Source organism: Ixodes scapularis, unplaced genomic scaffold, assembly GCF_016920785.2.
Source record: "Ixodes scapularis isolate PalLabHiFi unplaced genomic scaffold, ASM1692078v2 PGA_scaffold3__209_contigs__length_174095766, whole genome shotgun sequence".
Classification (NCBI taxonomy): Eukaryota; Metazoa; Arthropoda; class Arachnida; order Ixodida; family Ixodidae; genus Ixodes; species Ixodes scapularis.
The window spans coordinates 64,497,976-64,553,954 of NW_024609868.1; the positions used below are offsets into that span (position 1 = coordinate 64,497,976).

General features: G+C 44.4%; 3 protein-coding genes across 3 annotated transcripts; all 3 read left to right on the forward strand.

Annotated features, from left to right (window-relative positions):
- Positions 1–2,496: 2,496 nt before the first annotated feature.
- Positions 2,497–3,180, forward strand: LOC120847801 (translation initiation factor IF-2-like). The gene has a single exon (XM_040219679.1). The coding sequence runs from the start codon at positions 2,497–2,499 to the stop codon at positions 3,178–3,180; it is 684 nt and encodes a 227-aa protein (XP_040075613.1).
- A 6,627-nt stretch (positions 3,181–9,807) lies between these two features.
- On the forward strand, positions 9,808–31,218 carry LOC120847800 (guanylate-binding protein 5-like). The gene is made up of 13 exons (XM_042292749.1): positions 9,808–9,950; positions 10,065–10,153; positions 10,432–10,593; positions 15,218–15,278; positions 15,342–15,490; positions 16,989–17,075; positions 19,878–19,992; positions 20,895–20,971; positions 22,131–22,217; positions 24,479–24,562; positions 24,701–24,838; positions 30,104–30,162; positions 31,065–31,218. The coding sequence occupies exons 1-13, from the start codon at positions 9,857–9,859 to the stop codon at positions 31,216–31,218; spliced, it is 1,356 nt and encodes a 451-aa protein (XP_042148683.1). The 5' UTR covers positions 9,808–9,856.
- Positions 31,219–32,573: 1,355 nt separating this feature from the next.
- Positions 32,574–46,983, forward strand: LOC120847799. Its single transcript, XM_040219676.3, has 7 exons — positions 32,574–32,696; positions 32,898–32,966; positions 33,539–33,613; positions 33,771–33,850; positions 38,861–38,960; positions 45,272–45,418; positions 46,538–46,983. The coding sequence occupies exons 1-7, from the start codon at positions 32,574–32,576 to the stop codon at positions 46,727–46,729; spliced, it is 786 nt and encodes a 261-aa protein (XP_040075610.1). The 3' UTR covers positions 46,730–46,983.
- Positions 46,984–55,979: the final 8,996 nt, after the last annotated feature.

Sequence of the window (55,979 nt, forward strand, 5' to 3'; positions counted from 1 at the left end):
GTTAGATATGGCATTAATCTGCATTTCTCGGTTCTTTGCAAGTTACAAGATATATCCCATACGTACTGGGCATTAAAGTGCCCGGTGCGCAAAAAGGCATGCCGTCATGTACACTAAGTGCACGAGAGGGGTTGTTTAGGATATATTCAATTTAGCGGTGGCCCCATTTACATTGGACAAACGGGTCGCTGTTTCAATGAGAGAGCGCGTCAGCATGCATGATCTTTCGGTACGAAGCAATTTGGATGGTCATCTTGGTGAGCACGTTAAACAATGTGGGTGTAAACCGCTTTTGAAATGGACCAAGTTCCCGAAGAGAGCAAAGGACAAGACAGAGAGGGAAATTATGAAAGCGTTATTTTATAATAAAAAAAAAAGAATACGGGAGACAAGTACGTCAGCATGCCGTCAGTGTCTCTTATTGGCAAAAAATTATGGTTTCTTGGTGGTTTTATCTGAAGATAGGCGCGTGGTAGACGTACAATCTTAATGTACGCTTTGTTTTTTATGTCCGTAGGCTATAGTATATATCGCTTAGTGAATGATGCAATACACTTAGTTGGAAGTCAGCGCTAGTCCTGTCGTGCGTGCCTCTTTTCGTCCCCGTCAAGTTTGCGCCATTTTAATCATGTCTATTATGAACCAACTAGCCCAATCAAAACTGGTGTTACAAGTTGTTCTATCCGAAGGCATACCCTCCAAAAGCAGAGAGCCATGGCGTATGCATGGTTAGCGCACGCTACAATTGTTTGATTTATTTGATAAATTGAGTGGGTTCGCATCACGTGATGGTCTGGTTTACTCAGCCCCGTTTTCTTACGTTACATTACGTTACGAAAGCTTACGTCTGGTAAGCCACAATTTACCAGGACATCTGTGCTTCGTATTAAGCGTGGCTACCAGTTCAAGGAGATAGCCTGGCACGCGACATTTGAGACACGAACGTTTCGGCGATCTGATGCGATTCACACACTTGCGTCGAGTCCGACTGCGTACAACTGCAACGGCTTGCGACGTACAGCTGCGCCGGCTCCAACAAAGCCTGTTTTTACCACGTTCTGCTGGAGCCGACGCGGCTGTTGCTATAGCAACCCTTACGTTGCAAATCGTTGCAGTTATACTCGGTCGGACTCGGTGCAAGTGTATCAATCGCCCTTTATACGTACCTTAAGAGAACCTAAGAAAACGGTGGTGTGTGAAACATCTTTTAGTTGGCTTCTTCGGCCATAACGGTATCCAAATCTTGTGGTGCACTGACAGCGACAATATTTATTTACGCTCTAGAATGTACGTACGGAAAAATAAAATAAATAAGCCTGCTGTGACTATATTGGCCAATTTGGAGCGCGCGTTTCTCGATGTTTAGTAAAGGTACTGGCAAGCCATTTTAAAAGAGCTTGCTCGTTTCTTACTTTCTTTTGTAACACAACGGGATCGCCGAGAGATAAGAGGGCGCCTAGAACAACCGCCTCCTTACTATGTGATCTTTTTCTTCGGGGGCCGAGTTGCTCACGCGTCTTGATTTTCTTCATATTTCCGGTCAAGACCTTGGGTGTACATTAGTGGGGCGTTTTATATAGTATCAAGGTGACATTTAGGAAACAGTTTAGCCAAAGTCTGAAGGATCGTTGAAGATGTAAATAAGTTATCCTTTTTTTAAAATAATTACTTGTACACAATCTCGTTGCAAACTGAAGCGGCACTGAGGACAAGGGGAAGTCGGTGATCTTTCTGTGTTGCGAAAAATCCGAGATTTGCTTCTGAATTCCTTTCTTTGCCACAACGTCCAAGTCCCGAGCAGCGAGTTTCGCTCTCAGTTATAAAGCACGTGTTCGCACCTCTCCCTTTATAGAAAGATATCTTGTCCGTTAGGTGTCATTTCGTCATAAAGCACCAGGATTGTGGTGCTACCTACTGACTGCACTTCGGCTTTAGTCCACAAATATTGAATGCACTTTGTACGTATTCTGTACGTGTCGCCGCGTATAATGAACTAATCTAAACTGAATTCTGTACGTGGTTCTATACTAATATGAAATATGTTCGGGTCTAAAGGTGCGTGTGGGTGCGTACGAACTAAATTTACACCTCTGATCCCTGCGTGCACACGTGTTTTATTTCTATGATAACGAGTTCTATGTGGTACGCTGAGGTACATACGTTTTTGTTGTGTGTGTGTGCGTGTATTTTATATATAACGTGAACTAACGGTTGTACATACTTTTAGTATACTTAGACTAAAGGTGCTACAATATACCTTTAGTACGTGATGTATAGAACACAAAAAAAAAAAAAAAACGAGGTAAGACAAGAACGGAGGGGGTGTGGGTGTGGATTGTACAGGAGAAAAATGAGGACTGGCGAGGTTTCAGTGAGTGGAACCCCGGTGAAATATAAAAGAAAGCTAAGGTCTCCTTGTCACGCAGTGCTCGATGTGCACGAAGTAGTATATGCGTCGGGTTTGAAGCATATTTATGTAGTTCCGTGATATGGACGATGTCTCGTCGCTTCAAAGGTTACAGGACGGTGTCTAATTCGCCGGCGCATACGCAGGTTGTCTACCCGCCACCCCCGCCACCCCCACCAGCTCCATTGTTACCGTTTAAACAGCGCTCGTCCGTCGCGTCGGGTGGAACTCTGGCAGAAAATCAGCAGGCCGCCACGGCCCACACCACCATTAACTTCTACGGGTCGTCGGCCCCCTCTGGCTACGGCCTGATGCCTCAGGCACAGCCCATGTTCGCCATGCCCAGTACTCCCGTGTACGCCATGCCAACCGGCGCGGCTATTGCACAAGCCCCCGCGTACCAGTATGCCATGCCGACCAGTGCTGCCCTTGCGCAGGCTCCGGCGTACCAGTACGCCTACCAGACGACGGCACCCGTGACCCAGGGGACCACGTCGGTACGCCGCGTCACGTCGCTGTCGCAGCTGTACAGCAGCACCGTCGCCACCGCTCCAGCCTACCCGCAGTACCAGTACGCGTACCCCACGGCAGCGCCGGTGTCCCAAAGGACGGTGTCCTTCCGTCGAGTCGGTTCCACGTCGCAGCCGTGTCAAGTGAACACTCAAATTCCAGCCACGACAACTGTCCAGTATGCTGAGTACCCCACAGTGACGCAGACGCCCCAGGGGGCTACGACGTCAGTGACTCGCGTCGTGTCCGCGTCGCAGATGTGACGAGGAGGAGCGCAGGTGCCGACGGCCTCAGCTATATACCAATACGTCTATCCGACGGTGTCTGAAGTGCCCCAAGGGAGGGCGTCGGTAACCCGCGCAACGACACAGGTGGACACATCCGCGATAAACCCTATCTGACAGTGCGTGATTCCGGGCACGTCGTCACCACTGAATCATCAATGTGCCATGTACCGTCAGTGGTGTGCCGTCAATCCACTGTCGAACTCAACACACACACACACAAAAAAAGGTGGTTGTTTGATTTGTTTTTTGCATCTTTAAAGACAAGCGGGGCGAATGTGTTTGTATGTTTGTTTGCTTATTTGTCTGTTTGTTCGAATATCTTAGAGCGAGGGGAACAATCGATAAACTTTGCGCGGCAGAACGTTCGCTTTGCGCATTGACACCGCTGCGAAGACTTGCTATATTCGATCTACCTGCACGACCTGCGCCTGCTGCACTCGGCGCAGAACGCCGTATTTGATTTACGAATGCAGCCTACCTGAAAAAAAAACAAAAACAAAAAAAAACGGAAGTACATTGCTCTTTACTTTTCTGCATCGGTGCAGGCTGGTGCTGGTTAATCGAATGATCCGACTGTCTGTCGTGCACGTATACACTGCATCCCAGTCCACGGTGGCAGAAGAGAGGTTACTAAACGGCATTGCCTCGCCACGGAGCAAGTGTTGCGAAGGTTCGCTCGCATTTCTGACAAGCGCCGCGAGATGGCGCAGCATGTAAGGGGCTGTCCAGAGGACGAAGGTGAGGCTTGGACACACTGGGGTGGAATGCAAGACGGCGGGAAAAAAAGACCGAGACATCGCGACCTTCTGCGATTGGTCGACTCCATGCCGCTGACCAATCGCAGCAGGCGGCGATGTCCCGGTTCATTCTTCCCGCTCTGGTCTCGCCGTCTTGCTTAGCACCCGTGGTGGCAGAAAACGAGACAGTTACTTTATGTTGTTATTTTTTTTACCTATTCATTTATAGCTAGGGAAGGAAATCTTTTTGGGCTCGCACCCTGCAAAGGGAAAACCAACATCTGCTTCGCTGTCCTCGCTCAACGCAGCAGGGGCGCAGGCTCCACTATTTCTCCACGGGGCGCGGTGCCGTCGGTGCCGAGAAGCGCTCGGATTGCAGTTTTTCAGAAAGCTGTAAAATACAGCGCGTGCCTTCTGTCACACTCCAGTTTTCTTATTTGTCGTTTCTCGATGATGCTCAGCAAGTTTCCAAATTAAATCATGTCCTTAAACTCAATATTAAAAAAAAAGATTAATTATGTGAAAATAATTAACTTAATTATGCCAAACTTTAATAATTTTCCTTAATAGGCCCTTGGCCTAAGACCAAAACAACACAAGCCTTTGTTTTCTTCTTTTTTTTTTGGTGGGATGCGTAGTTTGCAATATCGAATTTGTCCACCTTTCGTGAAACACCAGGCTATCACACAGATGTGGACTGAACCCACTCTGCTGTCAGAAATCTTTGAAACATCTGTTGGCTTGCACTTCGACCTCCTTGATACACATCGTCGTCGTCGTGCGTGATTCGTCTTCACAGTGTTTTCACCTTCTCAAATATTGCACTCTGAGCACGTGGACCGAAAGCTTGCGCTGCAGAACCTAGGAATCCAGGGATCCTGGGTTCGATCCCCACCCCTGCCCGTTTCGATCTGGATGAGCATGGGGTCTTTAAAGGGGTACGGAAACGAAAATTTAAATATTCAAATTTCGTTCGGAAATGAGTCAAGCATGACGGATAATAACCGTAAATGATAATCGCGCGTTTGTCTTTTGAACGACTGGCTATATTTTTCGTTCCATATGGTGCACTCGAGCAAGCGCTCGAAGAGAAGCGAACGGAGAGCGCGATGCGTCATGGGATATCCGGCGCAAACAAAAACAGAACGAAAAGATTCCCCGCATTCGTGACGCAGCAAGGCTGGCGTGGTTATGAGCTTTGCCGTTGGTGGCGTTGGCAGCGTTTTGGTCAACGCGTTAGAACCGAGCAGCTCGAGCTACCCGTGGGGTGACGAGCGTGTGACTGGCCCTAGAGGGAGCCTTCATGTGCTCGCACATGAAGGCACCCTAGCCCAAAGGGCACGTAGCTTCCACAACACTATCAGCCTAGGGCTGAACGGGGTGGGGATAGCAACTTTTGTTCAAATTTGGAGCGACGAGATAATCTTCTAAGGGGAGAATGGCTGTGTCCGGTTGCACGAACGAGAGTCCCAGAAAGAGGGGAGTCCTTCCTTTCTGTCTTCTTGGACCGTTTGGTACAATGCGCGATTTGTGAGTTGAGGAGGAAAGCTGAGAAGGAAAATGTTGAAATGCCAAAGAGTGGCGCTGCTCCGAAGGAATCTGTTACTTACTACAGTGTACTAAAATACTTAGGTAGTGTTAGGACCGGAGCGGCTCGGCGATAGTTCGTGGCGGCGCTGTAGTGGAGTTATCCGAAAAAAAAATCGCGCAGCCCGCCTTTTTTTTTTCTCACTTTGAGCAGTGCACGTGTCGGTACCACGATTTTATACACTCCGTTTCACCTTATGTTGTACCGCAGCGAAGGCTAGAAGCACGAGCTCATAGCGTTGGCAGCTGCCCTTGATGCACGAGAGCTTGTGCCGCCGAAATGTGTCCTAGAGCAAGGAGCTCGCGCTTGTAGGCTTTCCTGCGGTACGACACAAGGTGAAACAGTATAGTTCCGCGTGTTTTTCACTTCGAGCGGTGCGCGTGTCGGGACCACGATTTCCTAGTTCCGTGTGTTCGATCGTAATATGCTTTGAATCTTGTGTTCTGATTTTGCGGATGGTGAACGCGTAAAGCGTGTTTCACATGCAGCGGTTTTGGCCCTAGAACGGCGCGATTTCTGCCGTCGCGAAATTCTGGCCAGCACCAGCGGTTGAGCGGCACGAGCGCCGCGACGGCAGAAATCGCGCCGCTCCAGGGCCAAAGTCGCTGCATGTGAAACCCACTTGAGGGTAGTGCCGAAATGCCGTCGGCGAAACAGCGACAGAACTCTTGCTCTGCACCATGGTTTCAAAACGGGCCTCATCCGAGTGAAAAGAGTGAAAACGGCGTCCCTTTTCGGCGTTCCAAAGGACAGAGCCAAAAGAGATCTTTGTGAGGAGAATCTCCAGCGATCGGACAAGCGTCTTGAAGAAACAAGCGCTGTCTGCATGCGAGCTGCACTTCGAGCCCGCTTCCTTCCAGACTTCGTCCATATCATCGGCGGAAAGGAAGTGGGGATCCCTCGTGGACACCCAGCGCTTACGCCAGACGCGGTACCCACTCTGCTGCCAAGTGTACCCCAGGACCTGAGTGATGACCTTTCCGGAGGACGAGAGGAAAGGAAGCGGATGGCAAGTTCACCAGAGCCCATCGTTGCAAAGCGTTCGGGGCTCGTTTGGGAAACTGACCCGTTGTCACCAGTGGTAAACAGCGAAGCTCCTGCCGTGATCCCACAAGGCATCGATCGCGACGCACTAGGCTCTCTAAATGTGCCAATTCCTTACTGGGCTGTTCACATTAAGTTTAGCAACTTCGACGGTGTGGCTTATTTGGAGACTGCTCTTGAGCCGAAGTCAAACAAGAGCAGCATCGAAAGGGCGGTGTTCATTTGTTTCGACAACTTACCTGATGTGGTATGCCAAGTATACCTTCAGGGCCATGAATGCGCTGCGCATTGTAACCATGTGTGCAACCCACATTATTATCATGTATTTCAATGCCGTGCTGTAAGCTATTACAACTTTTTCCATGCCTGATCTACGTGTGTTCATGCTTTCTGCTCAAAATGATGTGAAATAGTTGCTTGTTTTCTTTGATTCTTATAAAGCATTACTTGTTCAGCCCACGTTGTCTCAGTTTTTGGACTTAAGTTCAATGTTAAAACGCGTGATAAAAATTGTCACGACTTATAAGCCATTTCTTACAAGTGAACGTCGGGTGGTCCTCGGATGGTCGTGGCAGCCATGAAGAAATAAAATATTCTCACCCTTTGCGACCGTCGCTTGGGCGGTTCGTCCCATAAATGAACTCAAGAATGAGTGACAAGTGAAGCGAGATGATTAAGGTCAAGAAAAGGAGACGGGCTGGAAAGAAGACGGAGAAGTTAACCTGGGGTATTAAAAACATACTAAAACAATCTCGGACTTTAGTATGTGCCGTTCGTTCCATTATAAAATAAGATAGGGAAAAAAAAAACTGCTTTTGAGTTTTAGATATCCTTTTCAAATATCAAATGTTCGGCCTTTGCGACTCAAGGAAATAGGCATTTCATTTAAAATGCTCACCATTCGACAAGCAGAAAGTCGCAGCTAATTCTAAAGCGCGAAACACATGTACGACGAAACCTTCCGATCCGACGTGCGGACTGCCGGATGACCTTGGGGGGAGAGGGTTTTCGTGGCATCGGAGAGCGTTGAAAACCCTCGCCTCCGACCGTCGTATTGCGCGGTCGGACGTCGGATCGGACGGTTTCGTCGTACATGTAACTTGCAGTCCGCTTCTTTAAAGTCTCAATTGTTTTTATGTAAAGGAAGGGTAATGTAGCTTGTACCGTCCAATACATTCAAGCATAATTTTGCTAACGATCGTGATGCAGCGTAATTGATGCCGCGGTACGACCGCTGGCAGGATGTAGCTGTATCAGAAATCCTATGTGCACTTTACCAAAGCGGCACCAGATTCATATTTTCGCGCGTGCAGCCGCGCATGCGCACACCTTCTGGATAACGCGCCGGTGTCGACACCTGTCGCGATCAATACCACGCGCTTCAGGCAAGCCCCTCCGGTCCCAACACTACCCAAGTTGATACTAGTACAGTGGCCACTGTAATACTATAAAAAAAAAAAAAAATATATATATATATATATATATATATATATATATATATATATATATATATATATATATATATATATATATATATATATATATATTAGGGGTGTCGCGAACCGGCCAAGGTTCGAGTTCGACCAGGTTCGAGTTCGACCAGGTTCGACTTTTTCGAACCTTTAGAGGAAAATTCGACGAACCTTGTATTGAGGTTCGACTCCTGTGCGCATGCGCGACAGGCTGGCCAGTTGGCTTTGGATTGGATGGTGATGGCTAAGGGGAGAATTAAGGGCAGCGCTGATTGGTTATTTCAGTTAATGCAGTACAAGAAGATTAAGTTATTAACTTCTTCAGTGATTAGAATTGGTTTCTTTTATTTTCAACTGTTCATAAAATAAAATAACCCTTTGCATAAAAAAAAATTCTCCAAACCTAGACATGCTTGTATCAAGGTCTGGTCACAGTGTCCACAAAGTCGAACCGGTCGAATCTGGGGAAAAGTTCGAAGGTTCGTCGAACCGGTTCGACCCAGTCGAACCCCGAAAGTTCGACCTAAAAGTCTGGTCGACAAAAGTTCGCGACACCCCTAATATATATTATAGTACACTGTACTGCTACGTCACGACTACGTAGCAAGTTCCCCAACGTTGCTACATTACCTCCCAAATAGGCTCCGCATGCATCCACCAGGCGCACTTTGAAAGATCGTTTATTTAGCTTCAAAATTAGTTTTCTTGTGCCTTTCAACGGAAGACTGGTGTTTTTGAGATTAGGGTGCAACATGCAACACATTCAAGCTAGAAAATGAGCGCTGAAATTTCGTTTCCCTAAAATTCGGCGCTTATTTTATGGCCTATATGTGTTCAAAGGAGCAGTATCACATCAAACATCTTGTTACAAAAAGTCACGAAAAGGAGCTTTAAAACGAATTAAACAATTAGCTTAGAGACCTGGTGGATGTCGCTAACGCCTCGCTTGTAATGCCCATCTAGGAACCTTGACAGCTAGTGACGGTGAGTGTCTCGCCTCCGGCCACGACGAGAGAAGAGGGGAAGGAAAAACTCCCGTCTTCCCGAGAATCCCTTTTGAGTGTTCCAAAAGTAGCTATTGCCGCCCCACAAGATTATAGAAGATTAACCCGTCACTCAAAATTCGTACAAAAGCAGCCGCTTCGGTGGCTGGAACGACTAGGCCATCCCCTCGACGGTAGCTTCGCCGTAGCTTTGCTCGTCCCGAGACGACCTACGTCACGATTGCGTCGGATGTCACGTGCTCTAAGCTGGGCCTTCTCCGGGCAATCGCTAGAGTGGGCCGCTTATAACAAAAAATACAGCCACCAGGCTTAAAATACAAACGTGCGATTGTCATTTACGGGTATTGTGGATCATATTCAACCTATTTTTGAACACAACCGGTATATTTCAAATTCCGTTGAAGTATCGCTTGGACGCAAGCTATTTGACGGGCTTATTGAAAAGCATCCAAAAAGTTTCAGTACCGACAACAGCTTAGAAACGTCCTTGCAATATTCGTCGCCCTACTCCGTTTGTTGTTCATTTTGTAGTAAAATAAAAAGAAAAGAAAAGAGAAGGATGTCAAACCAGATTTTCGCCAACTTTATTTCCGTCCTACAAGGTTAAAAATATGCAAAAGTCTGAAAGTTACAACGAGGTACCTCGTTGGAAAGTTATCACTAAAAATCGCTACTGATGACAGCGCTTAAGACTAGCAAGCGGCGAAAAATCAAATGACCGTTTCTGAGGTGGAGCTGGAGTACATGATTTTGTCTCACCGGATATTTCAAAATTAACATCTCTTTGCTGCTTCCGCGCTTCGAAGCATGGCGACCGCGGCTGGTTCAAAAATATTTCAGAATATCCCTGTACCTATCTTATTCATACTTATTTCCTGCTTGGTTTCCTTCGGAAAAGCAAGTAAGCCTGCTGAGATGAGTTCGCGTGCTGCGTTTATTCACTCGAACCAGACATTTGGCGTAGGATGCAGTCGGCAGTCGCATTCGACCCGCTTTAAAATTCCTGCATTTTCAGATTTCAGACAATTTGCGGACGAGCCTCTGCAACTAGTTAAACCAGACCTAAACCACAAAAGGCTTGTGTTGGTGAAGGAAAATATAAAGGTAAGGAACTTAACTTACATTTCGAGGCTTCGGCTTCATACATTCCGTGTTCGACCGCCGATGATGACAAATCTCTGCGCAAATTTGAAGAGTCTCTGCCGAGAGTGTCTTCCACGAAGGAAGATCACCGCATTGAGGCTCTTTGTGAAGAGTTGAAAACGTCTGAGTGTGGCAAGCTAACAAAGAAAAAGAAGAAAGTCACGATGTGGCGCGTTTTATTGCTCTATGGCGGGTCTTCCACAATCCGATTCATGCTTCGTGTGGGGTCTTCCTCGCAGGTCGTGTCTAAAATCGAGGGGCTTGTGGCGACCATAGCCGTCGTCGGGAAGTTCCACTCCGGCAAGTCTTTCCTCATGAACCAACTGATGGGGAAGACCAAGGGATTCGGAATAGGCCCCACGGTCCGACCTGAAACGATGGGCATCTGGATGTGGGGACAGGTACTCATGATGAGTAAAGCTATACGCACTCCGGAGTGCACTTCGGACGGAAATGGCTATACGCACTCCGCGGAGAGCTCATACCGCTTTGGCCACCCTTTCCGAACGACGCGTGTATCACTGGGGAGCTCGTTAACACAGCCCCTCGCCTGCGTTCACGCCGCTTCGCGGCTGCAGTATGCGGCTGCTAATTACAAAACTTAACCAGTACACGCCGCTTCGCGGCGTCCAGTCGGAAACCCAAGCCCCGCTGTTCCCGATCGCACCTACGAAAAGGGAGTCCCATACCATTTAGTTCTGTGAAGTTTCGTCGACAATAATGAAACATGAGGAATTACTGTTACGAACACGCTCGTTTCGTACTTAATCCGTCGACAACATTTGGTTTTTTTTAGTGTTCATCGCAAAAAAGAAATGTCGTAAATATTGCCAAATGCCTCGACAAAACAAAATGTTCGAGAAAAAAAAAAAAAAAACAGGCCCACCGGTGGATCGAACCTGCATCCACTTGCGTATAAAGCGGAAACTTTAACCCCTATGCTATGCCATCTCTTTTTTTTTTTTTTTTGGCAAACGAAACAAGTTTATTTACATGTTATTTGCAGGCATCCTTGCAGTAGGTTCCGCAAACATTATACAAGACCAAATTGAAAAATTCCGGAGACGAAAGCTACTTCCTCCGACCATGCGACAAAGCTTCACGGTGCTTTTCCCGAAGAAATCTAAAAAGGGCCCTATTTCCGAGGTCGGGGACTTTCGGCCCATCAGTCTTCTTTGCTCTGATTATAAAATCCTGGCCAAGATCCTCGCAAGGCGACTTGACACAGGGCTCAAGTCCATCATAGAGCCCCATCAGACCTACAGCCTTCGCGGGAGGAAAATATCCAGGAACCTCCACATCATGCAGGCGATCGGCGAGGCGACGGCGGAGGGTCACCAGTCCCTGGCGGTCCTGCAGCTGGACCTGCAGCAGGCCTTCGACCGGGTGTCCCACAGGTTCCTCCTGGCGGCGCTGGATCGATTCGGCGTGGGGGAGGAGCTGCAGGGGTGGATCGCGCTCTGCTACCGAGACATCTCCACGCGCCTTCTCATCAACAGTCAGAGGGGAGGTCCCATCTCCATTGGGAGGTCGGTTCAGCAGGGCTGCCCCCTCTCGCCCATCCTCTTCGCGCTGCAGTTGGAGCCACTCTGCCGGGCAGTCAATGCGGACCCATCCATCCCAGGTTTACGGCTTGGGGACAAAGACGTCCGCGTGCTGGCCTTCGCAGACGACGACTCGTCTATCTGCTCGTCCAAGGTGCAGGTGCAGACCATCCTGCAACACGTGGACCGGTTCTGCGCTGCCTCAGGGGCCATGATCAGCAAGTCGGCGGGGGCGTGGCTCGGTGCATGGGAGACTATGCCAAGAACTTTCGGAGGTATAGGATCGAGCACTTCGCTCGACAGCTACCTGGGTGTGCCTCTGGACCCGCAGCGATCAACGGCCGCAGTGTGGAGACCGACCGCCAACTCCGTTGCCGCCGAGCTGTCGCCCTGGCGGTGCAGAAACTTGTCTTTCTTCAGCCGAGCTCACATGTGCAACACAGTCAGCTACCCCGCCGTGCTGTACAAGGCTCAGGCCATCTGCTGCCCGGGCAGCCAGGACGGAAAGGTACACCGGAGCTGGGCCATGTTCGTGTGGAAGACTGCCATGGAAAGCACATGAAGGAGCAACCTCTTTCTGCACCAAGAGAGCGGCGGTCTGGGCCTCGTTAACATTGTGCTCAAGTTGCACGTGCAGTGTTTTCTGCTCTTCCGGGATGCGAGGGACCCGACCTTCGTCGCCGTGCTGCACCACCTTGGATTCTCACATCTCGGGAATTAGAGGGTGAGCACGAGTGGCCGTACGACCAAGAAAGCCGCCCTGCGGTTCTACAAGGAAATTGCCAGCTCCATCGAGTTTCTGCAGGCCCAATTTTCCTGGGAGTACCTGGTGACCGTCAGAAAGAGGCGGCTGTACTGGGATGCCGTTTCCGCATCCTTCTTGCCACCGCTCTACAGACAACCATTGACGCCCGACGACGCGGCGCAACTTTACAAACTCGTGCGAATCCTCCCGTCCCTGTGGCGACAAGGGACTTCTTCGTCCGGATGCACATGGAGGTCCTTCCAGTTAAAACCTGGCTCCATCACAAGGGGTTCTTCATGCCATAGTCCCTAAACTGCAACCTTTGCGGGGCGCCCGAGACCATCCAGCACGTCCTAGTCGAGTGTAGTGACGCCTACCTCTCCTGGGACGAGATGAGGACGACGTTTAAGCTCTGGGACTCCTTCGAAGTAGAGTGGAGCGCTTTCAAGTATCTGCAACTCGAGGAGAGGGATAAGACGGAGGTGGTGCACGTGATGATGTTGCTAGGCCTGCACGCCATCTGGCAGTCGCGTACCTCAATGGTGCAATGCCACCTCGACGCGCTTCCAACCTGGAGCTACTTCGTGTCCACGTTGGGGTGGGTGCTCTCGGTGACGTCGTGGCAGGTGAATGCGGGTGATTGGGAGTGCATCAAGCGAGAACTCGAGGAAGGGCGTTGCCGATGCGTGCAACGACGTACGTCAAGCGTGGGAAACTGGCGAGTTCCTGTGAACTGTAGGCGCGTTGGCGTTGGCTGAGGTGCGTGGTGCGCAAAAGTGGACCGTGGCTATTCCCCCTTATAATTGCACGTCTATATTGTTCGATTTATTTATATATTTTTTTCGTACAGATTGTATAACTGTTGACGCGGTCTCATACTGTATCGTTTGTTTCCTCTGAATAGTTTTCTATGCTATGCTATCGCTCAGAAAACTCGTTGTGACCATTTGTTTTATACGAGTTTAGCGGAGTGCATATAGCCATTTCCGTCCGAAGTGCACTCTGGAGTGCGTATAGCTTTACTCAATAGAGTGTGATAATATTTATGTGCTTACTATAATGTGATTCTGGGTGGCGTGCAAGGCTGTGCAGAAAGGTTAGAACCCGTACGCGAGCACGTCTGCCAGCCCGCCACTGAAGAGGTAGGGTCCACGAACGTTTGTCTTTCGTGGTTCGCTTGCTTCCTGGTGTTTTTTTTTACATACCTTTTTTACGCTGCCTTGCTCTTTGTGTTTTTGTAAACAATAAACAATTTTCTCAGCGATATACTCGACATATCTTGTAGCAATACAGGTCGTAATCACATTTTTACTGGCAGCAATGTACCCCTCGGGTTCAACTAAACGAAAGCTGAACAGTTTTTTTAATCGCAGTGTCTAGAGTTACGTCCGAGAGAACCCAACGTCGCTGTACATAAATTTTTTTTAATTGCATCCGACATAACCCTAAAAAAAAAAAATTAAAGTTATATCCGACATAATGTAAAATAAAAATTAAAGCTACATCCGAAATAACTCCACTTAAATATTTTATGTTGTGCCTGGCGCAATTCTAGTTTAGTACTTAAAATCATGTTCTGACTGTCCTGAAATTTTGAAAAAAATTCGTGAAATCTCTAACGTGAGGGTCCATGCCTTCACCACTCTTCAGTGGCAACTTGATTTAGCGTGTAGCCGTGACACAAACGCACTGGGGGTTCTCCGCTCTTTGACCGTGGTATTGGTATCGCATGCAGCAACCAGTTACCAAATCGTTACAGAAAGTTTGAGTATGTAACCTTCTAAGAACTGCAAAAAGAAAAAATATAATGTCACCTCTTTTGCATGTTGAAACCAACTGAATGCAACGACTTTGTCCAGCCCCCTCTGCCACGACGTCAACTAAGGCCCCGGCTGAGGGGCATGGAACTACGTGATTTTATGATTACAACATCGTAACTTCATTTCAGTTTTGTTTGAATAATCTGACAAAGCGGGACACAAGACCCAGTTTCCTAGTACGTGGGACGTAACCTTAAATTGTATTGTAGGTTGCGTCAGACGTAACTTTAACTTTTGTTTTTGGGTTACGTCGGACGTAACACTAGGCACCACATTTTTTTTTTAATTTTAAAAAGCTGTAAGAGTAAAAATTACATCAGATGTCACCGATTATGTGTCGACGCTTTTTACAGTTAACGGGGGGAGAGAGGTTCGTTGCAAGCCGTGTGGCAATCGGTGCAAGTGTTTTCTAATACAAACTTTTCAGTTTCAGTCCTGCCCAATTTTCGTGCAGGAACTGAATTCAGGAGCCAAACCATAGAGAGTCATTCCTGACTTCTTTGAGCTTCCCTTTAAGTTGCTATTTCTCTTTTCTTTCTTCCTTACTCATCAAACACTGTGTTGCTATATGATTGTGGCGAGTAGTATAATACGAAGCTATTAACCCTGAATTTTCTGAATAATGGAGAAATCTTTAGAATTATTGACCTAGAAAATTGCCAACCTTACCCATGAAGAAGAAATAGGAAGAATATAAAGAAACTGACTATGAAGGCCCAGCATGTGCCATAACGACCACATATCATGGCACAGGCTAGACGTGCGATTTATGGTGACCAAAATATTTTTCTTCCTCCTTTTCTATTAAAATATCTAGTTGCGAGTCAGCACTCTGTTCTATCCGGTGTGTCTCTTCCCTTTATGTCCTTTTGCGCTGTGTATTTTTTTATTATGTACAACCTTACCTCGTTTTCAGCCACTGAAGGTCAGGCTACCCTCAGGGCAGAATTTATCTCTAATCTTCTTGGACACTGAAGGCAAGTGGTTTTATATCTTGCATCTCATAGAGCCAAAGTTAAGCCTAATGAATTTTGTTGCAGGCTTTGCCGCAAACAATGTCTCTGAAAACTATGATGCCAAGATTTTTGCTGTTGCAACCCTTATCAGCTCGCACCTGATCTACAACTCAGTCAAGATAATCGACCAAGCTGACATTGACTACCTGGAGCTGTTGGCCAGACGCACACAGGCAGGATACCTCCTTTTTATGTGATTAGATTTCCTAAAACGAATCTGCCATCAAGAAACATGCTCCACCCCCGAAAGATAACCCACCCCTATGTTTGGCACAATTTGATATTGTTTTAAAAACACCGTAAGATAGTCAACTTTCAGTAATTCCAGGGCCCTGGCCAATTCTGACCTCGGCAAAAATAGTGTTACTTAGCCACGACGGGAGATAAGCGAGCATTGTTGACTGGGAAGGTCAGTCACTAGTTCCATAGGTCACAAAATTCAAAACTACAGTGAAGTTCTGAGAGAACACCCGGCCCTGGGAGATCGCCCATCCTGTTTTTCTGGCTAAATATCTGTAAAAATAAGAATTCCCAAACATCGCCTACCCCTTGATTCTTGTTGGACGTCGCGCGATGTTTGACGAGAATCTCATCAACTGCGCAGTTTGCTGTACCGGCACGTCTAACAAGCGAGTTCATAGCAGGTTCCCACGTTTTTGTCTGCGATCTGCGCACGCGATATCGGCTCTCTTAACACGCGAGTTGTTCCCATGTGTATGTTCCACCGTGAAATGCGAATCTGCTGCGTCTGCAATCTGGTATCCGTTCCCGTGACATAAAGTTTGTAGCGGATTCCCGCCTGTATATTGCATCATGAAATACGATTTTGCTGCGTTCGCAATCTGTGTTACTTTTTCCCTTAACATAAGGGTTTGTAGCAGATTCCCGCATTTTTGTCCGCGATCTGCGCGCACGGTATCGGTTCCCGTGACGGGCCAGTTCGTAGCGGGTTCCCGCGTGTTTATTGCACCATTAAACTTGAATCTGCTCCGTCCACGATTTGCGGTATTTGTTCCTGTGAGATGCGAGTTCTTGACTGGTTTCCGCGGGGCCTTCGCACCGTGAAGCTCGAATCTGCTGTGTCCACAACCTGCGGTATCCTTTCCCGTGACGCAGGATTTTGTAGCGAATTCCTGCGTGTTTATTGCATCGTGAAACACGAATTTGCGGTATCGGTTCCCGCGTTGGGTAGTTGTAGCCCGTGCCGGTGTGTTTATAATTAATTTTCGATAAAGTTTTGCTGTGGCATCCCCAAAGATAGCCCACCCCATGTTTTTTAACTATTTATCTCTTTAATTTGTGTGGGCGTTCTTTCGAAACATTACGGTAGCATTTTTTTTCTCATTTTTTATTTGCACATTGAAAGTTAGCTTACTCCTTATTTTAACATGATTTGCCTTCGATTTTAGGTGGGCTATCTCTTGGGATATTACTGTAGCCTCCAAATGAATGAAACTTCACAATAAATGTAGAGGATTATTTTCAGTTTAGGTAATGGTTACTTTACCATATAACCATATGTAGATGTCATTCTCTTTTTAAAACTTTTGAATTGGCAGTTAGAATGAGTCATTGTTGTGTTATGTGGACATGTCATTTGCTCTGTGTCAGTTGTTATACCTGGGAGGTGTCGGTTATTAGTGGTCCATCATTGGTTTTTCTCTGTTGCAGCTCTTTGCCTTGCGGTCACAATTGTCTCGTGCCAAATGGAACGACGGTTTCGTCCATGATCTGCTCAGCTTTCCGCCACTGCTTTGGGTAAGTTTGTGAAAGCAATCTTCCTGTTTAATCTGTGCATTAGTCACGTTTAGTTCTTTGCACTGGAGGAGCTCGGATGTACTTGGTTTCATTCACAAGTGGATAAGCAGACAAAAACGAGCAGAACATATCCAACAAAGTGAACATCTTCTAAAAAATTAATTTTTTGCTAAAAGTTATTAGCCTTCCAAAAGAAAAATAGAAGTGTTTTCTCGTCCTTTCCCCACCTTTCATAGGTATCTTCCATAGTCTCCTAATCGAGCCTCACTATTTCGTGTTAAACCCCCTATTTCACAAAGAAATTTATCTTTTATTAATGTATTGGGCTGTACCTGCTATAATGCTTCAGCACCGTGGGTTTTTGTAAATAATTAAATAAAACTCGGTGGCACCCTTACTTTTGGGAACATGGCAAGCTTCTGCGGGAATGTTGACAGGAGATGAATCCAAGCTCGGTGGCATCCTCCATCTTGAGGAAATCAAAAGAACTTCACTTGGGACACTTTGATTGTACCATTGCGCATCGAGCTCCCAAGAGCACAACACTGGTGCATTTCTAGAGCGTAGCTCTCACCCAGTTGCTCGCTAGTGATCCAAGAGTCATCGCGCGCCCACCCAGAAACAAGCGAGAACAAGATAACCTGGAAGTATTTCTCACCTCCTGTCATGGCGGCCGGAGGCTGCCCGAATACCCTGTTAAGAAAACACTTTCTACTTGAAGATAATGGCAAGAAGTGTAATGAAGGAGCAATGCACAAAGTAATAAAACCCAAAAGAAACCCCCCAAAATGCAATCACCAGAAGCCAGATTCACGAACAGCTTCTTATTTTACAACAACTTAGCTAAGAAGTTTCCTTTGCAAGTTAAGAACATCGTAAGAAGAGGAGAAATCGGTGTTCACAAACACGCTTTTAAGTCAGAGGAGAAAAGCGACGTTCTTGTACGGAAAAACTAGAACTTACCGGTGCTATTGCTATAGCGATGGCGTCTTTGAAAGCACAAACAACCAATCGAAGAGCTCGGCATGGTTTGGAGCACTTGGATTTTTAACAACAAACACAGACGGCCTTTCCACCACTGATTGTCTGGGGTCCGTGTCCGTGCACGGATATGTCGACGCTAGCACAATTTAAACGCGCCCGAATGCCAAGGCCGGGATGCATAACCGCTTCCGTTGACTCCTACGAACTCAATCGCTACGAAGTCAACACAACTGTCATCGTTGGTAAAAGACGGCCCGTGCCAGTCGTTTGCAAAGTGACATAGATGGAAACAAATCGCCGCAACGTTTCTCGGAGCCTCGAAGATGCAGGAGCGATCCGACGTTAAAAATATATACGTTCGAAATAGGAGAATGTCACCAAGAGCCACGTAAATACCTCTTTACACTCGAAGCGGACGCGCGCTTTTGATTGAGGTGCTAGATTCGTGGTGTTGGACCGCGAATCGGTAAGCGCTTCGGAACCAATCTTTTGCGATTGCAACTCTATAGTGCCGTGACGCTCGGCAAAGAGAGGTTGGACCAACATTGAGTTGCTCCCACAAACTGTTATAGCTCGACAGTGACGTGCAGTTGTGTCAGAATAAAAACGGCATACTAATAACGAAGTGTACATACCGTGTTGCGAAGGTAATCCATACGGCAATTATTTGAGCTCTATATCACATAAAACAAGGAGATAAAATCAATGAGAGTCCCTTTTCGACGACAGCGTTCGCCACTGCTGCCTCGGAAAACAAGATAACAAGGGGTCCGGGGAGGAGATTAACCTCTTAATCTAAAATTGAGGTCAGCGATCAAACTATAATACTGGAAGGGTCCACAAGGGTCGCACGGGCATATTCCATTCAGCACGCCAGCCGGTCGTGGGCATACGGTCTTGGCCAAGGACCGTCAGAGCAATGTTGTGCCGAGTCGGAGTTCCTGCTAGGCCTATACTGCCGAGCTCGCTTGGTCGGGGTCTGTGGAATCGTGGCTGTTGGAGCTTTTTGCGGGTGTTTGGGGGTCCAGCATTCTTATTCGTTTCGTCGTGGTCTGTTTCAAGTACTCTTTACTTTTTTCTTGCTGCTTGAAGTCGGGACGCGCGAGAGGAGCACGTAGAAAAGTAAACATTTATTGGTCGTCGCGACCAAGTGACTGAGCGACGCTGTCAGCCATGCAGATTTGATCGTAAAAAGTGCATAAGACAGCTCCAGAGCTGTCGTAGGATTTTGTCGTAACCTGCGCAAAACTTACGATAATTTTTTTTCGTGAATACGAATTTGTTCTTACGTTTTGTCTTACGCACATTTTTGGCGTAAGATCGTTTCGTGAATCTGGCCTCAGTTCTAGAAATTTGCTAGAGACCCGGGGAGACAAGAAACCCAGGTCTACTTGTAGTAGGCGAAGGGAACTGGTCGTCACCCTGTTAATTGCGTGGGTTTGCATCTGTTTTCTTTAGCATCGGGTTCTACTGTTAAACTCTCCGCAAGGAAAGTGACACGTACAGGCATTTTGCTAACTCTTTGCATTCATTTCTCAAGTTGTGCCCAACAACTCATTAGGGGCTATGTGAAGCATGAAAGGCAATCTCATAGCTCGGTTTGTAATAAGCAATGTCCAAAGTGAGGCACTTGTGAGTCAAAAATGAATGCCTCGTGCCTTTTGCAACGATGCACAAAGGAATCAAGGGCACGTGTGCAACTAAGACACCTTCCTTATTTCGCTGCTTGAGATCGGGGTGCTGTTCAGAGCTCTCGCAAAATGTTAAAGGCGGTGGTGTTAAGTTATAGACTGTTCCCTTTCCCGTCTGGAAGTGCAGGTGGTGCAGGACTTTGTGCAGACAACTCTTGACAATGAGACACCTACCCAGTGGTTGCACCGGCTCATGGAAACTCACAGCAGAGAGAGCGAAGACTACAAGATCAGCCTTCTTGGTGAGAGAAGGACGCATACTTTTTATGTGCAGATGCCTTCTTCATCATCTTCATAAACTTCTTATGCCACCTCCATAAAGTTCTCATGCTTGCCCTTGTAGGTTGGCCATTTTCTTAATCTTGATTTCCCAGCAGGCTATTAATGTGAATGCTTTAACTGTTTCATGGAGCGAGCTGACGTCATCAGTTGGAAGCGCGGAAACGGCAGGTAGTTTCCGCGTGCCTTCGGTTCCATTAGCTGGCGCGCGTCGACGGGACTCCCGTTGGCCGCTGCGTCATGGCCTCCAAGATACCGAAGCGCGCGCGCGCTAGTACACAGCAGAAGACAAAGGGAGCGGACGAGTGGCTTGCATGCTTTCGCATTCAGAACTCGTAAGAAATGCTTAGGTGTACCTCGAGCTTTTTTTTTATGCTGTTGCAGGGGCGGATCCAGAACTCCGTTTTGGGGTGGACGAAAAAACTTGCAAGAATACTATTCTCCCATTCGACTGAGTGGTTCTCCAAGTTCAGAGTACAAGTGTGCCTGCTAGGTTGCGACCTACCCTATTTTGAACCCCCATCCTTAAGTACCGAGCCTTCTACCACCTGGCAGGCCGGTAATCTGTTTTATTTGGAGGGAGGGAGGTCGGGTTGGGGGTCGGGGGTCGAAGTCGGGGTCAGGGTCGGGGGTCTACCCACTTAAAATTGCCCTCCGAGAAGGAGGAACGGGGGGGGGGGGGGCGACTTAGTTTTTGGGGGGGGGGCGGCTGCCCCCGTCGCCCCCCCTTGGATCCACCCCTGTGCTGTTGATGGCAAAATGTACCTAGTTGAAAGAAAGATATAAGACGTAACTATGTTAGTGTGTGTTCATGTCGTGCCTAATAGGTGTCTGTGGTACAAAGTTTGTTTCCTTTGTCCTCCAGATATTTTTAAATCGCTGGAGTGTCACACTCTCTTTTTGCCTGCCGTCAAGCGCCTTCTTCTGACTGATTTATCCGAGGTAAGAGCATAATGACACTGATTTCTGTCATACTTTTTAATAAAGGCTCTTTCACACTCTTGCAGCCGAGTACGACCGAGAGTGACAAGACCGGTTTTTAATCCTCTTACGACGTCTTGGGACCAGCTCCGCAGCAGTGCACTTGATCCTAAGATGTCGCAAGAGGATTAAAAACCGGTTCCGTCTCTCTCGGTCTTACTCGGTTGCAAGAGTGTGAACGAGCCTTAACTGCTTACAAAGTTGAGGAGAGGGGGAGGGGAGGTTATTTAAGATTGGTCTATTCATGCCCTTCGTCGTTAAGCAATTACTTTGAAGTGCCTTCCTGAGCTCACCTGTCTAACATAGTGCTGACGTTAAAGGGGCCATGAAGCGAATTTTCGGCTGGAATAAATTAATTTAGATTGGGATTTTACTAATAGCATATTGTTTAATGGGCAAAAGAAAGAAGGTAGAAAGGCAAAAGCCTGCTTTTCAATACAAATTTCTTAAAACAAAGCGGACTATTTTTTCTTTGAAAGCTCTCTGCCTTTTCAGTGCGATACATCTGCAGTGCCCAAGTACTGAAATCACGTCAGCCGGCCCCAGCTCACGCATTGGACACAAGCACTGCATCCCTGTGCTATCTGACTATACTACGTTCACCCTTGAGCTGACAGTGCAGTGGGAGCTACACGCTTGCCGGATCAATCAGCTGCCTCCCTCTCATCACCTGACCCCATTTTGTGCACGTGGGTATACGTGAGGAAGCGTGATCATGTGGCAAAAAGATAGAAGTGTGACTGGCCTAACGAGCACAAAGCTTCCACAGCACTGTGAGCTTATGGGTAATGGAGGATAGTTGCGTGCAGTAAACTCGGCCCTGTACCTTTGTTAACACTGTGAAATTTGTGAGTTGAGGAGGAAAGCTAAGAACGAAGAAATAGAAAAGTCATTTCATGGCCCTTTAATTTTTTCGCTTACATTGAAGGCAGGAAAGAAAAAGTAAGCTTTACATCATCTTGTTCACAAAAGTTGACAAAACAATAACATTAGTATGCAGTAAATCTTTGTATTCACAAATATCTCGCTACAAAACCTGGCAAGCTACCCATAAGTATTTGTTAATAAGTTTAATTTATACATAGGGTACTTTTTCACTACAGTTTTTTTCTGTATGCTGGCCAGGGAAGAAGACCTCACAGAAGAGTACATTGAGGAGAGAGATGCTCTTTCTAAAAAGCTCCTTGCAACCTTAGTGCCAAAGACATAGAATGGTATCACTGTGTTTCTATTGCTATTTATTTATTTTTTTTCTAAAAAGAATGTACAAGACTTTTTGCAGTGCAAAACTCTGAAACTCTGTCCAAAAGTGTAACCCTACCAGAGATGATAAAGTGTGAAAATGTTAGTCATCACTTTTCATTCAAGTATGGTGCCATGCACAAAAGATCAATTGTTGGGAAATACTTTAAGTATGTTACACTAAAAGTACTACCGTAGAGTACAGTGCATCCACCCATTCTACACTAAGTGCCCATTCCCAAATTTGTAAAATCTGGGAAAATACGCACAGTACATTTATATGTAAAAATGATGACCGGACAAGCGCCCATCCCCCTTTTTTTGCACTTATTTTTGAATTTTGAGTGGGTGCTTGCTTGGTATTTTGCGGCATTTTTGCAGAAAAAGTATTTTTTGCCGAAAAAGTACTTAAAGTATTTCTTCTGGTACTTTTCAGAGAAAAGTATAACTCCCGACTTCAAAGTATGTTCCCCAAATGTGGTCTTGTTAAATTTATATCACAAAATTATGCTTTGTCAACTCTGAAGAAATTCTGGGAGGAATATTCTACTCTCACCAAAACGCGAGGAGACGTTTTGCTCTTTTTCTGCGGGGGACGACTCTCCCGTTGCATTTCAAACTCTTACTACTACTCGCTTGGTCAGCGGAAGCAGTGAGGTTATCCTTCACTTGAGCATTGCTTGTGGAAGCTACTGGGCTGTTGTCATGCTCTCTTTATTAGGAAAGGCTGTGTCAAAAAGTACTTATTTATTTTATTTACAGAAACAACCTGCAGCGCCGAAGCATTATAGCAGGGAAACACAAAATAAAACACATACTCACGAACATAAATGCAATGGCAAAATACAATAAGTACTGTTAAATGAAAGAACACGCACAAACTCTTTGAAAGGTTATTGTATTTATAGTACTTTACTTGAAGTACATTGTGCTTGGCATACTTTTTTATTTTACTACTTTACTTTTTCTACTTAAAGTACATGACCTTTCATTTACTTTGTACTTTATGTCAAGGACTTTTTAGATGTACTTTACCCAACGCTGGAGACGTTACAGGAAGGGTTACCTAAAACAGCGCACAAGCACAGGAGGAAGAAACTAGAACACAGCTAAGAGTGCTTACTTCCAGCTTATGTATTGTCAAAGGAAGAGAAAGAAGCTTCAGACATGAAGCCTACGTGTACCCACAAGGTAAAAAGAAGAAGAAAAAACGGATACATTACTAAGTTGCGGTAGAAAAGGAGAAAACGAAGACATTATGAGGTCACAACAAAAAAGAAAAAAAAAAAGAAAAAAACAGTAAGAAAAAAAAAACAAAAAAAAAACATTTGCATAAAGTACAGGCCGGCCCCGCTGGCCTGATTTTCGGATGTTGTAGCCTTCTAAAATTTCTCTAGTTTGCCAATTTCAATATCGTCCTAATATTGTTTTGTCCGAATACATAATTTATTTATTCACAATACCTTACAGGCTCTTTTCCAGGGCATTGAGTAAGTTGGGAGTCATAAGTTGGGAGTCAGCACTTTTTCCTGTGTTCTATTTTCTTCCTCCTGTGCTTGTGTGCTGTTTTGGATATGTCTTCTTAGTGCCAGGTAGCTTAACTCTCTACATTATTACAGAAAGTTTCTGAAAAGTTTGAATGAAAGAGTGGTGCTTATAGAACCTGTGAATAAGTGCAGTATTATACCAGTGAGGGACACCATCTTTTCATTTCAAATTTTTTTCAATTGCTTCAACTTGTTCCTTATGTAGAATTGCGGGCTGAAAAACTTTCACATACCCAGTGTTTTTGTCAAGACTCGAAAATTGCTAAAATGAGGGTGGTTTAGAAGAAAATAAACTTTCCAGGAACAAACTGCCAGCCACAACGAGTGTCGGGGATTGCAAAAAAAAATATATTAATTTGCAAAATATTTATCTAAAAATTATGTTCTAATTAGGAATAATGAACATAAGGTTCCAATTAGAAACTTGCTGAGTGTCATTGAAAACCCTTAAATCTGTCAATTTTAGGACGACTTGAAGCATGTGGGAAGTGGGGGTTGCACTAAAGTTTGCACTCATGCAGCAGGTGCAAGGTGGACGATGCGAAAACATGGATGATATTCTTATTATTTGTGTTTTCATGTATTTAAATATTTGCTCCATTATAATTAAAAATTTTACCCCAGAACCCTGCCTTGGTTAAGATGAAACCACCCTAATGTCTTTGTAATTATACCTTCTTCAGGAAGACCAATCACAGGAGCTGAACTCGTCACACTTTTTGAGGTCCTTGTGGAGGCCTCTAATGATGGCTCTCTTGCTGATGTGAGTAAAGCTCCTCTGCTTTATGTATTTGTGGCAGATAAGGGCCACTTTCTGAGTCTTCATTTTGTTTGGGATGCATGGTGCAGTTCTTTTTTGTCGCAAACTAACTTGGCCATCTCAATAAAACTGCACGAATAGGTACCAAGCCGTTGGACTTCCTTTGTCGAACGAATAATGGATTCTTCTACCGAAGACTGCACTCACTTCTATGAGTCTGAGATGCAAGTCCTTTTTAAGAAAAATGACAACGGACCTGTCAAAGAAGGTGTCCTTGTGGTGAGTGAATGTTGGCATGGCAAACTGCAAAACTGTGGCTACACAGTACCCTTATTATTGGCTCTAGGGTGGTAGGCCCGACACACACGCTGCTCAAAGAGGGTAGTTTAATGTCTGGAAACTGTAGAACACTTTTTACGGGAACTTCATGCATAAGCTGAAGGGGATTAAAGACCTCGCCATAAAATGGTCAGAAGACTTTCTACCGTCGAATACAGTACTGGTATACAGTTTCTCGACATTAAACTCGCCTTCTCTGAGCAGCATGTGTGTTGGGCCCACCATCTACGGCCGATAGGCCCTTGTTACCATATGACTCATCCCACTCAAAGCTGGTTAAAAAGGAATAGTCAATTTGTGTTTCATGAGCACCTTAAGGTCTTGCTACCATGCCATGCACTCGAGTTTAACTGAGCAGTATGAGCGCTTGCTGTGTGCCGGTTTTCCAAAGGCTGTGCTTGTATCTGTAGCAGAAGGTGTCCTTAAGAAACTGCGAAGGGGTGTTAGTACGGGTGGTTCTCATTTGAACCCGTTCGCATTTCTACCTTCTCGTTTTTACCTTCTCATTTCAACCCAGCGCAAAACAACTTTCGCGTTTCTCCCTTTCTCATTTAAACCGTTCTCAAAACAAACTTTCGGGTTTTGACCCTTCTCAAAACGAGTTTTCTCATTTTAACCTTTCTCATCTCAAATTTTCTCAAAACATACTTTCTGGTTTTGACCATTGTCAGAAATACTTTTCTAATTTTAACCTCTCTCATTTCGAACCCAAATTAATCCAACATCATGATCTCGCAATCTTTCTGCGGTATTTATGGCGAATTCGGGTAATTAATTGCCTTCGAGCCCTTGCCTGTAGCACCGGCAGCCAAAAACGCGCCAGCGGCGCATCACGTGACCCTCTCCAGCCGAATGCAAAGCACAATGAACTGGCGTTTTTATTTGACTTGGTCGCTAGTGACCTCTGTTAACTTCTTCGATCATTCTATGGTACCATGAGCACGCTGCATACGCCAACAACATAAATTACGACTCTTTGAGATGTGTGTAAACAGAAGCAGCTTCACAAAACTTTTAAAAATATTGGCATTACCACAGTCTGTACAGCTGACAGAATATTAAAATATAAAATCAATGAAAGGGCAGATGTATAAATCAGTGTGGTTCTGCCCGCACGCGCGTCAAATTTCAATAAACTTCGTTTGGATTTTCGATTAACTGTTGCCACGGAGGCTTGCCAGCTTCGCTTTCCATATTCTGTTTACTGTTAGTAGAGAGTTTTAGTAGATCTTTACCATGACTCCGATAACGATACCTGATACTCCGCCACCGCCTCCCTTGCGCATGCATAGTATCGTTATCGGGGGTATCAGAACGATCTACTAAAACTCTCTAGTACCTTTTTTGGAATCCTCAATCTTCTCATTGCACCCACCCTCCTTGAAATTGTAATGCATGTTCAAGTTTCAAACTGCATCACTATGCATACTTTTTTTTCAGCGGTGTAATAACTTGTTATTACAGAGTTGTAGAATAAAGTGATGTGTGATGCAGCCCGTGTCTCAGAGCAAACATACCTTGCTCAGGCTGGATAAATTCTTCCAAAAATGTTGACTTTCTTTGAAACATAAATTATCTTTCTCTTCGTTGTTTTTCCTATCTTGTCTCGGAGCAGGAAAGGGTGCCTGTCTCGATGGCTTCGTTTGCCACTCGAACCCGCTATTTGCCGCCTCAGCGAGCATTGTTTCGTTTGGTTCCCTATCCCGATTCGTATGTGACGATACCGGATACAGTCTGGCAGACAAGCTGCCCGACCTCTTGGAGCTCGGGAAAACTGCTGGTAAATTGGAGGTACACGCCTGAGAAGCGCAACCCGAAAAGCTTGCACCCGTCAGCCTTTGACCACGCGAATGCCCCTGCCGAAGGTATGGGAAAACCTTTTTTCTGGGAAAATAACCACCCGAATTGGCCATTACAAGCAATAACACACGACTAGCACAATGATCCATTTGCTCCACACGACGACATCTTAACGACATACAGCGACAGAAGAGAAATGAAGTACCGAATCTGCGCTAGCACTTTTGAAACAACGTCACCATGTGACCACGTAGCTACGTCAACAGGCTCGGGGTGGCACGCAGGCATAAGGAAAATTGTTTCATGTGCTATGCAAGAGATGGTGCCGCTTCGCTTCATCTTCATCCTTCAACTGTTTTTCCTTCTTTCTATACCTCACTGCGGTGTTGAAATGACAACGGGTTGAAATGAGAAAGGGCCGAAACGCGAAAGGTTAAAACGCGAAGGGCGTTTTGCGAATGAGTTCAGACGAGAAGGGTTCAAATGAGAATGGGTTCAAATGAGACGGGTATAAATAAGAAAGGGTCGAAACGCGAAAGGTTAAAACGAGAAGGGCGTTTTGCGAATGGGTTCAAACGAGAAGGGTTCAAATAAGAATGGGTTGTTTCGAGATACACCCGTTAGTACACGCTCAGATGCACTCCAAAAGGAGAGACAAAAGGTGGCAGTTGTGCCATACATGCCCAGAACAGCGCACAACCTAAAAAAGATAGCAAAACTTCTAAACACAAAAGTTCTTTTATCTGCACCTGAAAAGCTCGCCAAGGTGTGCAAATTGACAGACCCGTTTCACAAAGTACCGGCAGGCAGCTTAAAGAAGCACAGGAGTCCCTTCGTCGCTTGCGCGAAAGGTGTAGTGTATCAGACTCCACTGTTATGTGGAAAGAAATATGTTGGCCAGCCACGCAGGTGTTTTAATGACAGACTAAGAGAGCACAATCAGAGATTTCGGAATGGCCATCTTTCGTGTCATCGTCATGACGGGTGTATCTCGAAACAACCCATTCTTATTTGAACCCTTCTCGTTTGAACCCATTCGCAAAACGCCCTTCTCGTTTTAACCTTTCGCGTTTCGAACCTTTCTTATTTATACCCGTCTCATTTGAACCCATTCTCATTTGAACCCTTCTCGTCTGAACCCATTCGCAAAACACCCTTCGCGTTTTAACCTTTCGCGTTTCGACCCTTTCTCATTTGAACCCGTTGTCATTTGAACACTGTAGTGAGGTATAGAAAGAAGGAAAAACAGTTGAGGATGAAGGTTGAAGATGAAGCGAAGCGGCACCATCTCTTGCATAGCACATGAAACAATTTTCCTTATGGCTGCGTGCCACCCCGAGACTGTTGACGTAGCTACGTGGTCACATGGTAACGTGGTTTCAAAAGTGCTAGCGCAGATTCGGTACTTCATTTCTCTTCTGTCGCTGTATGTCGTTAAGATGTCGTCGTGTGGAGCGGATGGATCATTGTGCTAGTCGTGTGTTATTGCTTGTAATGGCCAATTCGGATGGTCATTTTCCCTGAAAAAGTTTTCCTATATCTTCGGCAAGGGCGTTCGCGTGGTCAAAGGCTGGCGGGTGCAAGCTTTTTGGGTTGCGCTTCTCAGGCGTGTACCGGCAATTTACCAGCAGAAGTTTTCCCGAGCTCCAAGAGGTCGGGCAGCTTGTCTGCCAGACTGTATCCGGTATCGTCACATCCGAATCGGATTAGGGAACCAAACGAAACAATGCTCGCTGAGACGGCAGATAGCGGGTTCGAGTGGCAAACGGAGCCATCGAGACAGGCACCCTTGTGTGCTCTGAGACAAGATAGCAAAAACAACGAAGAGAAAGATAATTTATGTTTCAAAGAAGGTCAACATATTTTGAAGAATTTATCCAGCCTAAGCAAGGTATGTTTGCTCTGAGACACGGACTGCATCATACATCACTTTATTGTACAACTCTGTAAAAACAAGCTATTACACCGCTGAAAAAAAAAGTATGCATAGTAATGCAGTTTAAAACTTGAACACGCATTACAATTTCACGGAGGGTGGGTGCAATCTGAGGATTCCAAAGAAGATACTAGAGAGTTTTAGTAGATCGTTCCGATAGCCCCGATAACGACACTATGCATGCGCAAGGGAGGCGGTGGCGGAGTATCGGGTATTGTTATCGGAGTCATGGGAACGATCTACAAAAACTCTCTACTAACAGTAAACTGAATATGGAAAGCGACGCTGGCAAGCCTCCGTGGCAACAGTTAATCGAAAATCCAAACGAAGTTTATTGAAATTTGACGCGCGTGCGGGCAGAACCACACTGATTTATATATCTGCCCTTTCATTGATTTTATATTTTAATATTCTGTCAGCTGTACGGACTGTGGTAATGTCAATATTTTTAAAAGTTTCGTGAAGCCGCTTCTGTTTACACACATCTCAAAGAGTCGTAATTTATGTTGTTGGCGTATGCAGCGTGTTCATGGTACCATAGAATGATCGAAGAAGAAGTTAACAGAGCTCACTCGCGACCCAGTCAAATAAAAACGCCAGTTCATTGTGTTTTGCATTCGGGTGGAGAGGGTCACGTGATGCGCCGCTGGCGCGTTTTTGGTCGCCGGTGCCACAGGCAAGGGCTCGAAGGCAATTAATTACCCGAATTCGCCATAAATACCGCAGAAAGATTGCGAGATCATGATGTTGGATTAATTTGGGTTCGAAATGAGAGAGGTTAAAATGAGAAAAGTCTTTCTGACAATGGTCAAAACCAGAAAGTATGTTTTGAGAAAATTTTAAATGAGAAAGGTTAAAATGAGAAAAGTCGTTTTGAGAAGGGTCAAAACCTGAAAGTTTGTTTTCAGAACGGTTTTTAGAAAGGGAGAAACGCGAAAGTTGTTTTGCGCTGGGTTGAAATGAGAAGGTAAAAACGAGAAGGTAGAAATGCGAACGGGTTCAAATGAGAACCACCCGTCATGACTGGGGGCGCAAACATTTATATGCCACATGTACTGTTCTCGCCAAACATAAAGACAAGACAGAGAAATAATTGAGGCTGACATCATCAAAAGTTCTGGCATCAGCGTGGCCTCAATTGACTTGGCAGAAAAAGAGATAGCGTACAATGCAATCAGTGACGGGGCGTCGGATTGGTTGAGGGTTTTGCAGTTGCGCAGTGCGAATGCACGATGTTCTCTGATTAAACAGTTGAAAGTTAGCGTTTTGTGTTGTCTATTCTTCCACTGTCCATGTTCTAAAGTGCAATCATGTTTTCGAATTCACAATACCAATTTGCCAAACAATCAGCACTTAATCATTTACTGTGGAAGTGCATTTTCCAAGTTTTATGTGGGAATTCTTTTTGTTTATTTTAATCTGCATGGTAATCATTTACTTTTTTTTCCTGATTTGTTTCATGATCTTAGGAGTGGCATGCTCAAGCAAAGAAGAAATCATTCACTCTTCTCACACAGTTGCTGCATGGGTAAAACACTTTATACTTTTCTTGGTTGGTCTTGTTTTGTGAACAGTCATGTGTAGCTCTCTGTAAAAAGGCAAATTTAAAGGGATGCTGCACAAGTTTCTTTCGGTTTCCTAAAACTGTTGTATTTTTGCTTGATTAAAGAATTTTTAAGATTAATAGCGTTTATTTTTAAGCATTCCTTCCTACTTTTGAGGCGGTGTCGTCAGTACGGTTCATTCATTTTGTGATTAATTTGTGGGACAAAACATTACTATCTGTATAGATTAGGCCTTGGACAGTGTTGTCTGAGGCACCTTTGCTAAGTGCATCCACTAAAAAGATTCCTAAAAATCACTTTAGCTTTTCCCCAAGATTGTGGGGAGGTCTGTGTGAAAGGTAGATTTTTCCAGCACGACTGGCTGTAGAATGAAGAATTTTGATGAAAACGTTTAGACCTGCAGTTGTTATTTTGCTTAGTGTCATCTTCAGTGAGATGCTTATACAGCTCTTCTGAAGCTGTCCAGGGTTTTCCTCTTTCTATGGTCACTGGCAGGGTGAGGACGGCAGAGGGGAGTTTCGATCGTCCCTTCTCCAACACGAGCTTTATTCCTTTGATAACGCTTCGGTGTCTCTTGCAGCTCTAGCACGCGCGTGCTGGAGGCCAGGCACTCGAAAGACACGCCCTGCCACTTTCATTCTGTTGGGAATTGTAGTACCCCCTTTCAACCGTGCCAATTTATTTACGAGTTTCACGTGCGGTTCTAGAGGTGTGCTCAGGCAGGTGTTGGCAGTACAGTCCTCCTTTCTGTTTAGTTTTAGCTTTCTAGTTTTGAATGGAGAACCCTTTTTGTCTAGCCTAGAGTAGTGTACAGAGGCAACCTGATGCCAAGGTTCATGGTAGTATCAAACTGCTGCATCTCCAGGTTGTCAGATGCCCTCGAGTCGGCAAGCACTCAGCTAGGAAAGAACCTGGAAAGACTTCATGCCAGGCAGCGTGACTTGAACTCCAAGAAGGTTCGGCTCTTCTGCTCCAACCAGGAACAGAAATATCTGGTCAGTATTGCCTCTCCAGAATAATTGACCCTGTGTATTGAGGTAACCTCCCACTCGTTCCTTCCTTTACTTTTTTTTTAAATTTTTTACATGTCCACGCATTGTGTAGCTCACTGCGGAAGGTCATGCCAGGGGCATTGCCCTCCCCATCAACTCTGCCATACTTGAGCGAGACCTCGGTGCCTACGCCGAGAGTCTAGTCACGGACTTTGCCAAGGAACTGGATAGTGTTTTTGAGGAAGAGGACAAGAAGACATACACCAGATCACTCAAGGTTTGTTCCTGCTTTGGTGCTGCTGTTCTCATATGAATGCTCAATCGTGCTTCGATGCAAAACAAGACATCTGCTGGAGGGTCTTTACAGTGATGGCTCGTAGCACACCTTCGAGTTAATAACGTAGACCCGCATGTACGACCTGCGGGGGCAAGAAACTGGGTGTTAATTGTGCAGCATAATAACAAAGCCTGTCCAGATAGCAGTGGTTGCTACCTTCCCATGCCTTCCTTATATTGTTGGGGTGAGAACGACAGGGCATCTCTTTGGAACACCCAACGTCCAGCACTCGCTTGTTACCTTTTGCCATGCATTGGCTGCACGCACACGCTCTAGGTTCTTGAGACGCCGCTGTCAAATGTAGGGTGCTCGCGCTGGAGACGGGACAACCGCGGTTCTCGCCCTGCCGTTCTCACCCTTTCGGTGACCATAGCTTCTGCTGTGCCGTTTTTGAGCAAGTCGATAAAGTGGATCCTAAATGTAGGAAATTGTAGCGCTAACCTGTTGCAAGGAACACTTAAGTTGCTAGTTCCAGAAAGGTTAATGTCTAACGTGTAAAGGTGTGTTACATACACTGGTATTTGTGGCAAGTTTTTATTTTCTTTTACATAGTGTAAAAGAAGTTGTTTATGCACCAGTAATGCCAGTGTTTGCTTTGTTGGCTCCATTGTTGCCCGATTTTACTTTTATGCTGCACTGGCATGAGTAACAACTGCTTCATATACCCCAACAATGGTTAACCGGACAAAATGTTAAAAAAAAACTCCCTACACCATGTATTGATGGCCCTTTCCGTTGTAACATTTTTTGTGTTATGATCTGTAATTTGTGTGGGCTTCTGCTCTAGTGCTGTTTTATATTCATTTTTTTTTTCATCCCAATTTCAATTCTGACTTTTTTAGGGTGAATCACAGCAATCACTTGCGCATTTGATCGATGCCACCCAACTCCAGAATGAGCTTTTCTTGGAAGCTGTCTTTGAGAAAGCTGTGAGAGAATGCCACTTATTTTTTTGAAGTGAGTGAAAGAAAGCGTCTGGTGAGAGAATGCCACTTATTTTTTTAATGAGTGAGATGTGACTGAAATGCTCCACGTTTGAATAAAAATGGATTGTGTATTCTCCTTTCATTTCTTAGATACCTTCTCATCTAAAGCTGTCGTATCAGAAGCTCTAACTGATCAGGAACTGACGAGAGCAGCAAAAGAAGGGATGGACGCTGCTTTTCAGGTACATGCTTGTTTTTGTTATAGATGCCATGTTTGTGTCACAACTCGAGTTTAGGCCATGCTAACAAAGAGGCACAGCTTCAGTTTAGTCTTGGGAAGGTTAGTGTCTTATTTTGAGAGCCCTTACCATTTCCTTGGTGTTCTATCTCATTTAATGTCTTTCGACAATTGTGCCGATTTGAGTTGTACCATGACTTTATAGGTTTTCGATTCGGAATGCAAGAGGTTCTCAAGCGAAAAGAAGTATGGTCTTCATGAAGCACTGCTGAAGGTGAGTTTTTATGAGCGGTACATTTTGCAGCAGAGCCGAGTGCTTGAACACAAACCTGCTGTTACCATTGGTTTATGGCTTTGTGGCAACAGCTACCAAGCTGGAATGCATTTTGAGCAATCTGGGAAAGTTCAGTGAGGAGGAAGGGGGGGAAGGGGACTTGCACTGTGCATCCAGAATAAGGCTCGCGAAAATGCTAGAAATCCAGTCATTTTTCCTTGCTTTCATTTGATGTATATAGTAGTATGCATTTTAATGCAGTCTTTTTTTGCATGTGCCTATGTGTTTGTGGTTTTCAGCTTTGTACATCCCAAGCTCTGTAGCTAATATATAATTTCTGGTCAAACAAACATCATTGGACCGAGTTTTTTGCCTTCTTGTTGCCTTGTCTTTCTTTAATTCTCACGGCAACTGGTGGGCGCTGTTCAGGCATCTTTTATTTTATGGATATTTAGCCAAAACAATCGGCTGGGCAATCTCTCTAGGCTGGGCATTTGCTTGGGATTTTTTTGGTATGGTGCTTTGGAGTATGTATTCCAAGACCTAACTGTTCTTTTCTTCTTTGCACTCAGGATGTTATAAACCGTCGAATGGAAGACCTTAGAAAAGAGAATGATCAATTCATCTCAAAACTCATGGCTGATACTGTAAGTCTTGTTTTTTGTATAGCGTTTGACTTTCTGTCTATGCATGTCCAGAATTTTCCTGCATATCTTTAAGAGAAATGGGGCATTGAATTCATTACTTAGTTCAGTCGTGCATCACAAGTCCACTCTACAATGTGCCTGTTGTCATTTCTTTCAGACAAGGAAACTCGTGGAAAGGTTTGCTGAGAGAACTGGACCGCAGCATCTGTCCTTACATGATACTGACCTTGATCTAAGGTACCTCCACCAGTACATTGCTTGTGGTAGTTCAAGGGAAACTCCTCCCACCTCTTTCCACTTCAGCAGAGCGAATGCTGGAGAGGAGGTCATCTCCTCCCCAGCGTTTGCTGCGCTCCGACTATTCGCAACTCCAGCGCACCGCTCGCCCTCTCGCGGACGGAGATCAGGAAAGCGGACGGAGATCAGGGGAGCGGGGACAGCAGTGGCGGCAGCGGCGCGGAAACGGTGGCAGGGGCTGTTGGCCTTGGCGCATGAAGCCGTTTAAAGGCCGACGACCAGACCCGAGATTCTGCAAGTAAGAAGATCCTCCTCACCGTGGGGAAGGAGGAAACAGGCCAGGGTGGACAGGGTAGAAGGGGGGAGAGGAGGAAGTGGGGGAAAAGTGGAAAGTGCGATTTGGTTGTCGGTCTTTAAACGAAAAAAAGTGAGCATGTTAAAATAGGGATTCTTGTGCTCTGCCTTGCAACAGCGTTCCACGAAGGACAGGGATGTATAATTTCTAGGGGTGTGCGAATAATCGAAATTTCGAATACAAATCGAATATTTTCCTTATTCGAAACGTATTCGATTCGGAAATTGCATATTCGGAAGTTCCTGAATATTCCGCAATATTCGGGAAAAACAGTGAATATTTGCACACACTGTGAATTTTCGAGTAACGAATAATCTGCCTGCCATGCATTACCCTATGAATATGTTTATTCACTGAGAAAGGCGTATCATGCGTGCGTTTTCGGTCTGCTCTGTTTCTATCTGTCCGATGGCAGGAAGACAGGATTAGTTTCGTTTCTTTCTTCGCCAAGCCCTTTGTTGTGGGGCATTTTTATAGCAATATGTGATGTAATTGCACATTTTATAAATTGATACAGTACAATGAGCCTCGAGAGTGAAATATAAATATAAAATAAATCTCGAGAGTGTTATCTAAAAAAAATGTTTGGAAATTAAGAAAAAAAAGCTAGGTGCGAGCAAAACATTGCATCGCCATTGACAACAACTCCTGCCACTTCTGCGCTGTCAAAACTATGGATGTCAGGAACCTGCCCAGGTTCGAGCCAACCAAGTTCGACTTTTTCGAACTTTCAACGTGATGTTTGACAAAGGTTCGAGTGAAGTTCAACTTTTGTGCGCATGCACAAACATAAATAAAAAAAAAAAGGTAGTTGACTCTACCTGGCGGAGGGAAAGTGCAATATTTGTTCGGTTTATTGGCATCACTGATTCACATTAATAACTAATGAAAGCGTTAAAAGTGCATATTTTCACCTTTATATTGTGTAAACATTAACCATTTTATGAAATATAAAATAGAGTACTTTTTAAGTTATTTGATTACCAAAATTTGAAATATTTGTGTAGCACCTGGGCAACACTGTCCGTAAGTCGAACTCCTTCGAACTTTAGTGAAATTTCACAGGTTTCCCGAGTGAAAGGGTCATTCTACTGGTGGAAATGTTATCACGGCGCGTAGGGAGCGCTTACTTTCTCAATACGTTGAGCAGTTAATTTTCCTACATGATAATTTGTAATGAGTGCATTACTAGAGGTATCTTTAGCCTGCCGCAGTCAAGTAAAATGCAGTTGCGTTGATTTATTTTAAAAGGCAAAAAAAACCTACTGTTTGCCATAAGTAGGAGAAAACTCATCGCCGAACAGTATGTCGAGCTATACACATCGTGAAAGGGTTTGCGTTTTAAGGTTATTACAAGGAACATGCACATTTACTCTGAGCACTTTCAAAAGACAGAATACCCGTACTTGCTTTTAGGTAATTACAAAGAAAATGAAGAAATGCTCGAAGCATTTTAAGCGCGTCTGTGTTAGACAGCCGTTCGGGATGAGAGCTTAGAACGGTCACTTTTGGTGAGAGGGGCCGCAACGTTGCAAATATCAGGCACAAAAAATGTATGGTATATTAAAATATTTATTTTTGACAGAGTCATAAATATAACCCCTAAACACGCCGATTATGTTAAAAGGCAGGCATAGCGTTACTGCAGGCTACCGGCACGGCAACGCTCCTGGCGCACGCTGAAAATTGTGCTTCAATGACGCTTCCGGTTGTAATGCTACACCGTACGGTAACCCGCGGTAACAAACTTTTGTATCAATAACCATAGAGCAGTTTGATTACATGTTGCAATACACTAAAACCAAGACGGTGAGCAGCGAGTTGCGAGCCTGTGACACAAAGACAGCAATACTGTGAACGCTGTTCTTCCGAAGCTCGATGGTCACCGTGCATGCGCGGGTCACTTTTTGGAGCACTAATGGCCAGGCAAAGTGCAAACATAATATCTTCATCACCCTCGAAAATATTCTGCCACAAACAGGGACGTGGCCTAAAATGCGCTCACCCAACATAGTGCTTCGCAAGTTGAGGTTTCTGCAACTTCTAAATATCAGCATGCTCATTTTCCTAGCATACATCAGCATCTCGGTCACCTGTAATATGATCCCTCCCTAACCGCTTCACATTTGCAGACAAATCATTTTTAGCGCACGGGAAATCCTGGGTAGTCTATCCCCGTCTCTTTCGCCACCTTTGAACTACCGCTTTGGAGTTGCGAATAATCTTCTATGTCTAGTAGAGGGATAAAATGCATGTCATTGTGGAGTGTTGTGTAGTCTTAAAACAATATTTTTTTGTCTCGGGTAATAATATCAATAGTGTATCGATGGTGTCATGCAGGCACAAAGTTATCATGTATTTCGGGTAAAGAGTTCTTTGTAGTATCAGAAATGATAGGCAGTTATGGATTGTCTTGACTCTGACTTGGTCAAAGTCAAGACAAAAAATGACTTGCTTTTCAGCAGTCATTTTTTGTCAACACTGATAGCTGCTTTGCGCACATGTTTTAGTACACAAAATCTGTAGCAAGCATTTTTCCTCGACTAAGATCTTTATATTATCTAATAAAACCTCCATTTCTTTTTCTATTTTACCATTCTGGCGAATTGCTTCAGTAACTTCACCAATCATCAATCGAATGCAAAACGTATCTATCAAATTCTGTGTAATCAGTTCGAACAATGAAAGTATAGAGTTCTTCATACATTTTAATATGGAAAGAAAATGAGTCTGTTTGAGTTTTTCAATATTGATGCTCGTATTCCCCATCTCGAAAAGGGATGTGAATCAACCGGTGTTGTGGAACAAGTAGTATGAGCTAACATTTTGCATGTCATGGAACAGAACCATTTAATGTCTGATGTGGCTCCCATCTCATTACTTTATTATTATTCACAAAGTAATACCAGGCTGAGCAATTTTGCATCTGGCATGTGGCACAGGTCATGCACTTGTGACACAGTGCTCAGGGCTTTTGGGAGAAGCTTGGAGAGTCCGTATCCATGAAGTCAGTTTCCTTATCCAAAGCAAGATCATTTGCAAAGCCTCACAAATGTGGACTGTTCTATGTCATCTTGTTTGGGTAATGCTGCCGACTGCATTGCTTTGAACATAATTTAAGTTTGTTTTCTGCAAAGTTCTATGTAGCCAGACGAATGCTACAACGAATTAGCCCTGCCATGTCAACACGTGACAGAAAGAGTGCTCAGGGCAGAATCTCTCTGCAGCCAAGCTGTGGGAGGAGAAAGAAAAGTTGGGCTAGTTGGTATGGGTGCATGGTAGAAACAGCAGAAACCAACTCTTTCCTTAACATATGAAAAAAGGCTGTTATGAGGTGGCCTCAGTAGAAAAAATTGTTTAGCTGCAAATTTGGCTACTAAGTGTACTGAAGCATACCAAGATGTAGCTAAAGGAATTTTCTTTTCAAAAATGTAAATGTCAAACAAGATATTGATTATATATAGGGCTGCAGGTTTTCGGATAAATCCGAAAAACACCCGCTGGTAAAATTTTTGTCAATTCGGATTTATCCGATAAACTCCAGATTGTTATGTGCCCATGCCACCCCCCCCCCACACACACACACAAACATATACACACAGAGCAAATAAAAATTAACGTACGTATATATATTTCTTTTTTTACAATTTGAGTAGCGTAGGATCAATGGTCCTGGGAAAATGACACCATAATTATCTTTCAAGCCTCGGACTGTTGTCAAAAGGGGGTCTTACGGCTTGTCTCGTCAAGGTTGGTTCAGGGAAACAGGTCATCGTACCATTCAAGTCGGGACAAAAGCCACTCTTTTGGTTTCCAGTTCGGGCCATGGGATTTGGGATTTAGAGAAAGGAGAGGGTATGTTTCTGGGGGTAACAGTGAAAGCTATGGACCGTAAAGGTTGTATAAAATAGGGAAGAGGGGCAGTTGAAACTTCTCTGTTACATCCTTAACCACTCCACCTCGCGCGGCCGCGGGATAGATTGATGGGATGATTACGAGCTTCCTTGTGGCTACCTCCGTCAGTTTATTGAGTTTAAGGTATCGACGTTTATCGAAGCCACACTGGTGTGCGACTTTTGTCGTGGGACAAATTAGTATTGCCAATGACGGCAATGCCAAATTCAACTGAATTTGGCGTTGGCGTCAAAAATACGGGAGGCGCACGTCACAAATGGTTCGGAAGACCCAGCAAGGTGGCCAGCGATTACTTGCAACTTGCTGCTTGCGACATGAAAAATGGTTCTTGGCATAGCTGCGCGAAGGTGAGTACGCGAGACGCAGTTGACCGCTCGCATTGCACTCTCATATTTGTAAACAATAATACATGTTACTTTTTGAGAAGAAAGCTTTATTTTTTTCTCAAGTTACAGCATTTCGTGCGTGAAATAAAACGTTTTGCTGTACCTTTGTGGCACTACAAGTGTGAGATGCTTAGGTTTTGGGGTCACAATGGGGAAACACTTTTAACACTTCCTTGCGTAGCATGAGCCGACGCAAGCTCTAAATTTAGAGCTAGTGTGCACTAAAATTGCCTATGTTATTCTAAAACTCCCTATTTATGGTTCTAGGTCGAGTCTATTTAAAAAATCTTTTCAAGATGTGTTTTAATTTTCATTCATGCAAGTTTACATTTTGCATGATTATGCTTTGCTTAGGCTCCTACAAGAGGCCCGTACCTCGCACGCAGAGTTCAGACGCTCCCTGGGTGCCTTCCAGACTTCGCCCGAGTACAAAAAGTCTTCACAAGAGCTGCTGGTATGTGTATGCAGCAGTTGAACCTGTGCAACTGAAAGAAGTCTAAAATCAAATTTGTAAGATCTGAGAAAATATGCACAGGACATTTATACATAAATTTTTTTTAATTTATTTATAAACCTTAAGGACCCCCGTAGGGGGTATTACATAATGGTGGCATGCAATAAACATCAACAAAAGGGTACAATGTCACAAAAGTAAATTATGCATATAGAATAAAACAAAATCGTCAAGACAATTAGTATGCAAACAAAAACAAAAAACAAACAAGAAAACTAAAAATACCTAGAACGCGATTGCACGTATTAATTCTTTAAATCTAATGAGTCATGAGTAGTTACAATGTTCTGGGAGAGCCCGTACCAATCGGAGGCTGTACGTGAAAAAAATGAGTTCTGAAATGTGGTGGTTCTTGCTTTTGGACGCAGTACATCAAGATTGTGACCCGTGCGACGGTTGAGGCCTACAGAAAGAACGATGTATGATAATCGGAGGCACGGGCTGTAAAAAATTTTTTGAAAAAGAGATAAACTAAACGGCGGCGTTCAGAGAGGAGGGGGAGATTGGCACGGGTTCGAAGAGATGTGACGCTAGTAAAAGAAGAATAATCTGAGTAAATAAAACGTAATGCTCGACGCTGAACTGATTCAATGTTATTGATGAGGTAGGCTTGGTGCGAATCCCAGATAGCAGATGCGTATTCCAGTTTAGGGCGGATAAGGGATGAGTAGGCAAGTTGTTTTATGTGAGGAGGGGCCAGTTTCAAATTGCGCCTTAAAAAACCTAGAGAGCGATTAGCAGAAGATATGGTGTGACTGATATGAGTAGCCCAAGAAAGATCAGATGTAAGATGAACTCTGAGATACTTGTAAGAATTAGTTTTTTCCAAAGGAACGCTGTTAAGGGAGTAGGAAAAGATAGAGGATTTAGAGCGACGTGTAAACGACACAAGCTTGCACTTATTGACGTTGAGACACATCTGCCATGTGTTGCACCATGCTTGGATGCGGTTGAGGTCATCTTGGATGAGTACGTGATCTGATGGGTTAGTCACTTGGCGATAGATGACACAGTCGTCAGCGAAAAGACGAACATGCGATGTTATTGATATAGGCATGTCATTAATGTAAATTAAAAATAGAAGGGGTCCGAGGACCGATCCTTGAGGAACACCGGAAATGACTGGAGCAAAAAAAGATGATGACTGGTTAGCGGTAACAAGTTGCTGTCTGTTAGTTAAAAAGTTAATGATCCAGTTCAGAATCGAGGAATCTAAGTTGAGTTTAGAAAGCTTGTATATGAGTCGTCCATGAGGAACCTTATCAAACGCTTTGGCAAAGTCCAGGAAGATAGCGTCAGTCTGAATGTTTGAATCAAGGTTAACATGTATGTCATGAGTAAACGATGCAAGTTGAGTTTCACATGAAAAATCTTTTCGAAAGCCGTGCTGGGATGGGTTGATGAAAGAGTTGTCTGACAGAAATTGAATGATGTTAGTGTAGATGATATGCTCCATTAGTTTGCATGATACGCTTGTTAGGGAGATGGGTCGATAGTTAAATAGGGAGTATTTGTCACCATTTTTGAAAATCGGGACAATCTTTGCCACTTTCCAGTCATCAGGCAGAAGACTACTAGAAAGAGATTGCGAAAATATTTTAGCTAATATCACGCTCACCAAGTCTTTCGTGTTTTTTAGAATTTTTGCATTTACGTTATCCATGCCTGCTGATGAAGAGATTGACCAGAAAAGCGCCCATCCCCCAGTTTCTTGCAATTATTTCTAAATTTTGAGTGGGCACTTGCCTGGTGTTTTACACTATGTTGAAGCAAGACACTACTGCCTCTGTTGTGCAACCATCTTGTGCATGAATTACGTGGTGCTTTATTCAAGCCTCACAAATTAAAAAAAAAAAAGCCATGAAAGCTACAATAATGTGGTTCGTGCAGGTGAGTTGTACGGCCAGGGGGGCATATTCAGTGGTGTCACTAGGGTCGGCGGTACCTGGGGTGCCCGCCGCGACACCCTCCCCCCCTCTCGTAGCCGACCGCAACACCCCCCTCTTTCTCTGCCCAACTGCACCCCCGTGAGCGCTGCACCCAAGGAGGTGTGTGACACCACAGGACATATCTAGCGGCTAATTGTCACGATAAGTCAGACAATTAACTAAAATTTGTTGTAATCAGTGAAAATAAATATATTGTTCCAGATGTACTCCATTCACCCTTAAGCCGAGAGTAGAAGCTGTGCCTTCAGCGCAAGCTCGCTGGCTTTTGCTGTGCTTTGGTTGCGCGTGCCTACACGTTCACACTTGTGTTAGCAAGGGCAGGAAGCTTGTGCTGAAGGCAGAGCCCCTGGTCTCGCCTTAAAGGGACACTGACTGGGTATTTATGCCCGCCAATGTTTTTATTTGTACATAACATTTGAGAGCCCAACTACCCAGAACACAGTTTGTGGCTCGAAATTCATTTTCTTTTCTGCCCAAAAACCGCCGATCAAGAATTTGCCGGTTTAAGTCACGCTCACTCTTTTTTCCGTGGTCACGTGCCGTTTTCTATGATTTAGACACAACCACCAAAAATAATTAGTCTTGGTCATCGAAGGCACATATTCAATATTAAAATTGAAAGAAAAATATGATGACAATTTTTTGTGGCTTCTAAAAAACTGCACATACATTGAAAAAAAAAAAAGGTTGCAATAGTTATGTGACATTTGGTGACTTTCTCCTCTATATTTCTTCCTGTACAAGTTCAATTTCGAACAGTTGCATTTTTTTACTTTATTAAAATTTAATGTGACGTTGGAGCAAAATATTGACTGGGTAGTCTTCTGACACCATAATAAATGGCCTGGCAAAAAAAAAACAATTTTGGGGGGTGTTAGTGTCCCTTTATGGGTAGACGGAATATAGAAATTTGCTGAGCATCATTAAAAACCACTAAACAATTAAATGAGAAAGATTTGGAGCATGTGGGGCATGGTGAAGCACTGAAGTCACCACTCGTGCAATAGGTACACGGTTCGCAGAGCAAAAATGTGGATAATACTGATGTGTTCTTGTCATTTGTGCTTTTGCACTGCCAGCCTTGAGCCGGTTGTACGAATTGTAACGTTAGTGCACAACCATGCACTCCAAATCTTTCTAAAATTTACCCAGTTAGTGGTTTTCGACGGTACTCAGCAAGTTGTATGTTTATATGTTTGTTACCTCTAATTAAAAAATTGAGGAAGAAATTGTAGTTAGTTGTCCAACCTATTGCGACATTTTCGTTTATGTCCCCTTGGTTGTATAACTCGCCTGCCGAGACCATATTATTAGCGTAGCCTCTACGACCTTTAACGCATAGAGCTAGAAGCTTGTGCCGCAGAAAATCCGGTGTTGGTGTCGGTGGGGCCATAAAATCCCATAATGCTGTGTGCACTGTGATGTCATGACCCTGTCAACCCGCTAAATTTGGCGCGAAAATTTGCAGCCAAATTTAGAGGAAAATTTCCCACCAAATTTAGCGGAAAAATTTCCCATCGAACCTAGCGGAAAGATTTCTCGCCAAATTTAGCCGAAAATTTTCCTGCCATATTTAGCCGAAGAGAGAGAGAGAGAAGGCTTGCGAAAGAGGAAATACTAATGTGTATGTCATAGCCAGAGGCCAGAAGTTCATCATTAGGTGGGGAGGAGGAGTTAACAGCTAATGGAAGGAAATGTTAAGAGAGACCTGACAAATTTAGCTGAAATTTTCCGCTAAATCTAGTCGGTTGATAGGGTCATGACATCACAACCACGTGTCACGTTGTGCGTCACGGGACACGACATCACACATGATGTCATGTGACGTGACATGACATGTAACCCTACCGAACATGCTTGCACGGCTTGGGAACAAGTGCGGGTTGATATGAAAAGTCTTTGCAAACGGGGCCCGATAACGCTATTGCGTTCCATTCTTAAAGGCGAAGCTTAAGCGTCCCCCAATTTTTTTGTAAAGTCTGTAAAGGCTATAAAAATACCCTGTATAGCTAGCAGAGCCGCTTGAATAACAGACAAGGCTTAATCCCGTGAAAGGCACAACTGCTCACCAGCCGTGCCAAGTGCAGCACGCAGGTGCAGTTCATGGAGGATTAAAAACTTTAGGTGCATATCCAAATTGCTTCCAAATTGTCAGGATGCAGGAAATGAAAGTAGATGCTTCAAAGCTTCCTTCTGACAATTAATTTAGTGACCGTCGACACTGCTCGAGTACTTTTGAGCAGAACTTTCTTAATAAATAACAAATTAATTGTGCTAAACTTTTCATGGCTAATTATTTTTATTCAAAGATTTCTAAGACCTCTCCGAGTAAGCTCCTGGGAAATTACCACTACATCATGTTCTTTTTATGAAATTTAAAATGCCAAATTTTAAAACCTCCAATAATGCAAGTGGCTGGCGGAAGTGGCCGGCCAGAGTCATCTACGTAATAAAAGTATGTTATTAGTATATGCCATGCAGTCTTTTGCATAACTATGAAATCAGATTTTTGCTTATATAGTCATGTCTTGTTAATATGGGCCCCATTAATATTGGCCCTGTAATATGGATACCCCTCTATATAGATCAAATTTACGGGGATGAACTGCATAAATACATGCATTTTTGTCTCATTATTATAGACGGCTGATATTATGGACAATTTTCTTGGGAGTACAGAGGTGTACATATTAACGAAATGTAACAGACTTTGCAGAATATAGACCATTTTATTGAGTGCTCTCAGGGTGGCACCATTTTGTTACATCCAGGCATTTGAACAAATTGAGTGGCGTAAAAGAGGGAGAGTGCACCCAACCAATCCTGGTAGCGGACGACAAACCGGCCGCTTTCCATGTTTGGGCAGTACCCGTGGGTTGTACGAACATTTAACACTTACTCACTGCTGCCATTGTGAAGTGGTTTGCATCTCTAGAGTACTTACGCCTACTCGAGGAGCAATCTGTTGTGCTCTATTGTCTTATTTAAGTAAACAATAGGCTAGCATACTTTCGTTTGGTTACTTCAATAGTAATCGCTTTCACCATCAGTACAACCCTTAACCGCTGTATCTCTCGCATCAGCAGACAATAGAATCCTGATTATACAGTTCTGAGTTTGAAAGAGTCTTGCTTGGTTTTTGTGAAAAGCCACGCAAACATACAATTTTTCTTACTCTGGGCTCAGAAACATTAAAACCCAGATTTGTTTTCCTTCCATGTTCCCAGCCATATGTAAAATAATTTTGTTAGCCAAGAAAGCACCTTCACGTCAAGGGTAGCTGTTTTTACTTTTTTATGAATTGCAATACACAACCTTGCACAAACATTGCTGTGTACTGTGTATTGAAGTCAATTGTGCACTCATTAGCCATTTCCTGAGTGCCGCCTATGCGTAAACATCACATAAAGTTGGGTATTTTGGTTACATAGAGACCACTACAAACATCTGCGATAATGTAAGCCCAATAAGGTCTTCATATCCAAGGCTAACAGGCAATTTGTGTAAACCCGTACCAAAAAAAAGAAAAAAAAATGTGCTGCTATTTATATTAAAAAACCTGTTTTGCTTTTTTTTTCATCTATACTTGTTTTCATCTCAAGAAACAAGCAAGTTTTGCACATTGTTCATACGCGGCACGAATTAGTTCTTACAAGATTCGGCTGTTGGAGGAAAAAGCTATGCTTTTGGCATTTGGATCATATATGTCTTGATAAGATAACATAGTCTATCTAATCTAATATTCACCCACATATATCTTGATTATCAACATAAAGGGGGAAATTAGTACTGCTCCACGAGTATCCCGTCTTTTTTTACTACGGTTTTTGAGGTGAAAATGGGTATAGACTTATCACACATAGTTGCTAAAGGTCCAAATCAGTTTGAACAATCTTGCATAAAGCTACTGCAACTGCATGAATTTTTTGCGAGAGATGACAAACCAATCGCACTGTTTACAGGGTTATATTCACTTTTCTTTTTTATTTGCGCAACAGGTGACATCAGGATTGTGCCCGTTCGGTCACTTTATTGGATATAGTAACATTTTACATTAACTTGCACATCTAAATCCGCACATTTGCGCATAATATTGCCGAAATGACGTGATTTTCAACAGCGTTTGCACACCAACTGGATGTTTGGTACCGCCCAGTTTATGAAGCAGACAATGCGCCGGATACGGATAAGAGGAAAGAAGCCTGTTTTCCTCTCTGTTCTTTTTAGTGAAATGGTCTATAATGTTGCCCAAGAAAAATCATTTGGTGTCTGTGCTAAATATTTGTTGCGGGCCAATTTCAGGAAAAACTGAGGTCCGTGGAGAAGCAACGCAGAACCGAGAATGTGGCCGCATTCACACGTGTCGTCGGAGAGCCCCTGAGACGGGCCAAGCAGATAATCCTGCTCTCTGCCGACAAGTTCGGAACCGAGTTTACTCTACGTTCTTTTGTGAGCGTTCTTGCTCTTCCCTCACTTACTCCTCACTTTCTCGTTCGACTCTGCACTGTCACAGTACCATGGGCCCTTTGTTTTCGGGTAAAACCTGATATTTTTCTGTATTTACACCCAATTTTTTATTGAATTTGGAACAAAAATTTTATGATTTTAGTGTTTTTGGCGATGTAGAAATGTGGAGATCATTAATGGAACTTGTTGAAAGCACGCATGACAGAAGTGCCATCCCAGACTACCGAATGCCACGCTGACCTTGCTAAGCGTTGCCAATGAAAGCTTTGATACTGAGAAACCATTCTCTCAGTTAGGATACGTCTGAAGACTGGATAGCTTTATCGGGACAAATTCTACTCATACAGACACTTATGTTTGTCAACAAAAATTTGCTGAAAATCGAATTGACCAAATGGGCTCTTGTGCCATGTTTTAATCCGATTATTTACACATTAATGACTTGTTTGTGTAAATCAAACCTTCCATGACCTAAAAGCAATCAATACTCTTTGTAAATTATAGTTGTTGATCTTTATATATAACGCAGAGAGTTCCGTAATAGTTTCTAGAGAATCCCTATGCCTCCCCACTTACGAGCATAAAAAATACCACCAGATTTTTACCCCACTTTCCCCCCATTCTTGGAAAACATAACACTTGAAAACGAAGGGCCCTACTTATAAATAGGACAATGGTTCTCAAAACCTTTTTTTTTATCTTCATGAACACTCATCTCAATTTATATTCATAGCCAAGGCTTCCAGTCTCAGCATTGATGCAGGAAGGCAGTTGAGAAGCCCACATACCTTGCAAACAATAATCCACATAGTACCACGGATTGTTTGGCTCATAGCTATGCATCAGTGGAGGGCTCAGATCTGCTGAAATAGTGCTGAAACTGCAGAAATGTGCACCTAGGGGCAGGAACAGCTTAAGGAACCTATTGGGATACTTTGGGGAACCCAATAGTAATTCCTCCATCAGCCACCAGGATTTTTCAGCCCTGCAGAATTGCAGTTATCAAACCTGTAGCAAGACTCGCCGATACAGTGTCAGATGGGCGTGGTGTTGACTGGATGAATGCGCAATAAGTGCAATAACCGTTGTCCGACTTTTCAGATTATGGACGTGTGCCTTCTTCAGCTCGGGGACGGAAAGCCAAAGTTCTGGCAGCAGGACCTCAAGAGGAACATTGTGAACAACTTCATGAACTCTGACCCCGAATTAAGGCAAAGGATAGACAGCATCAAGGGATTTTGGTCGAGTGTGGTTGGCTTCTTTCTCTGGATTCTTTGGCTGATTGGATTCTGATACTTTGCGAAATTTAAGTGCGACATATTTTATTCCTTAACATTTATGGAAGTCCCGTATCTTCAATGAAGACTTGTCTAATAGCAAGCTACTTTAGGGTTATAGTAAATGATGAACATGTTATTGATAGATGGCGGATTCTGATACTTCAAAAAATTTTAGTACGACATATTTCCTTTTTTTAACATTTGTGGAAGTACCTTCAATGAAGACTTGTCTTATAGTAAGCTATTTTTTGGGTGACACTGTCTATAGTATATCATGCACAATGCTATCGATAGATGGCTACAATAAAGTGCAGATGTGATATCGTGATATCTCTGAGGATATGGTTTATCTGGATGTGGAAGGTCACAGTAATGCGAAAATGATGTATAATATCCAAACTCCTTGTTTGTGGCTGTTTTTGCTCTGCAGAATATAGTTTCTTTTGATCTATGCAATTTTTCTTATGTTTATGGTGGCTGGAGTTGCACCAATCAACTCTCTCATTGTGCTGATGAAATAAATGTTACATATTTGATTATCTTGTAAAAAGGCTCGAAATACACCTAAGCACTTATGCAAAAGCATGAATGCCGTTCTTCATGCCGCGGCTGCTTCTGATTTTCTCGGCACCGAGGCTGCTTCTGACCCTTTCGGCGCTGTGTGCCCGTGCCGGAGCAGGAACGGCTGAGGTGCCGAGAGGATCAGTGGGCGCCTCGACCGTTTCTGCTCTGGCGCGGGCACGCAGCGCGATTGGGGTACTCTAATTGAAACTGACGCACGGCAGCTTCATAGCACTGCCGTTTTGCATGGCGTTTGCGTGGTTTCAAAGCTGAAATACCTCAAATTGCGGCTTTGGCAATTTATCTGCCGTTTGGCGTCGTCAAACATCGGCTCGCTCCAGAAAACAGTTAATGCTTTTGCATTAAAAAAAATGAATCCAGAAAGCTATGAGGCTGCTGATATTGGCCTCAAGTACTACAGTTGCGATACTCCATTCACCCTAAAGCTGACAATACGGTCGAAGCTGTTCGCTCATTACACCAGTCTCATCTTTCGCCACATGATCACGCCCACTCCCATACCCATGCGCAGGGAGCAAGGTTGGGTGATGATTGGTTCGGTGGGCATGTAGCTAGCTCTCACCCTGCCATCAGCTCGGGGGTGTGCGAAGCATAGTGTGTAGGCACATTGTTTTTGTTTATCCACTGTCCCCTGCGCTCACACAGCAGGTAAGGACCAGGCATCCACAACGCTTAAACAGAATGCAGGGAACCATACGACTGCAAGCTTATAGTCCACGAAAACTGCCTCTATTGATGAGCTTTACTTACGGAACCAGTGCCTCCCAAGGCAATGACCTCGTGCCTGTAACTTTCATGTGCTGCAAGTTAAGCTACGACAGAGTGTAGCGTCGCTGCACCAAAGTGCATATGGAGGTCGAATCTTGCAGCATCTACTATTCAGAAAATTTTCGATGCTAGTTCTTGAGTGTTGGAGGCTACTTCCATGGTGCAAGCTCCTACATAGGGTAAGACCCTCCAAGGATATCGTCACACACACATACTTTCTTGTGCGCTACTAACTAATGGGGAATTCCCTCGGTGGATTCGGAGCGGTCCAGAAGCGCTACATGCTCGAGTGTTTTGAGCAGTCACAAACGTGCACGCAAACGGCCCTTCCAGTGTTTTGTGTCGTCGGCGCTGAAGGAAACGCAGGCGATTCTGGCGTGTGGTGACAATAGCGGATATGCAATTTCTACGCTTAACTGCGCCAGAACGCTTACCTTGCTGTGTCTGCGTTGGCGGTGCTTCACGCGTGGCAGCTGTGCAAGGCGGGGAAGCGACATTTGCAGAGCAATCGCTCCGCAGCCGCTGCGCGGATTGCGTGAACCTCACACGCAGCCCGCGCTGCCTTCACAAATCGTAGCGTAAGTTACACTGCGTGTCGTATGACAAATGTTGCGTAAGTTGGTACCACGTGTGTCAAAAACCAACCGAAAATCGCACTAAAAACCTTAACTTATAAAAAAACTTTTACACATATATTTTTTTTTTAATAACACATGGGTATTTGCGGTACAGAACTCGAACTCGCGTGTATGCTTTTAACGAAACCTTATTAGCGATTTGCGTTCCTTGAACACGCTCTTTCGTGGAAAATCGCGTAAAACAATTTTCGCATAATCCGACCTTTTTTTTTTTTTTTTTTGATATTTTGTGGTTTTTTTCGCACGTGTGCGTCAGCCTTCAGTCGCGCCCACTCCTCTGTAAACGCCAAATGACGATTGACCTCGTCTGCTGCTTTTACGTTACCGAGCGCAGCTCGGGAACTAATAGCAGCTAGGATAGCCGTAAAATCGTTAGATCTTGATGTTGAAGAAGAAGAAGAAAAAGGCTTATGAATAGTGATGAGTACGATGAGCAAAACTACTTTTTATTATTATTGATGGAAAACGGGCGCCATCTCGCAGACTCTTTTCGACTGGCGGCCCTTTGTTCTACAGCTGCCCCGGAGCGGAGCTGGGCAAGTAGGGGAAACGACTTAACGAAGTACAGCGCGCGTGCATCGTTTCTTCTTTCTTTTTTTTGTTTGAATTTAAAATAGTGATACCGTGTTATTCTAGAAATATCTAGAATTCTTGGCGGTGGCCTGGTGCACATACTTAGTCATAACTGAGAGGTTTTGCATGTGGGCGTTGTGAAATTGTTTTTCTGTGCTACCAACTTGATGTGGCTTAACAAGTTCTTGTTTTGGTCAGATTCCCAATTTTCTTTGCTGCTTTTAAGTTGACCTAAGACTATTTATATTATACAGTGAGTAAGCAAAGTTTTTTAAATGGGTAATTAGCTTTAGCATTGAATATCCACAGTTTATTGACTCACTAACAATTTTATGCTGATATATTATTGCCTTTAAATTTAACAGCTAACTGCTCTTGCCGTGCGCTGCTTGATGATCAAAACTTTTTATTTATTTGAATATAAATTTTTCCGCTTTATTCCAGGTTTTACAATTTGTGAAAAGACTCTTTATTTCATACTCGTAATGATTCTTTTTCAAAATTATTCCTCTTGAATGTTCATTGATTTTGCTTCAATTATCAAAATTTTAAATGCACCATACTCTTACGACGTGGCCGAACCTGTCGCGAGTTCAGACAGGCATCCGGTGGTGGCTGAACAACTCCGAGGTTTATCTACTCTGAAAAAGACAAGGTTCGAACACGCCACGTGCCAAAACGAAAAAGCACACAATCACAAGAAAAGAAAAGATATGCACGTGCTTCACACGTGACAAACATGATTACAAAATACACAAGAAAACGTTTGTGGAAAACAATAACATGGCACTGCGTTTTCCACACATACATACACATGTTTCATAAATCTATGTGATCATTTGTCTCTGAACACCTCCTGATCCTAAGAGGCTGCTTGAAACCAATGCTATCAATTTTATATATTGGATTTCAGTTAATTAAATGCTTGACATTTTAATGGTGGTAGCTCTTGGGCATGCTGGACTAGCAAAGTAGAAAAGGCACTCTCTTTTTTAAGTATGAATGCAGGAAGTTGATAATAACAAAGGACATACATGTGCCCCAAATTTTCTACTCCACAATGCACTTCTGGCAGCTTTTGGATGCAAATCTGGGCTTCCAAATCAACTTGCTTGCTGCTCCACACCTCTTAATGAGGCAGCCGATGATGGAAGCAGAACCATAAACACGACAGCTCTAAAAGGTGCCTCAAACACCACTTCGGCTCATCACAATGCTGTGATACAATACAGCAAATGCACTTTTGTGTTATTGCCTAGTTGGCTTGGTCTGTCAAAGCACAAGCTCCATTTCATCTTCTTTTTTTTTGTCTTTGCTAGTTCAAAGGCTTTTCATTGATTGATTTCACCATCATTATGCGTGTCTCAATCTGTCTTTGTCTTAAGACAACTTGATGTTGCAATTTAGGAGAAGTCAAGAGCTTGCCTTCATAGCTCTGACCAGCATTCAAGGTGTACAAGTGCATGGGCGTCTTTAGCTTTGACCGCGTTGCACTAGAAAGTTCTCGCGGTGTATGGCGTAACTTCACCGATCCCCGACCTGACACCGCACCCTTTCGTTTCTTTTTGCTGTCAGCAACGAATTCGCCCGGGTGGTAGCCGAGGAGTACCTCAAATTCTTCGACTTCAATCAGCGGCCACTGGATGCCGCCCTGCGCATGTTCCTGCACCGGTTCTGCCTGATCGGCGAGACGCAGGAGCGGGAGCGCGTGCTCGTGCACTTCTCCAAGCGCTACCTCGACGCCAACCCGGGAGCCTTCAAGTCGCAGGGTGAGCACTACTGCAGGCTCTTGTCCGACGTGAAGACTGTTCTCGCGTTTGTTAAAACCGCTGAAGCGTACGTCGCAGCACTAAATCAACACTAGGGACAGTGCAGTGCCAATTCGAACGCAACTTAGCACCGATGCAGCATTTTAAAAGTGTTTTATCATCAAGATAGTATGAAGCCGTCACTGCATCGGCATAGTTAGCGCTATTTCCAGCACTGACTAACACTGCTGCGGTGTACGTGTGAACAGGCCTTGAGCTTGCCGACCACTTGTTGCAGATGCGGTGCACACGCTGACTTGCGCGCTGATGCTCCTCAACACGGACCTGTACGGAGAGGGAGGCACCAGTCTTTCTTTCATTTTTTCTTTGACAGATCTCGAGTCAAGTAATCCTATAATGGCTCGCACAAAGGCAGCCTAGTCATTCCTAAGCTCCCGCTCAAGTTTATATCTGTACAGACAAAGAGCGCTTCCGTCTTGCGTGGCACTCACTTTTGAGGTGCAGTCTTCAACGTTTTGTTTGAGGCATCACCCAGCCTTATGAGATGTTTTCCCACCTAATATATTTACGTCAACAAACATGCCGTGGTCTGTGGTCCGCTTTCGGACAGTGAAGTTGTGCAAGTGAAACGACCACATTGGTATCTGTGCCAAGTGACCGAGTGTCGCTGACGCAAAACCTGCTTGTGGCACCATGAACTTTTTTTTTTCCGTAGCAAAGAAACTGCTGAAGGCTTCCTAAGAAAGGTATGCTATTTACAAAGCAGAGTTAATGCTCCTTTTCTTTTAGTAGACGCAAGGAAAAATTAACAACTTTTCCTGGGAGACTATCAAATAAAAAAAACTTACAATCTAAGTGCGTATTTTTAATTTGAACTTCGTTAAATTTGAAGCGTTTTGCTGTCCCTATGAGGTCTTAATTATCGAGCTTCGACTGTGACAAACATAACCCTTTTACGTATTCCTTCTAGCCATGGCAATTTTTCTATTTGTCCATGCGAGAAAATACTAGGGTTCAGTTTGCATGGAGGATAGGTTTTCTGGACTTTATACGGTGCTCTCCGTTTTGTTCTTGGCAGAGAAAGTTGTTTTTTTTTAAATGGGGAGTTTCTGCGGGCTAACCATGGAAGCTATATTTTTTTTCTGTGCTCATCTAAATGCAGAAAGGTCCGACCACCTCCATTTCTCACCACGGTTTCCCATTCCGGTGCCCTGTTGTTCCACACCGTTTGCATCACAAATTGCTTTTCAGCAAGAAGTATGGTCTTGCTGGAAAGGACGAATTTGCCGTCCTGCTTCGGAAGATGCTTGATTATGCATGGAGACCCTTCAGCTATGCATATCGCAGATATTTGCGGCGAAACCTCTCGTAGTCGCTTGTGCCTTCGACTGCCGAAAACATATCCCAAACAGGAGCCGAAGACTCAAGCACTCTCATTCTATTGTCGCTTGTTCTCCATTGTAGATCGAAAATGGTCTAGGATTTCGTCAGGGACCCAAATGAGGCATTTCAGGAGAATAGCAAGAGATAGAGAAAGGGGGTTCCCCCTTTAGATTTTAAGGTGCTTGTTTTCTTCGTTTTGTTTAACAACGCTAGGTACCCACGTTATTGGTACATGTGGGATGGCATATGAAACTCGTTTGGCTCTGAAACTGAAAGTAACTTAGCATAGTATGGAGGCAGCATCCATTTACTGTAGAATATGGTATGTTTCTAGGCTCGCCAGAGAGTCACTACCCAGAAGTTGTAGGCGGTGATTCTCCGGTGACCTTCCTATAATATCTTGATAAAGCAGACTAAGAATAAAAGAGAAGTGTTACATTTATCTCCCCAAGCTGGCAATGAAGCAAAGGAGGTTTTGAAGTGTTATGTGTTGATGACGACCAAATTCTTACTTCCTTTGTTTCCTCTTTTTGGCCATTGATAGGCAAACATGTCACTAAGTGCACTGCTGAATATTGCTTTTATACCGATTTATTTTCCCTTTTCTTTGTTAGTGTGATAAAAGTATATGTTTTTCAATTACTGAATGGCGTTTTAAAATGCTTTGTATAAGTGTATCACAATCACTTGTGCGAGCCGGCTTTGTGATTGGGACATAGTTTGCAGCATGTTTTTATATTGTCATGTAGGTCTTTTTGTGTGATAATTGGTGTATTTTGCTGTACCACAATGTCCACCCTGCTAAAATCTCAATGAGGTTGCAGTATTGAATAAATAAGTACAGTGTAGACCGCATATAACGTATGTCGCGGGAGTCGCGAATATCCGCACTATAAGCGGTACCGCGCTATAACTAAAACATCAATTTTTCAGGCCAAAATACATGCCATGAGACAACTTAGCTTTGTGAAACAATTTATTTATGTTAGATGAAAAATAAAGCTTAGTTTGAAAAAAGTCTTTACTTCACCACCAGACTAGTACACTTCTCTCTCAGGTGTGTCACACATTTTGAAAGAAATTAGCGACTTTTGCCTGGCCTTTTAACGGCGTCGCTGGTTGCGGACGGACGTTGCGAGAGTTCAGGATTGTTAACCCGAATCACTTTTCTCCGGCGATGAAAACACGTGGAAATTCGTATCCTTTATACGGTACGCGCCAGTAATACCTTCAACTTGAGCACAGGCATGAAATGCTTCAAATAAGAAATCCGGGCGATGTTCGAAAACACATGCTTAGAAAGCACCACTGTAGTCGAAGTAAACAAACACGACGACACGGGCGTTTCTGCCGTCTTGAGAGTGCCGCCACAACATCGCCGCACAAGTGGGTGGATCTTCCCTTCTAGTATGTGCTGGATTATCATAGCCGCACACAACGAAAATTCACAGTCAAGGATAGCGCTTTTACGGGGAACGACGAGTGTCCACCACGCCGTCTGCGTCGACGATCACAACCGACGCCATGTTTGCGGATAGAAGCAGCCGGCCTGCGACCGGCATGCAACGTGCGCGAACACTTATCCTCGACCTGCAATTGGTCTGTCGTTGCGGTTGTTTCCAATGCAGCGGAGGGACGCATAGCACGCACGTGAACGACACGTGCGTGCGTCCCTCCGTCGCTATGTCAACTGAAGCCTCTCTCTTCGCTTCTTCTTCGAGCAACCTGCTTGTCCCGCGAGTGCCGCTTGCGGCTCGCGCCGTTATCTAGTGTCGCACAGGGAAGCGTGCTCGCTGCACGGGCAGCGCGGGTCAGTCGGCGCGGTCGGCGGGCTGCTCCAGAAACCGCACTATAACCGGTATTTCCCTTTGCGCGCCTGCATATTAAGCGGTATCAATGATGTGATTGCTGCGCCAATTGCGCCAAACTGCACCAAGGGGCTAACCTTGCTACATCCTGCTACATTTCACCGAAATATGGCTAATCTGTGCCAAGCCTGCGCCAAAGAAGCAATTTTGGTCGCCTTTCAAAAACTAAACTAAACTGAGAACCGTAATTGAGCATGCGTAAGCTAGGTCGCACAAGACGCCACCCGACACAAAGTACCCTGTATCAATCGTCTATTTGGTCTTGCATGAGTTTTCCCGACGTCTCGCGTTTCGTGTACTCGTCGTCTCAGAAATCTCGTCTCGCGTCTTTTTTTTTTTTTTTAGCGGTAAACGGGGGCGTGTGCGAAGTCTTGGACGTTAGTGTATCGGGTGCCAAACATGCCGTCATGCTGTGAAACACAACCACGTTTTTGCGCGGCGGGAGTTACTTTTGAGCTGAAGCGCTCGTGCGACGTCGTGTGTTGCCGTCCCCACGTCGCTGCAGATATGGCGCTTTCTAAACTGAAACGCATCGACATTCCTGCTCTTGTTTAAATCATACGCTGCTATAAAAATCCCTCTCTAACTCAATGACTGCTTGGCAAAGTTTTGATTACTTAGGTTTTTCCTGGTGGGCTTTCTTCCGAGAGGGACCCCGGTACGTGAAAAATCTGCCGCGAAAGAAATTTGGTGAAGAAAAGTGAGCTAAAGCAAAGAAGGCAATGTCTGCACGCTGAACCCGCACAGCGTGCTTGTTTGTCTCGAGTTCAGTCGTTGCACGAAGCGCTCCAAGAACTTTTTTGACCGTGATTCGCAGTGTCTTACATCGATACGCTCAGGTTATTTTTTTCTGTGTGTTTAGTAAGTACCTCGCCTGCCAGCCTAACAAGCACGAGTCGCTGGACTGTTTATTGTCGTATGCTGGACAGTTACATTTCGCATACTATTTTGTGAACCATGCAGTTGGCGACGCAGCGCGGAGTGGCATGGTTTCGGTTTCGGTCGAACAGCCGTTGTCTCCGCCCGCGCGACGAAGCTCGTGTAACTGCAAGCCTGCCGAAGTTGCCCTTACGTGCTTGTGAACATGATTGTAACAGAGGCACCAGCCGGAACGCTTGGAATGCTTTGTTTTCTTTGTTTGTTTACTTTTTTTTTATAAAAATCTGCCTCGTCAAGAATTAGTAAAACAATAGCAATTTTTTTTTACGGAATTGCTTGGCAATGCTTACAGCACTGTGTACTTGTGGGATGTCTCAGCAGCAAAAACACAAGCAGCGAGTTCCGCCCCAACACGTCACATCACGACACAACACAAAGTGCCCTTCGTTTGTCCAGCACTTAAAACAAATATTTAATTTTCTAAGAATATATGCTCCAAAAGTCAGTTTTTGCTCCGAAACACTGTCTTGGGTGCTCCAAAAGCGACATTTACTGCTCCAAAACACTGTTTTGGCTGCTCCAAAAGGTGCTCCAAAATGGCTTAGGCCAATCACATCACTGCGGTATGCAATTACATGGAGTTCTATGGGAGGCGAACCGGTGGTTTAAAAAAGCCACGTTATACCCGGTCCTGCACTATAAGCGGTTACGTTGTAAGTGATCTATACTGTAATAATATTTCACAAATGTTTCAAGACGTCACTGTATGAAATATCTTGAGGAAAAAGCTTGCTTCCTGGGGT

What these genes read in the sequence shown, in the direction of transcription:
- LOC120847801 (XM_040219679.1), top strand. Translation starts at nt 2,497, where the DNA reads ATGTCTCGTCGCTTCAAAGGTTACAGGACGGTGTCTAATTCGCCGGCG.
- LOC120847800 (XM_042292749.1), top strand. Translation starts at nt 9,857, where the DNA reads ATGGCGACCGCGGCTGGTTCAAAAATATTTCAGAATATCCCTGTACCT. An exon ending in TGGTGAAGGAAAATATAAAG is followed by an intron (nt 10,154 to 10,431) that starts GTAAGGAACTTA and finishes TCTTCCTCGCAG; the next exon opens with GTCGTGTCTAAAATCGAGGG. An exon ending in CTCACACAGTTGCTGCATGG is followed by an intron (nt 30,163 to 31,064) that starts GTAAAACACTTT and finishes CTGCATCTCCAG; the next exon opens with GTTGTCAGATGCCCTCGAGT.
- LOC120847799 (XM_040219676.3), top strand. Translation starts at nt 32,574, where the DNA reads ATGGATTGTGTATTCTCCTTTCATTTCTTAGATACCTTCTCATCTAAA. An exon ending in CAAAACTCATGGCTGATACT is followed by an intron (nt 33,614 to 33,770) that starts GTAAGTCTTGTT and finishes CATTTCTTTCAG; the next exon opens with ACAAGGAAACTCGTGGAAAG. An exon ending in GATACTGACCTTGATCTAAG is followed by an intron (nt 33,851 to 38,860) that starts GTACCTCCACCA and finishes TGCTTTGCTTAG; the next exon opens with GCTCCTACAAGAGGCCCGTA.